Below are 72,089 nucleotides of genomic sequence, written 5' to 3'. Positions count from 1 at the left end.
GCAAAACCTAAAAAGGAGTGGTGGACGAGTTTTTTATGCTGGGAAAAAGGATATCAGGGGAGGTGCGCGGGCCTCAACATGTAAGGAAGACAAGCGAGAGGGACAAGGGGCTAACGATTTTCTATTCCAGGCTGCTCCTGTTCCAATTCCTTTTTTCTAAGTGCTTGGCTCAGCATCGCCTCCCTACTGCTTTGTTTGTCTTGTCTTTCCCTTTCAGGAACCCTCTTTGGTTTTCCTTTTCTCCTGGCATCTCTTGGTTTATCCGGTGTGGAGCTGTGTGTTAATTGAAAGTCTTCTAGTGCAGGTTGCCCCATTGTGTGTTGCAGGACATCAGTGCTTAATTTGAGCAAATGGTTTCAAGGTGCTCGGCACCTGCACTTAATTGTTAACATTGACACTTATGACAGGCTACCAAATGGTGGCACTGTTTGTGCATATTGCAGATGAGCAAAACAACAGTTTATCAATTCAATATACATTAAAAAAGAATAATTCCAGCAGGCCATTCTTATAGCTTGAAATAGTCTGAATTGTCAGACTTGTCGAGTGTGATGGAATAGTTGTGAAGGTACAGTCGGCAGCGCTCGCCGGGGCCATGGGTGATGCTGGATGCAGTAGACTCCTGAGAGGGCCCTTGCACTATTTTTCTTTTTTTTAACAAATTAAGCACCTGGCTGTCCCTTGTCTCCTAGCTGTCAAACTTGTAAAGAGTTAATGTGGCTTTTCTTGATTGGCCAGCCCTCGTTGAGATAGCAGAGGAAAGGTGTCAGTATGTTGGAAGTAGATTCATAGAAATGCTATTGGACCCACGATTTCCCCTTAGTCAGCAGGAGCACTAACCAACTGAGCTAACCGGACAAAGAAGCGATTTTCCTACTCACTGCCTCGTGTAGGTTGTTGTTAAAGCAGTAACTGAAGGTCGGTTACTCTTTTTATCTACACACTTTTAAGGCGCCAAAGCTACCCTTACCTCTGTTAGGTACTGTGCCTAATTAAGTGAAGTGCTTAGATTCCTCGCTGCGGATTTTTATTTTTCCACCTCTGTGACTGAAGACGAGATGAACACAGGCTGTGAATTCGGTGCACATTTAATGTTCCTTTTGCACCAAGACGTGTGGGAGACAAAAAGGCGACTTTGCAGGAAAACTGGTTGAAAGAAAGGAGAAGAGCACGTCACAGAGAAGGAGAACAAAGGAAAGGAGGGGGAGGGAGAAGGGTGGGTGTGAATTCACAAAGGAGGTAAGTGACTGCTGGGCCTAATGCGATGAAATAAGGTCTTATTTGCACCTTAGAAGAAGAATTTGAAAGGCTGGAAAAAGGATGGAAGACGAGTCCTAAGAGCTGGAGTAAGATACTGGACTGAGGGGTGAGGAAAGAGCTTAAAGCCATAAACACCAGAGAATGTGACAAAAGTTACACGTAGTCGGCAGGATTCGAATCTGCGCGGGGAGACCCCAATGGATTTCAAGTCCATCGCCTTGGCTTAACCGCTCGGCCACGACTACCTGGTCTGATGAGTCACAATGTGCCCTTTGAACTCTCTCTTTCTGAACGTGCAGTCCTGACAGGTTGTATGAATGTGATTTGATGCATAACTCTTTGAACACTCTGCATTTCTCGCTGTGAATATGTTCTAATGCACCAATTATTTCCCAGGGCTCCAGTGACTGCATCCGCCCCCCCCCCCCTTGCCCCGGATGGGCTCAGGTGAACCGCTCGACTCCCTTCAAAGACAGCGGCGCATTTCACTGATTGTCTTTCATTTCTACAACTCTTAAATCCCATCCTCTGGTGTCACTTGAAGGGGCATCTAATGCCAGCAGGGGGCGTCTGAGGAAGTCTGGCTCACGGTAACCGCAGTTAATGAGAAACTTTAAATACAACATTCAAGTGCATGGGCTCACTCTGGCAAGAGGCCCAGCCTCACTTGTGGCGGCAGGAAACACAGGACGCGGAATCCACTCAATGCAGAGCATTCAAAATGTATTAGGCAGACCCCCCAGGATATAGCGGCATGGATTAACAAATTTAGCGGCACAAATATGGACATTTAGCGGCACTTTATGTTACTCTTAATCATTAATTTTCACCCTGAAATCAATGGAAACTGTTTTAGCAGAGTATTCTACTTTGAATTAGGCATGTTTAAAGTGTCTTCAGCTCTATGGAAGCACAGCTCCAATCCTAACCTCATAGGAGAGAGCTCCCTGGGATGTTCTAGCGACAATGTATGCACCCCTGCTGGGGCACCACTGTTCCTAGACCACTGTTCCTAGATCCGTGAGGCAGGACACCTCTTCCTCAGGCTCCCTAGGGCGCAGGATCGTAGTGACTGTTCCAAATAAGTGAGATAGACTGCATAGGGAGGTCATCTCCTGCTCACCTGGTCCAGTCCTCGTAGGTCGACTTGAGCAACATAGCCTGGCCTCAAAAGGGAATCTTGTCCTGAAGATTTTGGAGAGGACGCTTGAACATAAAGGATTACTTTCTAGACCCCAGCTTAAAAGGTTTGAGAATTGTTTACTCTTCCGCTCCTTTTTGCACAATGTCATCAAGTACATTACCAAATAGCTTTGATCCTCTAAAATGTAATTTTTTAAGTAGACCTCTCTGAGCGTAGTCAAGTTTCCATGGCTTCTTCCAAAGCAGTCTAGGGCCAGTTATTGAAGCCCCAACCGACCGATGCAGCGGCGGCCCACAAGCTTTTATTTTATTGTTTCCCTTTTGGTTTCATATTTTTCTTTTTTCCCCTGCTCCAATAAATGTTAATTCTATGCACAGTGCCAAGATCCTGTGGCGCAGGTGGTATTTGTTGTAGACCTTTTCCTTATCATATGGGCAGGCCAAGTAATTCAGTTTTTGTGGGCTAAGGTACAACATAGATATCAGGAGGAAAACGAGGAGCGGTGGCTGCTCCATTAGAGTTGAGGAGCCTCCCCCCAGCCACCACCAGCAGATAAAATGATAATAAAAAGGGTTTTACACCCATTTTATTATAATTTTATTTTAATCCTCTGGACAGGCTAGTAGGCTACTGACGATTCTTGGGGCGGGCCCAGGGGATGACACTGCTGGCGGCGGAGAGGTTGGTACTCCCACCATTGAGCATAAGGGTTTGACCAGCTGTCTCAGGCCAGCCAATCCCTTATGCGCAGTAAAGCTCTCTCCCTCTAGCGTTCTGTGTGCTTTGGACGCACAGAGATTTTCCACGTAACTGAGGAAGTAGTTAAGCAATCTATGTGCTGGCACAGATTGGTATTTAATATCAGAAAAAGCTATATGCACATCCACAGTTCTTGCAGGCAAATTTACTTCAATCATTGCACAACGTGCAGTAGCATTTCAGCTGAATGCCCCGCAATGTTCACACTGCACACTTAACTTAGGGTTGAATAACTGCAATCATTCCTGTTATAGCACCCACTGCAGCCGTAGCCCTACTCACAATACCCACTGTGCAATCACTATTCATACTAAAAGGCACACAAAATTCATTCTAGAGTTGCAAGACACTGTAAATGGCCATAACATTGCATAGCTGGTATATTTGTTTAATTGCATCCAAAATGCATACACTGCGCACACAACTGTTGCAAAACATCTGTTGCGTGCTCACTTCGCACGCATTTCACCAATCGTATTTCACACAGGAAGTTAAAGCACAATCACGCTGGCCGCAATACATTTGATGCATGATTTCTACGCGTTGTGGGCTGGAAGCAATATCATAATGTGAGCTAGGAACAGTTTAGGAAAGTGCAGCCACACAGCACAAACTACCATCGCTGCATGCAAAGGACACTCTAAGAACATGCTCCTCTCACTGTAGCCCTTGCACATTTCACTATTGCAGTGTGGAATTTCACCTGCAGGCCCATAAATCTTTATGATCTGGTGATTAAGCTAAAATTCATCTGATCCATGCTTTAACAGGGCAAGGACTGAGTTTCAAACAGCTGCACAGATATCCTGTTTTTTTTTGTGCTTCACCGTGAGTTTAGTCCTCTCAGGTTCACGGGTAACATCTCTCCTGTCTCTTTTGTGACCCATGTACTGTTTTCACAATGTATTGTATGGAAGCAAACACGTCATCGTGGAATAAAAAATAAAATGGTTATTGTTGACACTAAACTGCATCAGCAAAAAAGCAGCATGACAATGTGTATGCAGGCATGCATCATCAGACCATCTCACATGCTAAATGACATTTGAATATTTGCACTTATACGTTATGCCGGTACCTCGGCTTTTAAAGAAATTGCTGTTTTAAGACGGTGGAACCACAACCAAACACCGGCTAAACTGTTAGGATGGTGCGGGTGTTTTCTTTGAGGCAAATATAATTTACGGTGATTATTTTGAATACCTTCAAGAGTTGTCTTTCGTTGCCACTGTTGTTAAACCTAACTTTCTTTTTGTCAGCCAAAATTCATTGCCATGGGGAATTCATTTCCAAATTCAGCAGCTGTGTTTTGCAAAGTGAGCGTCATTGTAAATGACCTTCCTGGCAGAGTTATGCCTTTTAATCTCCAGAGACAAATGCTCAACGAGTGCATGTCAGGTCTGGAGATTATCTTCCTATCATCCCGTCATAGTTTGGCACTAGATCTCAGATTAAACTGGCACACCTCTTTGTCATATTTGGGCTTGAATACACAAAGCCAATGATAATTAGCATATTCATCTCTTTATTAGTATGATCAGCAAAATAAATTGAGGACAAACAAAGTCAGCGCGTCAACTAAGTATGGGTGGAAAATTCGTTCCGCTCGTGGAATTTGCGGATTTTCCGCAATTTCACGATCCGTGAATCGCGCAAAATCGCGGCAAATTCCGCGAATTCGCGAGCGGGACGAATTTTGCTCAGGAAGCACTTACAGGGTTACAGCAGGTGCCCAAGTGGAAGCTGATTTCTTTGTAACCATTTAACTTCAACTTGGGCACCTGCTGTAACCCTGTAAGTGCTTCCTGGTGCCTCCTTGCCTAATTGCAACAATTCTCTGACCCTGCTCTGACCCTCGAAGCAGGGTCAGAGAACAGTTACAAGTAGACAAGGAGGTTCTGTGAACAGGAGAACAGGAAGCACTTACAGATAAAGCAGGTGCCCAAGTTGAAGGTCAAATTCAGTCAGCCCCAAAAAATCACTGGAGCTTCATTCTCCCCATCTGCTGCTCTGATCGTGCCTGACCTTTTATACACACAAGAGGTATGTGAACTCGCATGGAAGCTTCGCCCGTTTGGCCCCGCCCACACACTAGCGGTGTGCACCGTCTTCCTGCCATTTACCCACTAATGTGGACAGCTCACTCAAGGGACCCCTGCGCCCTTCGGCGCAATGGCATAGTAACACACATGGTCACTGGAGCTTCATTCTCCCCATCTGCTGCTCTGATCGGTCTCTGACCATTTATACACACAAGAGGCATGTGAACTCGCATGGAAACCCCGCCCACACACTAGCGGTGTGCACCGTCTTCCTGCCATTTACCCACTAATGTGGACAGCTCACTTAAGGGACCCCTGCGCCCTTCGGCGCGATGGCATAGTAACACACATGGTCACTGGAGCTTCATTCTCCCCATCTGCTGCTGTGATCGGTCTCTGACCATTTATACACACAAGAGGCATGTGAACTCGCATGGAAGCCCCGCCCACACACTAGCGGTGTGCACCGTCTTCCCGCCATTTACCCACTAATGTGGACAGCTCACTCAAGGGACCCCTGCACCCTTCGGCGCGATGGCATAGTAACACACATGGTCACTGGAGCTTCATTCTCCCCATCTGCTGCTGTGATCGGTCTCTGACCATTTATACACACAAGAGGCATGTGAACTCGTATGGAAGTCCCGCCCACACGCTAGCAGTGTGCACCGTCTTCCCGCCATTTACCCACTAATGTGGACAGCTCACTCAAGGGACCCCTGCGCCCTTCGACGCGATGGCATAGTAACACACACATGGTCACTGGAGACAACTCTTCTGGCACTTTAGGCAGCTGTAGTGCAGGAAAAGCACTATACATTTACCCAAAGAGGTAGCACTTACTGATTAGCCTGAAAGTACTCGAGTTAAGTATGGTGCAAAATCGCAAAAAATCCACGATTTCGCAGGGAAATTCGCAAATTCGCGGATTTTTTTGCGATTTCGCGCAAATTCGCAAACCGCTGATTCGCAAAATTCGCCCATACTTAGCGTCAACAAGATGGCCACAAGAGGTCCTCGTTTCCCAAAAGATGGGAATTGAGAGGAATTTCGCGGGCAGTTTTGTAAAAATCGCGGCATTATTACAAAACTGCCGATTTTGCGATTTTTTGGGCAAATCGGGAAATCGCGAAGTCCTGGAGGGTCTGATTAGTGATAGTCAGGTCTTCAAGTGGGACAAAAAATGCGGCGTGGCCAATGTAATTGAGGGCGTGGCTTAACACACGCAAGCTAAAAACCTGTGTTTAGCGTAGTGTGCCGCCCGACTTGTATTTTGCGGTTTCTATCATTGCATCCAGATATATGATGCAAGAAACATCATACCTACAACAAGGCAGGAATATTTGCTTTGTCACTGGTTGTTAGTTGAATAAGACAAATAAGCAGCAACTATGACTTGTATATAATATTAAAAAAGCTTCCACTTAATGCCCTGATGACACCACAACAATGTTGCTGCTCCTGAGTTTCAAAAAGAAGGGAAATCCAGAGATAAAATGCCTCTCTTGAATGGGTTTCCCTTACCCTACAATGCTCACCTGGCATGAAGTCATGCCGTAACTTCTCCACTAGTGAGAAGTGAGCGGTGTTAGCAGCGCACCTCGATGTGCCTGCTGTCACTGCAGTCCGGAAAAAACGGGACAAAACAGAGCCTGATAGAGACCCATTTGGATGCCTCATTTAAACCAGGCCATGTGTGCATGCTCCACAACAGCACATCTATACGGTAATCGAGGTTTCTAGGTCCGAATAGTTCAGTGTACCAGTGGAGACGGGTGATGCTGCCCAGCACCGGATGAACACATCATTTGGGGCTGAGGGGGTTATATTTTATTTAATTTATTTTGAACATTTTATAGAGCGCGAACAAGAACCTGGCGGATATCAGAGCGCTATGTTACTAATACAGTAAATAAGAGCGAATCAAAACATCTGTACAAAACATATTGTAAAAAAACAACATAGTAAGATGTAACATAAAGTTTATCTCATAGCGTGAGACAGAAGGACGATATAATGTCTAGGTTGCTTAGATGGTCCTTTATCAAAGTCAGGTTGGGAGCGCGTGTGCAGTTCGTCTCAAGATTTCAATGGACCAGACTCATGTGAATTTGGCCATGAGAATAGATTTTACTTCATTTTTAAAAGAATCAGTGGAGGGGTCAAGTCTGGTTTCTGGGGGTAAGGCATTCCAAATTCTAGGCGCCATCTCAGAGAAGGTTCGGTTATAAGTTTTCTTCTTATTTAATTTTTGGTGCGCTGCTTCATGTACCATAGAGGGAGGCATGATAATCCGAGGGGGGGTGAATGAACTGGATGGGGGAGGGCACTGAAAAAGACCCGTGCCCCCCTCCCCACCTTGATATCCTCCGATGAACGGAAAGCAGCAATGTGGGTCAAGGACATGCACTGCGGAGGAGGAACAACACATGCCTCTAAGACAAAGGAACTATACCGATCCAAAACCCCACCCAGCGCTCTCAGAGAGAAACAATATTCAGAATCCATTAGGAACACACAGAGAATGGAAATAAAGGGGCACTGTACGGCTATATATTTATGCACATTCCGCGACTGCCTCTAGGTGCTTTAATATGCATAATTACTCAACAACACGCCACTTGTGCTGCTAACCTCTGCTCAGGAAAGAGAAATGCTGTGCATTTGTACTTGCAGGTTCATGGCAAACCATTTCAGAGGGCACTCAGCCACAAAGCTATCAGAATGGGCAGTACAACTGTAGATATGTGAATCATAAAAAAAATTAAATCAACGTAAGGAAACAGTTCACAGAGCTACGGAGCAAGCGCTGCCAAACGCGTGGCCCTATCGCAGCTTGGTAATGTCGCAATGGGCATATTGTCCACTGGTGATGGGACAACAGGCAGGCACCTCTGAAAAGAGCGGGTCGGGGTCTGCAAAAGGTACTGCTAGATGGCAACTGGGTTTTTGGAGCTATATATGAGTAATCACTGGTAAACTTTGAATTCTGACGGCGCAGGGCTACGATTAGAAACACAGGGAGGTATTTGCAACAGGCCAGCATGGCCTGAGTGGTCCCTCCTGAGAGCAGATTAGGATTCCCTGGTTTACGTCGTCTCAAGGGCTCCTCTTTGGAAACAGTGGGCTGAGCCTATCAGGGCTAATCCAAACAGCGCACAACGGGGCTGTAATATAATTAAAGGCCTGAAAGCACCCGTTGGATGGTCGCAGGGGAGTGGGAGCATTGTTAGCTGTTAAACAGCTGGAGCGCAATGACACTCCACATGGGCTGGGGGTGGGGCTTAGAAGCAAGAGGCCTGGGGTGAGTAAAAGTTCATTAGGTGGTGTGAGACGGTACAGTTGGTGTAAAGTCTGGGTAGGATTAACAGAGAGAGGATGAAAGAATTGTTCACTATAATATGAGTGCACATGTGAGCGAGGGTGGGGGCGTAGGTCACAGGGATAAGGAAGTCATTACTAAAAGGAGCTAGGGTTGGTTGATGGGAATGTTTGCGAGGCTAGATCTGCGGTCTGGGGGAGAGAATGAAAAAAGTTGTTTTTGTGGGGAGATTTGCAATGGTCTAGGGACATAAACGGAAGTGGTGATCACTTTTGCGGCCCCTTTGATGTTCTCAGTGGCCGCGCGGCTCACTGAGAACATCAAAGCGGCTGCAAAAGTGATCAGTAGGCGGACAAATGATGCGCGCACCAGATGCACATGCACTGTACCCGATCCGCACTTTGGGAGCACTTTTGAAAGCCCTTACTTTATATCTCGCCAAAGCATCGCTAACACAATAGCTAGGCGAGACCTAACAACTGCCGGTGCTCAGCACAAGTGAGACCCGGCCCACTTAAAGCCCTGGTGATAGTGAAGCACCAGAAACAGGAGAACAATAAAGACACAGTTGGAATAGTGCCATCTTGTGCCAGGGATATGTTAAACCTGTAATAATGTTGGGATCAAAATGAAGATTGGAACCATTTCTTTAAAGTCTAAGTTTAGGACTCACTGTATTGGGCGGTCACTTCAATGCAGTCCCCACATCAACTCTTGATTGTACCTGCCCTGCTGCCTCCAGGAACCCTGTGACCAAACATCTCCGGGACTGAATGGTGTCCAAGAGCATCAGTGATGCCTGGTGGGTCTAGCATCGGACACTCCAACAATATACACACACCTCAGCCTTCCACCTCACACATTCCCGCATCTACCTCCTCCTCTTGCCGGCCCCAGACTACCAGTCTCTGAACCACATCAACCTACTCTCCAGAGGGATTTCAGAGCACTCACCCAGCCTTCTCAGCCTAGGATGCTTCAGCTCAGCACCTAGACCCATGTGGCGCATCAACGATTGGTTTCTCCAACATACACCTAACTGTGTGGCAAAAAAGATATGCAGAGCTATAATAATAGTCTACTTACTCTACATTAAAGAGGTGTAAAGAAAAACACCACATTTTGTCAGTCAGGGTTTGAAACTGTATCTCAAAACTTCCTTTAGTAATAGTAGAGTTACAGTAAACAAATGAACAGAATGATGACAATGCAAACATTCTCCCCCAGTCAAAAGATCTGGGTTAAAACCATCATTCTTTTGCCCACTTCACCACCCCAGTTTGGATCCAGATATATGCAAATCAGTCTTGATCCTGTGCTCCCTGGGAACAATCCAGACCGAACTGCCATGCCAGATCCCCCCTGGACTGGAAACAAGCATCCTGGGACCTGTTTCCGGGTATATCACCCTTCTTCAGCCAGGCTAGCTTGAATCCAGTGGCACAGTGAGCAAGGGACTCACATCTGGGCATACCCATCCCACTTAGGGTGAAAAGTGTTACAGCAAACAAATGATGGAAGGAATGCTGACAATGCAAACATTCTCCCCCAGTCAAACGATCTGGGTTAAATCCATTGTTCTTTTGCCCACTACGCCACCCCAGTTTGGACCCAGCCATATGCAAATCAGTCTTAGGCCCAGATATCTGTACTGGAGTGAATGTATGACATTGTTCTGCATTCTGTCCATCAAGTGTTGTTTTTGCATTTGTCACACTGAGTGGGACGGGTATGCCCAGACGTGGGTTCCGTGCTCTCCATGCCGCTGAAATCAAGCTATCCTGGCTGAAGAGGGGTGAAACCCTGAATCCGGTCCTACGATGGTTATTTCCAGTCCAGGGAAGACCTGGCTTGGAAGTTCGGGCTGGACTGTTCCCATGAGGCACAGGGTCAAGACTGATTTGAATATGGCTGGGTTCAAACTGGAATGGCATGGTGAGCAAAACAAGAATGGATTCACCACCACCACCAATACCACCACCAATACCACCACCACCAATACCACTAATATCACCAATACCAATACCATCACCACCATACCACCACCACCAATACCACCACCACCAACACCACCAATACCACCACTACCAATACCACCACCACCACCACCACCACCACCAATATGACCACCACCAATATATTTGTTTGAACTTCATGAGTGAGAATCAAAGGTTTTGGGACTCTGGTAGGACTTTGCCGCTTACCAACTATATTGTTACCAGCACAGGATTAATTTTGCCCTGAAGAAGCCCTTGTTTAGGGCGAAATGCATTGGATGCTCTCAAGATTGAAAGAAAAGCAATAAAAAAACATACAAGTAATATTGGACTCTTCTTACACTTTATGATAGAACTCTGTTAGTTGATTTTATGTTAAATTGCTGTTTTTGCTTATATGTTGCCTCTCAATCCTCGTGTAACATAAGAAATCATCATATAAACATTATGAAATTACAAAGAAAACAAGGCACTTTCGATTAATGCATTTACCTACATGTGCCTACATATGAAACAACATAAATAATAAAGGTAATTAGTACATGAAAAATTGTCAGTCCACAACACGAGTTCTTCACCTTTATGTTTTCTGCTAATTACATTCACTTTCTATGTTAAATCTCAATCAATGTTAATTTTCAATAGTTTACACTCATCACATTTCAGATTAATAATTTTCAAAATTCTAACACTTCATGTAAATACACCAAGAGATTATATGTGGGTGCATTCTACACGTGTGATTATAATGCACTCCTACAAATTAAATTTAATTTCCGCTACATCAGAGGGAAGGAGAAAAGGGAGGCCAGTCCGGCTTCGCTTTTCTCCTAAAGAATTACTCAGTCCTAACTAAACCAGTCTTGTTTTGCTCTCCTCTTCCACAGAGATTATGGGTCCAGCCCAGGATGCTCTTCCTTTTCTATTCTTATTTCCTATATAGATTGTTAATGGTGTCCAGGCCAGGTCTGGTTCATTCTTCTCTTGCAAAGACCTGCCTCGGTCAGTCCTGTTCTCTCTTCTCTCCTTCCATTTAGTTTATCAGCCCTGTCCGGACCAATCCTTCGCTCTACTCTCCTTCCTCATATGTCTCAGTTTATTTCTGTCCTTGGTCTTTCTGCACTTGACTCCCCTTCTAAACGTTTTATTAGTAATGCTCATGCGAGCCTGACAGTCATTTGCATAAGTGTGAGCTTGTTACATTATGCATGCAAAAAAGTGTGCACACAGAAGCATCACTATAATATATACATATATACATATTTTTTTAACATTTTATTTATTGGTATCTGCAAAGACATACAATGTCAAACCATAATAAACATTCCGATCATCGCACAACAGTACCCTTTGTCCAGACGTAACCTCACAGTACATTCTATACATATAAGTAATGTTAATACCGTTGATATAACCAGTTACACAATTTCATTTATGTTCAGATAATCTATGAGATATTTCCAATAATCTTTTGGTCTCGAACCTGCAGGTAGTTCTTCTTCGTATGTGTGTACCGTGTCCCTACAGTACACAAGATATTGTATCCATTGCTTAGTCCTCGGTATCACCTTGCCACCCCAGTGTAGAGAAACTCTTCGCTTGGCCATTAATAGGGCGAATGGCACAAAACGTACGTTTTACAGCCCACACATCTGGTACCAAACCCAAAAGACATCTACGAACATCACAGGTAATCACAGTTCCCACCATCTGACCCAGCATTTGTGTGACCTGCTCCCAGTAGTTTGCCACCACATTACAATGCCATGCAAGATGTATAAAATCTGTGCTGTCAGCATTACATCGTGGACACCTAGAGTCCATGCGCAACCCGTATCTGTGAAGTCGCTCTGGCGTATGGTAGGTCTGGTGTAAATATTTAAAATGCAAAATACGTAGGTTCCCATTGGGCGTCAGTAAGCCTGTCAGTGCACATGTAGCAGCCCACTCTTCATCTGATAAAGGGGCATCCAAACAGTCATTCCACTTTTCCCGTGCCCTATATGCGGTGTCTGCTATGTCGCCCTGTACAGCAACATAAAGTCTGGAGACTAGGTGGGTAGGCGTAGGTGTAGTGAGTAATAGCTGCAATGACGCCAATTGCCGTGGCTCCTCAGGGAATGAGGGGTAGAATTTCTTTATCACCCCTTGCAACCTGTAATATGTGAATCGGAACATCAGCGTTTGATTAATAATGAAGGAAAGATCATCCAACACTTTAAACACACCGTTGTGATATAGATGCCCCATGTGATCAATGCCCACCTGCCTGAGTAGTCCCATACCCACCCTTTCCTGTGTAACTGATATATAGGGAGGGTGCTGTAGTGGAAGAGCTTGGGCATATAGCTGAGTTTTATGCGCCTTCTCGGCAATAGTGCGCCAAGCCGCATTTGTGGTGTCTATAGTATTAATGTCTCGGTTGTGTAGCGGGGGCCTCGTATGTGTGAGAATGGCTGTCAATGGAATTGGTAGTGCGTCGCCCTCTCCAATTGCAACATGTGTGAGAAAGGGAACTGGGTGATACCAAAGTGCGCGAATTGCGCTTGCGCACTTAGTTAATACAGTAAAAATCTGGAACCTTGAACCCACCCTGCGTATAAGGTAATGTCAAGATACGCAACTGTATTCGGGCCTGCTTACCTGCCCAGATTAGGTGGAGCACCATGGTGTTAATCCTGCGGAACACCTCTGCAGGTGGCTTAATGGGAACATTAGTGAATAAATAGAGAAGTTTAGGCAGGATGACCATTGTCACGATGATCAACCTATCAGCCAGGGACAGCGGTAAATGGATCCATCCCTCGATTTGTTCCTCCAGCGTGCTAATCGCCCTGCCATAATTAGTGCGAATAACTACTTCCGGTTCTCTATGGAACCAAACTCCTAATGTATTTTACTGGTTCCGATTGCCATTCTAATGAGTAATCAGTTGGATGGGGGTGAGTAGTGTCCATCAGCGGAATTATGAAAGACTTGGACCAGTTGATTTTTAACCCTGATTGTTGCCCAAATTTGATATACTCCCTCAATAACTGGTTAAGATTCTACTCTGGATCCCTAACATATAGCATCATGTCATTTGCATATAGTGAAATATGCAAAGGGCGCTGCGGGAACTTGAGCGCCAAATAGTGATGTCCCTGTCTTATGTTGCAGGCCAATGGCTCCAGTGCAATTGCAAATAACAGGGGAGACAGAGGACACCCCTGCCGTGTCCCCGTGCTATAGGTATAGCGTCGGATATGTATTTGTTTATCTTGATGCGCGCTACTGGAGCCGCATACAACACTTGAACCCATTGTAAAATAATCGGGGAAACCCCTATGCAACGCAAGGCTGTATGCAAATATGGCCATTTTATCGAATTAAAGGTTTTAGCCGCGTCCAACAGTATAGCAGCAGCTCTAGTGCTAGGAATTAGATAATGAGATAGGGCATAGAGCGTACGGGTGTTATGCGTTGTTGAACTCGATGGAATAAACCCCGATTGATCAGGCAAGATCAAATTGGGCATCAAAGGCTGCAACCGGGTGGCAAGTAATTTGGACAAGATCTTGTGTCCACATTAATTAGGGACAGGGGTGTGTAGGAATCACAGTACTCTGGATCCTTATTGGGCTTCAAAAGGGCTATTAACATGGCTTCCCTCAATATCTGTGGTAACGTTAGTTTATCATGGTCATCCCCATACATTTCCACCAGGGGCTTTGCTAACTGGTCGGCAAAGAATTTATAAAATTCACAGGTGAACCCATCAGGGCCCGGAGCTTTCCCATTGGGAAGGGATTTAATGATCTCAGTTACTTCTTCCACCGTGAGTGGTAGCGACAAGTATTCACGTTGCGCATCAGATAACCACGCTATCAACACATCCGCTAAATAGCGCTTAACGTCCTCCAGAGAGCCAGTGGGCTGCGAGGTGTATAACTCCCCATAAGCAGACATAAATTCTTTTAGGATACCCTCAGCATCTCGGTGTATGATCCCCTCCCCATCTCTAATCGCCTTTATCACAGTTGGTGATAGTCCAGCACAGATAAGATTGTGCTATCTTGCGTTTTGTAATATATTTGAGTTTGTCGTCAGCGTATGTTTAGTATTCCGACAGCACCGACCTAATCTCGCCTAAGATTTTTGCTTCTTGTGTGCGTTCATACTCACGTTCCAGAGCACGAAGCCTATCTTCGCAAAGGGCTAGCTGACGCAGAATATCCCTTAAAATGCCTGCTGTAGTGCTTATGCAAACCACCCTAATCGTGGCTTTAAATGCCTCCCAGAGGAGACTTGGATCATCAGTAGTAGGTGTATTTAACTCAAAATATTCAGTTATTGCAGTACTAACAGTGTCAGTGTAAACTGGGTCGAGCAGTGCTTTCGCATTAAATCTCCAACTGTAAGGGGGTGATACATAATGTGGCAGCAATAGCGTAAGCAATACTGGATTATGATCGGACAGTGTTTTGGGGAGATGAGATACAGACCTCGTCCAGTGTGAAAATTCACCAGTTCCCAACCAATAGACTATTCGTGACCAACTGCTGTGGACAACTGACATATGTGTAGCCTCCATATCTGTGGGGTGCCTGGCTCTCCAGAGGTCCACAAGCCGCATGTCTGCCATTATGTACTCAGCGCACGTTTATGGGGCTCTGTCGATGCTCCAGATCTATCCAATGCTTCATTTAATGCAATATTAAAATCCCCACCCCAAATTAAAGGAATGTCAGGGAGGTGAAGGATCTTGAGACAAAGTGCATGGTAAAAAGCAGGGTCATCTATATTTGGTCCATATATGTTAAGTAAAGCGAGTTTGTGACCTCTCAAAATTGCAGTCACTATGACATAACGGCCCTCGGGATCTATAAGCGTATCCTCTACTTGGAAATTCAAGCCCTCTAATTCAAGCCCTCTCTGAACGAATGAGTACCCCCCTGGAATATGAAGAATATGCAGAGCCATGTACCGATTCCGCCCACTGGTGACCAATACGAGGGTTTGAATTAGGGGCAATGTGTGTCTCCTGCAAGAAAACTATATCAATTTGTAACCGATTTAAGTAAGCTATAATTTGCCGTATCTTTTTCGGGTTCTTGAGACCTCTTACATTCCAGGTCAGTAGATTCAAGTGTTTAGGTAGAGCTTTCTCAGTAAGCATGTCTAGTTTAAGGTACCTGGCACAGACTGGTATATCATTCTTCTCTTATATGCAACATATCAACTATGTAACAATAGATTGATGCATAGTGTAAGGCTGCTCCAGACTATAGCGGTACTTCTTAAGTGCATTGATCCGGAAACAAAACAAAAATACCCAACTCTAACCCCCCTCCCACCACCCACTTCAGCATCCCAATTATGCCAAAGACGTCCCCACGGTCACAAAAAACATAGTTAAACCCCTGTCTGGGAATTCCTGTGTGGGGGGTCCACCGAATGCACACATCTGCATCCAACATAGTGGATGTAGACAGAAGTACAATATATACGCAGACTAAGATAAATATGGAACCAACAATAAAACAGCAATAATAGACTGAGAATGGTAGCTAGTATTTGCAGAGTACTGTTGATCAATTCCCCCGAGCCATACAGTGAAATACATTTAAACAGTGTCCAAAACAATAATAACGAACCCCAGCATGCAAACATTGTACGTGGTATCATTTCAGGCATGTGAGGCAATATATCCTCCCTCAGGTAAACTTGTCAATGAAGAGGCAGCTATAGACCACAGGCTGTCCAAAAAAGGAGCGATCCACAAACCCAGCAGTCTATGCTTACAAAATGCGTCAGGACCGCACACCAGTGTACTGTCTGGGTATGTAGCACGTGAGGATACATTAGTCACTAACTTGAGGTTCAGTCAACTCGTACAGGCCATCACCTCTGTGCGAAATAGCAGATATTGAGAAAGACGGCTTAACACAGTTATCAGGAGTTCTTGGGAGTGCTTGTCCTTAGACACATCGTACAGCAAGCATGTAGTCTCATAGTACACAGTTAACACCCCCAGCCGACATGATCAGCAATGTAATATGAATGTTACCTGTAATCAGTTCCCTAGCAGCACGCTGCCAAAAGCGTCTAATGGCTTACCAGTCAATGACGACAAGGAGACAAATGTCCTACCCTTACGAGCAATCATCAGTCCGAGTCCTGGGCTTGCTCAGCACGCTTCTGATCCCGCCGTCTTTGATGCAATTTCTTTAGGAAGTCCTGTGCAGCTCTCGGAGTAAGAAGAATCGTGGAGTGGCCATCATGAGTCACCTTCAGCTGAGCTGGGTAGAGCATAGCGTACTCCACACCCAGCTCTCGCAGTTTCTTTTTAGCCAGTGCGTTACCCTGATAATGAATTTGCTGCTTCTCACGAGCCAATCTCTAGATTACATTGCGGTCTCTATAATTAACAAGGCGGGCAATGATAGGGCGCGGATGTGCTCCCGGTTTTGGCCTCTGGGCCAAGGACCTGTGGGCGCGCTCCACCAGCATCACCGAGGAGAGATGTTCCGCACCAAAGGTCCTACGGATGAGTTACTCCACGTATGTTTCCATCTTCCCCGTGTTTGTGGATTCTGGAACTCCTGCGATCCTGACATTATTTCGGCATGACCTCGCCTCCAAATTCCCTGCTTTGTTTTTAATCACATCCAGGAGTTTTTCCATTTCTGCGCACTTCTTGCTGGTAGTATGGGACTCGTCTTCCACCGCAGATATACGGGTTTCCGCTTCAACAAGTCTTTCCCCGTGTTCATCTAATTTCGCCACCATGTTCTCGACTCTTTGAGTAAAGGTGTCTCGTTTTATTTAGAAACTTTATTTTGATTCGTAAAAACAGAATCATAAAAGTATTACATAGCATATTACACAAATTAACAGGATCATACAATTATATTGATATCCATAAACATTATTATATTGCCATTAAATGTTTTACGGGAAAATATTAAAAGAAATCACATATATTAAAAGGAGAACATTTTTGACAATACAAATACAGTTGATGTTAATACCAAACTCTACACTGTTCACATAAATAGGAAACAACAATCCATGACAGTAATCAATATTGGTTTCTGATGCTGAGTGCTACTCTAATAAAAGTAGTAAAGGTGTCCAATTTGCCGGCGATATCTTGCAGGCTCTGTTGAATGGCCTTAAGCACCCTCTCCATGCCGGTAGGTGCCACTGCTTCACCATCAGGTTCAGTATTGGACTGTGCAGTAGCTCCCTTAGTGTGTTTTTTGGCTTCAAATGTGAGCTTGGCCTACGTTTCTCTGGTTTGCCCATCGTGCCCGCGGAGATGTACCACCAGCACAAGAAGAAGATCAGGGGCGCTCAACACACCAGGATGTATGACGGCGTAGGGCAACTACAAGGCGGAACACATCACTCACAACCTCGAATGTGCAGCTACACTCGATCCAATGGGTAATCCGCCGCTCAGACACCACCCCAGCTTTCCAGACACGGATGCGCAATTGTCCAGTGAGAAGTGACGTAGGCAATCCAAAGCAGTTCAGCAGAGATCCGCAGCCCCAGCCAGAACAGTATCTATGTTTGGGGCCACCCACAGGAGGAGCACCGTATGTTAAACAGATAGCTTGGGCTTCCAAGTCAAAAGGCACGTGTGATCGTCAGTGGCATAATCCAGTTCGCACCATGTCAGACACATCGCCACAACTGCCACGAAACATATTCGCCGTATCACATTAGTTATTCACTGCTTTCTCCGCAGGCGACAGGTACCGCCACATATCAGCACAATTCCTTGGCCCCCAAGTGCCGACGCATCACTCATGTCCATGTAGGCAAGGGCATGAGCACATCTCCACATCAACACCATGAGCACCCAGCCAGACGGAGCCCTTGTCCGGCACAGCACGGTCAGACCAATAACGCCATCAGACTCCTAGCAATCACCGCCTCTGCCACTTGTACCCACAATCAAAGATGGACCCGCTACTTGGCCGCCATTGTCACTGTAGCCGCCATGTTGACAGAGGGATTTGTGATCCTGTCGCCTGCAATCAGCACATCGCCACTCTAGCCGGGCCCCCCAATCACACACTGGAACCGCTGCAGAAACCGTCATTCAGCGCTCCATGGACACGAACCTGAGTGGGACACCACCAATCCGCTCCTCCGGTGCCAGCTCGCAACATTGGCGGCACCCCCCCACTATATCACAATATCTGCTTGTCTCTTGCGGGGTCCCGTGTCCCTCGTTACTCACGGTTGGTGCACACTTCCGCAATCTCCAACACCACAGGCAACCAATAACTGCCATGTTATGCCATTGGGAGTCCGGGGCGCTGGTCGGCTCGTCGTGATTTCTCCAGCCCATTTGATTAGTCAAGGTTCCAACACCTTACAAGTTATGGGCAAGATGTTCCGTAGCGCATATCTGCTAGTGGTACTCGGACCTGCAGCTACAAGCCTGAGTTTTGATGGATAATTACTCCTGTCCTGCGGAGCTGTCTCACGAGGCAGCCATTCCGCTGTGCGCCCTCTAGCGCCCCCACAGAAAATATATTTTAATACTTTTTTGAACTGGCTTCTATTTCCAGTTTTTATTGTATTTTGCTGATGAGATGTACTTCACTGTGAACATGGAGGGAAGCTGATTGCTCCATGTAAAAAGATTAATTGTAATGTGTTGGCAGAGGAGGGGTCAGTACAAAAATGTATGAGTAAAAATGTGATGCCATTTGAAATTGTGCATACTTTTACAATCTGTTAAGCTATTTGTCCAAAACATATATTCTGTTTGTGAATAGTGTGAGTGAGCGAGTTCATCGAGAGTGGTGCAAGTGTGGGGTGCATAATGTGCCGATGTAAGTCTTGGGTGATCTGCTTGAAGGCAGTGTGAAAGCAGGGCCCATGTAATTGTCGAATGAGTAGAGTGTGTGCAGAGTGAGTGGAGTGAATGCAGGGTGGTGCCAATGCATGGTGAGTGATGTTCCTGTGTGTGGCACAGTGTGAGTGATGAAAGGGAAGGGTGATCTGTGAGAGAGACTGTTGAGTACATTGTGAGAGGAGTTAGTGCAAGTTGGTAATGTGTCCTTATTAGTTCCAGCACTCCATTGTCCCTAAGTGCAGGCAAGGTGAACAGAGTGCCTGTATGAATGCAGGCTGAGAGATTTGTCTGTGTGAGTGCAAGGTGAGAGTAGGGAGTGCAGAGTCAGTGGTGCGACTCTAGGGTGAGTGATATGTTTGTTTCCGTGGTGTGAGTGCTGTGCTCATGTGAGTGAAGAGTGAGCTGTGTGAGTGACAGGAGTGCCTATGTGAGTGCACAGTGAGTATGCAACAGTGTGAGAGTAGTGAGATCATTTTGACCATATTTATGAATTTGAGTGAGGATGAAAGTGCAGAGTAGGGTCGATGAATGCATGGTTAGTGATGTGCTTGTTTGAGCAGGTTTGCAGAATGAGCAGTGAGAGTGACAGGTAAGTGAAGAGTCTCATGAGTGCAGGGTGAGCAGTGTCTTTCTGTGACTGCAGGGCGAGTACAGCGTGATCAGTGCAAGTGTATGGTGAGTGGTGTGAACATTAGCTCTATGGGCATGGCACGGCTGATATAGAGAAACCTCCCCCTCACAGTAATGTACGTCTCTCTATTCCCTCTGCTCTTCAAATCCCATCAATGCTCACTCTGCCGCCTCCCTCTTCCCCAAACCAACTGCCCTTTAAATCCCCGCCCCCTGACCCCAAGCCAAACCCCCCACCCTGTTTAATGTGATGTCAAAAATAAGAGAACTGTGGAGAAGCTCATTTTATGTGTTAAAATATTTCTCAGGCTAGCTGAGCAGAGCTGCCTGAGGCGTCGACGTGAAATGTGTATTTCTTCACCCAAGCAACAGTGTGCAAAACGGTCTGTAAAACTCAACGGCGTCATCTCTGATATTAAACTGAATACACCTTTTACAATGCTCCCACCCTCCCTCTTGATATTTATGTTTTTTTAGTTCTAGCTTTTTCCACTTTCCTTGAACAAGGTCACACATCAAACACTCTGGCTGTACCACTACACTCAGTCACGTTTGCTTAGCACGTGCACAAGGGAGGGGGCTAACACACAACGCGGTGAGAAAACTTTGTCTGTGTGCTTAGTATGAATGTAAAGAGTTTGCCTAGACTTCTGGCCTACAAAGGAAAGATCCACAGGCTACTGTCAACCTATCAGAAATAGCCTTCACACTGTGAGATCCTATCACAGGCGCATAGAGCTGCCAGCTTATGAAAGGTGCAACCAGTCCAGTGTACGGAGCCCAAGTAGCTCGCCGTGATCGTATAGTGGTCAGTACTCTGCGTTGTGGCCGCAGCAACCCCTGTTCGAATCCGGGTCACGGCATTGCGGTTGGCAATGTCACGGCAGTTCGGCACTCACTTTTTTTAAATGAAATATCCACTTTATTTGTAACTCATTATTATATTGTGTAGAGAAATTATGTATGGAAATTATAGCAAACACAACTTTATTGTCATCTCATTAACAGCATCGATTTTCAAAAATGGTAAAAAAATTAAAACAAGCGAGAATCCTTGGGTGATACACATTTAACTTTTAAAATAAAATGTTTCACAATCGAAAATATAAGCGACAAACTTTTAAATATACTTTTGTCGCACATACGTTCCTGCTTTGGAGATCGAGAAGAGTTAAAGCAAAGTTTTGACTTAAATTTGGAATAGTAGAACAAAGGTCATGAGTACAGACAAAAGGCAAGGGCCTTGGTCAACAGAAAGGCATCAAGGGCTGTGTGGCTAATGCAGAAGAAGAGACTCTCTGAAGCTGCAGGGGTCTGCAGGTCATGATTTGGTTGAAATGTGTTAATGGTCACTTTTTGTAGGGTGAGAGTCCTGCAGTAAGGTGCATTTCTTTACCTTAGAAAAACGTCTTCATTTTTAGCAATGTATGGGGGCATAGCTTAGCCTTGATATCTATAATATGTGAAGATGGTGCAGTGGCACCGGGATCCAGACCTGACCACGGAGTCTCAATTATATCTGTTTATTGATACCCAATCAAGGATGAAGCAAGTGCATTTTCTTTGCTTGCTTTAGGGCCCATGCCACCTTGGCTACGTCACTGGCAGTGCAATAGCCAATCCTGTCTTCCTGAGAGGCGGAAGTGATGATAAAGGAAACGTTCTCCGTCGATTTCCCTCTGATGGAGCGAGATTTAGAAATATATTTATTTCAACTCGCGAAGTTAAACTTCCATAATTAAATAATCGTACTAATGAGAATGGAGTGTTTTATTAATCAACCTAGATTAAAATGCATTCATTACATAAGGGACTAATACATGTGCTCATATATGTGCTTTATGTTGCTTCTGCATGTACGTGAAAAATAATGAACTAACCTTGTCTATTGTTTTTGTCAGTATTAAATGCGGCTGTTTTATTAATGGCATGTGCTTATTTTTGTGTGCACGTGTTACGACTTTTTGTCTTTATGTTGCACAATTCTGTTTGTTGCTTTATTTGCTTCTGCTAGGTAACATAGATTAATGGGTTAATAATTAGCAATGGTGGGTGGGTAACAGAACAAATTCTATTTCTTTCATTAATCGATGTCTTGTGTTTGTTTATACATTAGTTATACGAATGGGCCTAAAGAAAATGGCTGGCAGTGCTGCAGTTTTTGAAACTTGACCAGAGTGAAGCCTTCACTCATGCGCAGAGTATTTTGCTGAGCTGACAACGTCTAATGCAGAATCAAATGTGGTCGAGTTGAACGTGTTCTTGGTGACTTTTCCAAGGACAGGACGCTTAATGGCCTGCCAAGATTAGGAAGTAAAAGTTTCTCCCCGGGAAAAGTATCTTTCTGAGGAAACGAAAAGGATGGTGAAACTAAGAACAATAAGGGCTATGATGAGGCCCCGGACTTGGTCAGGAAAGCATGTCCTAATTGTGGGGACTGACATGGCTCAGCCAATGAGGAGTTTGGATTGACAGAAAAAATGTGCGACAGAGATACTTTAGTTAGTCAGAAAAGGTATAAAAACTGTCCCCATGGGAGGGAGGGGGCTCTTGCTGCTCATCTTCTCCCGATTCCTGTTAGGCGTGACGTGCTGACGGACTCTTTGGAGCACGTAAGGATCAATAGGGTTTAATGACTTTTACCTTTATTCCTTTAGGTGAAGTAAGTTTTAGACAGGGAAGTTAGGGCTTAGGTGATGGAAAACTGTTTGTTCTTCTTTAAATCATGCTAATTGATTTTGCTTGAAACTGTTGATTCTATTTGCAATTCCTCAAATAATGCTGCTTAAATAAAAAGATTCTAATAAAATGCACTTTCCTTGAATAAATAGTTAATAAATAAGATTTTTGAAAAGACAAGCTGGCCTTGTTATTTCATGGTCATTACCATCAGCAGATCCATTTGCCTAAGTGACTTAATTAAATGCAAAGTTTTAAAAAAACCATGGTGAATTCATTATACTGCAGTTGTATATAAATGTGTATTTATTTTGTGAATAGGTTTTATTAATTAGGTCACATGATTCAGTTGCTCAAAAATATGTCTCATTAGTTTATGGGCCTTGTGAGTGATTTATGAATAATGGTGAGTATTGTGGAGTTGGGTAGCGTTGCTATGACATATTTTCTATAGGGGCGCTGGATCAATTCTCTGGTAGCAGAGTTACAGTTGCTATGGTAACTGACATGCTACATGGTAGTTACATAGGATCGATGTTTAACATATGTTGAGTTTGTTCACTTGTTACTTGTAGTCGAAAGGTTTTTTCCTGCAGTGTGAAAAATCCTAGTTGTGCCGGCACGTATATGAGTGGTGTGACAAATGAAGTTGCACAGTGCATTTGTTCTGTTTCAAAATAGTGGTATTGTCATATATCACTAGTGTTGTGGACGTACAACACGAATTTAGGGATTTTAGGTGTGCTAGGTAGAATGTATAGTGAGGATTGTCTATGAAATCGTAGCTTTCGAGTATAGGGACTTAGAGCCTGTTTTAAAACTCACTGCGAAAAGAGTAGTAGAATTTATCCAAACTTGAGTGAAGGGTAAAGTGACGTTGTTTATTTTACTGACAAATGTGGATTTCTATGGTTGGTTAAAGTCCTGCCAAGATTTCATGTATGTATGGTTAGGGAAACTTTCCGTTTGAAAGTGCATAAATGATTTTGTAATTTCGTTCGAGTCAAACTTTGAATAGCTACTTTATGTGCATTCAGAGGGAAATGAGTTCGTTATTACCTGTTAGAAGGGTAGAGTAGAAGTTTACTTTATCAACGATTGTATATTCTGTGAGAGTAGCGTTGTCTATTCCATGCAAAAGAATACTTGAATGATTGTATAAACTGTCATTTTATTTTAGTGAAACAGACAAATGGTTTGTTTTTCTGTTGTTATTAATTGAAATTCATTGAAAAAGTTTTCTTAAAATGGCGCTGTGAAAATATTTTGTGAAGGAGAGGTAAGCTCTAGGAGCGAGAGACGAGAAGCTGCAGCGGCTGTGTACGTCACAGGGTCCGCACTGTGATTGGCTAACATACGTCACAGCTAGCGCGCTGATTGGCTCACGTGACTCAGACGAGCTGTTAGCTGATTGGCTCATTCTGAATACGGCTATTCTATTGGTTGAGCAAGGTGGTGACGTAGCTTAACTTGATTGGCTTGTTGGTGTGTTTTGCCCACAGATTGGCTGGTTTTGTGGAACAACCAGGAAACATTCACGATCATTTTAAATTAAGCGGATTTGATTAAAACATGAGTTATTACTATAAAAAAGAAGAGAAAAAGCTTACATGGCTTCAGAAATTGAAAAATATATTTTCACCCGATAAGAAAATTGAAACGCGAGGTGGAAAGTTACTTCATAAGTACAAAACACCTGCAGCCTACATGGAAGGTGAATATGGTTATCATACTTGTCTTTGGTTTGATAATTGGAAGGATTATACCAAGGATGATGGTGTTTTGGCTTGGCCAGAAGATGGTTCTTTTAATATGAGGGTTTTGAAAAAGTTGAGAGAAAAAATGTTGGCTCTTGTGCCGAAGCCTAGACCTACACAATTTGAGGCTTTAGTTGAATGGGAGGATGAGGTGTTTGAACTTCAACGAGAAGCAACGAGAGGTATAACAAGAGGTCCTAAATCAAATGCTCATAAGGAAACGCATGAGCATAGAATGCGTCGATGGAGACAGGCAGACATGTGTGATGGTTTATACCCAGTAAGAATAATGATTACTGAAATACCAGGTCAAAAGAAAAATAATATTGAAGAAAGTGAAATAGAAGACCCAGTCTTAGAAGAAATTTTTATGACTAATCATCAGAAACAGACTCCTTTTAAACCAGCTTGTTCATGGTCTACCCCGATGGTTTCTACAGGAACCACCCAAAGTGCACCTCCACTTCATGAGGAATCACCCAGATTTTACCCGAATAATACAGAAACTCCTGAAAGAATAGAAACAAAAACGAATTCTAGTGCATATGGTGAAAGTAGAAATTTTCCTGAAACTCCAGTTTCAAGAAATGAGACTGCTTCCAGAGGTTTAATGGGTGCTGGAAGAAATGAGGAAACTCCAAGTACTTCAGAATATTTACGATCAAAAGAAGAATTAATTCGGCAATTAACCAGAGGCATGGAAGCAGTAACAGTTCCAGTAACGATTGGTCCTGTTCAGCCAGTTTTTGATCAGGGAGAAATTAGACATCCAGGTTTGACTATTCCATTAAATGCAGAAATTCAGAAAGTGGCTGAAAAACGTATACTCAGAATTAACTGAAATACATCGTGAGAAAACAAGGATGCCTGATTTAACTTTTAATCCAGATTCATTATGCAGAACCCCAATGGGTGCAGAATCAGATACTGAATCTCCAGAAAAGAGTGTTGAGAAAACAGATTCAACCCCAAAGCTTGATGTTGCGATACTTAAAGCAGATTTGGAGGAATTATTCATTGGCACAATTGGTCCTGACAGTTTAAAGCATTATCAAGATGATGAACTGTTATTCATTTGCAAAAGCGTACAATGGAAAACGAAAAATAAATATGAACAGCTAGAAGAATTAGCTGCGGAATTAGAGATTGACTTGAGCAAACAGAAAAATTTGTGAAAACATTACAGATTAGATTTTACTGAAAAAGACATTGGGAATTTTAATGCAATGGAAAGAATTCTGCATATAAAAGACTTGATTGTGTACATTAAGAAATTGGGTGATTTGAGCAAATGGAGAGTGAAGTGGACGAAGAAAAGAGAGGAAGAAAGGAGAGAAAGGGGCATGGTGGCTAATCAGTACCCAATGAGAGAAATAGCAGGAGGTGGTTATGTGCATGTTCCTTGGTCAAGACAGGACATCTTGTTGTTCACAAATGATTTTCCTCGGTTGAAAGAAAAGCCTGTGGAATGGTATCGACAGGTGGACAGATTCATAAAGGTTTCGAAAGTTCTGTGGATTGATCTGGATGGATTCTTTGACATTGTTGTCCCGTCAGATCTTTGGACAGAATGTAAAGTTTCTATAAGTTGGCCAAAGGTAGAGCCTGCTCAAGATGTAGCAACAGGTGCTCCATCTTCAGAAGTCATGGGTCTGTATGATAAAGTGATTTATTGGTTGAAAAACAAGATTCCCCCAAAAGAAGTTGATTGGGTTAAAATTGACAGAACAAATCAAGAGACAAAAGAATCAGTGCATTCATTTTATGAAAGATTACTGTTGGTATTTAAACAGTACAGTGGCTATGAAAAATTAAGTGAAAAGGACATGAGCCACTTCATATACAGATTTGTTTATGGCCTGAGACCTGAAATTGGTGATATGATCAAGAATGGTATTGTTGGATGGCAATCACTCTCAGTTGATGATATATTAAGAAAAGCAAAATACTGCAGTGACGAGATAGACGTGAAGCAGAAAAAGCTTAAGAAAAAGGCAATGTGGGCTCAAGTGAAAGTTGCTGAACAGCAGATTGCAAATTTGGAAAACAAAAATGTAAATGTTAACCAAAATCAGGGTCAAGGAAAATGTAAGGGAAATTTTAATAAACCAAAATTTAATGTTAATATTGAAGAGCTAAAACAAAAGTTACCTTGTTTTAATTGCGGCGAAATTGGACACTGGAAGCGCGAGTGTAAAAATCCGCCGAGAAATTAAAAAAATGCATCATTAAATCCACAGATGCAGAATGATGTAAATCTGCAGCAACAGCTACAGCGACAATTAAATGAGCTAAATCTTCAGCAACAGCTACAGCGACAGTTAGCGAATCAGCAGAGTCAGATTCCACAACCTCCTCTTCCAAACTGTATGAATGGTCAGAGGTATAATTCGGAAACAGGATTCAGCGGAGGTGATCAGGTAACCAGACCGCAAAGAGTGAATGTGCCAAATGTTTCTCGACAATTTTTGATGATAGAAAATGGAGGAAGTGATTCACATGATTACTTATGACGGTGCCTGAGAGAGGGGGAAGAGTGTGTGCTTGGAGCCACTCTTGAGGTTGACCGTCTGGTCCATTTGTAAATGGAAAAATGAACGATGTAGAAATCACTTTTCTTGTGGACACTGGTGCTTCCCGTTCTACTGTTAGATCAGTGGAAATAGAAAACCTGCCTCTCTCTGGTGAAAGCATCCAAGTAGTTGGTGTAGCTAATCAACTAATTAAAACAAGTTTGACAGAGCATGTGAAGGTAGAAATTGGCAAATTTAAAGACAAACACAGATTTGTAGTTTGCAACAGCAGTCCTGTAAACTTGCTAGGAAGGGACATATTGTGCAAGATAAACTGCAAAATATATTGTTCACCGGAGGGTATTGAGCTCCAAACATTTGAAGAAGATGGGCTTTACAAATTAACAATGTTAATGGTTGAAGCAGAGGAAACTAAATTATTTCCTGCATTTGATAAAGATAATTTACCTGAAGAATTAAAAAAGACAGTCAAAGCTGAAATTTGGGATTTAACAGGAAATGAAATGGGCTTGATGAAAAATGTTGACCCAGTTAAAATTACAGTGAAACTGTAGCAGGGTTTCTGTTCTCCCACAGAACTGTGCACAGAGGATTGGAACCTCAGCGAATTAGGGTGACCCAAAACTCACCTTAGTACCCAACAAACCCCTTACCGAGCTAGCTACAGTGTCTCATTGGTCATAACAAACTCCCAATGTTTAGACAAACCAGAACATGAGCTTACAATACCTCAGGTTACGTGGAACACATGAGCACTCTTTCGTTATACAATCATTTCAAACCAGAACATGGAGTCAAGAAGAACACATGAACATTTGAAATATTTATTTACTAATGCCGTCTTCTCAGGCGCAGTATCTTAGATAATACAAGGAAACATATTATCAAAAGCAAAGCTATCAGCATAGTTACTAGTCCATAAAAAGCGAATGGTGACAGCATGTTAACATGCTGTAATGAATACGAGTTAACAACACTTATTTCTCACCCTCCCTAACACACATATTATATTAATAGCTAAGAAGGTCTCTTTGGGTTGAATTAGGGCGGGCCCATACCTCAGGATCCTAGAATGAAGAGATCACATCAGCATACAACAGCTCTCTCTGCATGCAAACAGCAACAAGTGTGTTATGTGTGCCTCAAGCAAAGCAATATAAAACCCGCCTTAAAGCCAAAGTTGGCAGAAGCTGCACTTATGTTATGTCTATGAAGGCGCGAAGATCAGACCTCATAACAAATCAGTATCTTGTTGTTCCTGAAGCTTCAGCACTCTCTGTACAGACATAGTTTATTGAGCAAAGCTGATATCAGAGTAATAACATATTATTCTCATGTAAATCACAACGAACTACTAGGTTGAAAGCTAAATCAACAATTAAGTGTCATGTGCAGAAGTAGCAAAAGGAAAAATGGCGTTTAAACATGTAATGTGCCTATGCTAACTTAACGCATTATAAAGATATATAGTAGCTATATGACACCCCCCCATGATCCGAGGACGGATAAGATAAGATAAGATAAGGGCAACTTCATGAAAGCAGAGTTCAACAACCATGAACAACCTTATAAGTATAAAAAACTGCAGCAACCAAATCAAAATTTAAAAAAGTCACAAGCACTCAAGCCAATAGGACTGGGAGGTGAAAAAATGCAAAAGAAAAATGAGGCATCATCATAAACCAGGAAGTCTTTTCAAGGCAGGACCGAATATGCAAAATATGCAGCTACAGCCTCCAACAGGAAATCACCGTCTTCATCCGAAAACAGTTCAGCCATCCAATTCAAAAGAGGAAAAGAGCAAACGTGTTCTCCCAACACTGGAGCCTCTATTACCATCAGAGGACAACTCGGAGGGTTTTCAAGAAAGCTCATTGCCAAGAAATACTCCGCTGCTGTAAGAACGTTCCAAGGACCCATTAGTCCATGCATCGCTGCTAAGGCCATAATCCTGTCGCCAGTGCAAACCAACTCATGAATAACGATGGGACTCATCAGCTGATTAAAGTCGACTTCAGGAGAAACCGGTCCGCAGAGACACAAATCAATGGCCCAATCGAAGTCACAGCTTAGGCAGTGAAATACAGGCTGGGCACAGGTGAAGTAGGAAAATCGAAACGATAATCCATATGCCGTGCTTAAAAGCGCAAGCGGCAGCGTGCCATAATATTCAAGCATTCGATCACGAAACAGCGCCAGGAGGGGCTGGGCGGCTCCTTCCACACGTGGGGCATCCATATTTAAGGAAGCAAACAACCACCAGAACGGCTGCCGCTAGTGCCAGGATAACCGGGAATCCACCAAACAAACTCGAAAAAATGGAATGGAAGAAAGCAGGGATGACTCCAAAGATTTTTTCAAATGAAGTTACAAGACCACTGCTAACAGATTTAAAAAAATGCGCCAGCCCATTTGTGGAGGACGCGTTAAAGATAGAATGTACCATTTCGCTGAAATGCAACGGTAAATCAGTATTGAAAAGGGCCTGAACCTCAGTCCGGGTGTTAGCTATGTGAAGAACGAAAGTCTCCCTAGCCGAACTCAAGGCCACTTCTTTCTGGGACAATAGCGCCCTTATTCTGCTCATGCCGCTGAATTCTGCTCTCAAGGTTAGGATGCGTGACCAAATGGAAACCTCCCTATTCTCATGTGTGGGTGGGTACAGGACATTCCTGCAGCAAACGACACGTTCAGTTACAGTTACCACATAAGCTACACCTTTAATTAACCCGCAACAATCTTCATTATTTAAAAGTAAATAACTTCCGTTCCCTAGTAAGGTAAAAGTCGGGGAGATTGCAGGAACTGGAGTCCCTTTTAAAACACAGGCCAAGTTCGGCCGGTCGTGGTTACAGGAACCGTGCAATTGTATATGCCTACACAATAGCGAATGATCTGGTGTTTCTGTACACTCCTCCCCATTTAGATAAACTTCCTGGCCGTCTTTCAAACATCTATAAGTGAAAGGAAGGGACCAGACTTCATGGAGAAATGCACTACCTAAGGGCTCATAGCGACCTATGGCAACATATCGCATACAATTAGTAAATTTATACAGAGCAAAAGACAAAATTATTAAACCGTGGATAAGCCACGTTGCATCGTTGGCCTCTGCCACAGAGAAAGGCAAGGACTCCAATTTCTCAATATGTAACATAGAAAATGAAGCATCTCGCATGGAAAGCAAGCGCTGCTTGTCAGTCAAATTAAAGGGAGCAAAGAGAGAAGAAACATTCATGTAGGTCCATGGCACCTTGCCAGCCTTCAACGTTTGAAGGGTCCATGCAAATTGCATGACAGAACGTAATTGATTCTGACCATGGTACAACACAGACACGTCATCATGCACAATATCCACGACAGAAGACACAATATTATCCAAAGTGTAAATGCGGGAAGAAAGCATGTTAATACTATTATCTACCACAGCAAGCACCTTTTCTAAATTTGCCTGATCTATAGCTCTAAGGCGTGTCGCAGCCTCAATCTGTGATGTCTTCCAGATTTCATTGTAAACAGCATAAATCCATCGTTTTGATCTATCACTAGCCGGGCCCTTTATGAAATCATTTAAATCTATATCATTATTCAGCTTTGCAAGATGTAATTTAACTGCTGACAATGTTGAATGTTTCAGCCAATTCTGACACAATTTGCCCACAGAGTAAGTTGTGACAGAATGCTCAGTTTCAAAACGTGGATCAGGTCTGACCTGTGTAAATCATCAGATAAACCCAGAAAACGGTGCTGGCATAAATCTGCACTTCTGTGCCACACTAGCCAACCTTTAGGATCCATACTGGATATGTTAAATGATGAATTCAGCAATAGGGTTTGTAAGTCCCTAATCGAAAACTGAGTATAATTACTCCAGCCAGAATATTCTTCTAACTCTGGGATGGTCGGAGAATTTAATTTTTTAGATGTAGCCAAACCAAAGCAAGTTGTCTGTGAAATAGAAGAGTTAAAAAACAACATCTGATTCGGGATGAGACAAGCACGGTGCAAAGCCTCAGTGCCTTGTACCTGCCAGCTTTTAGTACCCCAAACTGATTTTAGGTCAATAGTATCCTTCCACAATTCATAGCCGCCAACAGCCAGCTGATCAAGAAAGGACTTCGAATACAATAATTTGGTATCGGTAAGTCTAACCTTGGACATAGGCTTCTGTGTCATTTTAAAATAAAAGGACTCGGGATTAGACTGATTGAAGTCAGTAAAATAAGTGTACTTTTTCAAAAAAGTACTCGAACTGCCTTGTTTAGGAGCTGGGCAATGCTCCCATTGTGTAAAATTTACAGTATTCCTTCTGGAAGCTGTTTTATGTAAGAAGTGATTGCCAAAATGTTGAAAGCAAAACAAATCACCATAATTAGCAGATTCTAAGTACAAATCTTCCGCATCAAAGGCAGCATAGTATTTCAAATCAGAAAACAAAGATTCTACAGCCTGAACATCCCAATCATCAGAACGTATGTTTTGTTTCACCACATCCCCCATGTTAACTCTAAGCACATTGGGGACATTAACAACCTCGGTAGGGCCATGAATTTGAAACCTAACGGCATCCCACACTATCCCATCAAGGACAGGCCAAGCAGTGATGTTAACAAATGTCAAGTCTCTTTTCAATCTGTGTGCAGAATGCGATGAGGAAAGGGGGACCAAAGTTCCATTTAGATGTCGAATGCAAGTTCTTTCTTCAACATAGTGTCCATTCATAAGACGGAAAAAATAAAACACAAACTCAATTGACATAAAAAGGTAAATTGAAAAAAGCACCAGCCAAATATATGTCCAAGGCGGAATTAAAAAATGTTTTTTAAACAAGCTGGCATAAACTGCAAAACATGAGGGTTTCTTCGAGGCAATGGAAACAGAGTCAAATGAAAATCTGGATTCTGTGGCCAAACGGGCTTGCAGGTCAGGCATGGACAAGTCAGTGGGGTAAGTATAGTCTATTTCAGCAAGGTCTGTACCGGGCAAAGCACTTAATAAAGGACTGGAAATAGCAGGCAACTCGATTGCCACTTCAGTTTCATGATTAGAAGCAGTGGGCAAAACTGAATTTCTCACAATGGAAGGACAGGAAACAGCCGGTGTCATGCTAAGAAGAATCGGCCACTCTGTGTATCTTGACATTGTCAATTGAGATAAACCTGTTTCCCTTACGACCTGGAAGTGGTGGTAAAATGACTGTTCTTGTGCCCTTCACTCCAAGGACTGGAACCGGAGCTCGATAGGAAGGACCAAACTCTTTCTTGTTGTCGATCTTCTCTCGAACCAGTTCTCCAACTTGGGGTAGCCAGCCGACTACCGGGATCTGCAACGCAACATCCGACGTGGAGGGCAAATGTTCCTTTGCAAGACTGTCTCTGGTCTTTTGTAGATTCTGTAAAACAGTACAATGTTCATCTACGTCAAAGGTCGTGGCGCGAGCCACGCAGTCTAGACCGTCAAGGTCAGGGACGAACATCTTGATGCCAAAGAGCATTTCGTATGGGGTCCGCCCACCAAGAGACCTTCTAGGGAGATTATTAAGAGCACGCTGCACGCCATAGAGGTGGGCTAGCCAGTTTCTGCCAGTGCCTATAACTCGAGCTGTCAAAGATTGCTTTAAATCACGGTTCATTCGCTCCACTACACTGTTACCCTCAGGTCTGTAGGGAGCCGAAAACTTGACTTGGACCCCCATCGAATTCATGGCATCCTTATATGCCTTAGAGACGAAAGCCGGACCCTGATCCGAATGGAAGGTACCACAGGCAAAAATCCCTACAAAGATGCGCAAATCTCTAATGACAGTCCGTGAATCAGCGCTGCGATGGGGCCAGACCCACACAAAGCGTGTGCATGAATCAACTGCAACTAAGATATACTTATACGCAGTATCAGATGAAAAAGGACCGCAGTGATCTAAATAAACACAACCTAGTGGTTTATTAGAAATGTACAACTGAGACTGTGGCGGACGCGCAGCAGTCGAAGGTTTAATCTGCTGACATATGTCACAAAGAAGGACATAATCATGCGTCTGTTTGTACAGTCCCCGCCACCAGAAACGTTGTTGTAATTGAGTTACAGTGGCTGAGACGCCCGCATGCGCAGACGCCACACCTTCATGAGCGGCTGTAATCAAGTCTGCCCTGCGATCCGAGTTGGGAATCAAACGTTCACCAACATCAGGAATTTTCACAAAAGGAACCTTTTCGGGACTTAAGTGGTATGTGTACTTCGAAGGGAACCCCGAAGGATGTTTACCTCCCTTCTCAGTGGCAGCAACAGCCGCCAAGATGTCACTATCAATCTTACTTTTGGACCGTGTAACTGCTGCAACTAAGTACGTAGACACCGCTAATTTCGCTGCTTCATCAGCAAGCGAGTTACCGACAGCGTGGACTCCCACACGCTGGTGGCCAAGAGTATGAATTACAAAAACGAGCGGCAACGTAGCCTTAAGCTCCGCCACTCGAACCCAGATCATCTTATGTTTTATTGTGCTACCCTTGGAATCACGAAAGTCATTCTGAATCCAAAAGAACAAGTTTTCATTGTAAGACTGGACACAGTAGAAAGAATCACTTACAATAAGAGTAGTAACACCAGGATCTGCGCACTCCAACGCTAGTAAGAGAGCACGAAGCTCTGCCAATTGTGCGGTGCAATCTCCCAGTGGCAACGTGTGCACTTCCCTGGATATGAATTCATCGTTCAACATAGCACCTACCACAATGGCGCATGCGGAAACGTAGGCATGTTTAGAGCCATGCGCAACCTGCGCCGAACCATCAGTGTAAATGATGCAATGGAAGTCCTCCAAAGGTCGCATAGCTAGAGGAGCAGGATGAACAAACTCATACTGCAAGTACTCTTGCGACCGCAATGAGGCGTCAAAAATAAACGTGACATCCGTGGACGTCAAGGACGCAGCCCACTGAATCCACCGAGGGTGCAAAGCTTTTGAATTTGGTACACTGGCTTTCGTGACTGCCTCCAAATGAGGACCGGGTGTTACAACCAACATGCGTTTCCCCTGTGACAGAGCTCGTTCCTTAAGAATAGCCATCTGCACAGCTGTTAAAACCTTTTCCACAGTGGGAAACCGCATCTCAGCCGAAGTGTACAAGTGTGACTTGTAAGCAATAGGAACTGTGTATCCTTCATTAAAAGTGAGGTACGTGAAACCCACCGTCCCTGGAATTATTCTTATCACCAGGTTGGTATGGTTGTCACGAGTCAGTAAGAACTTAGAAGCGAGCAGATCAGCCTGCAAGGATTGCAAAATGGCTGAATGCTCAGGCAGCCAGCATGATTTTGAAAAATTTGGTTGTATCAAAGCATACAAAGGCTTGATACGCTGGGCATATTCCGGAATGTATGTCCTCCCGAAATTTAAAAAGCCCAGCAAAGACTGTAATTTTTTCAGTGTAGTTGGAGCGCGCAACTGTGCGCATTTCTCCAAGAAGTGAGGAGCCAAACCTCTACCTTCATTGTTGAGCTCATAGCCCAAAAACAACACTGTGTGCTCAGCAATGTGCGATTTTGCAAAGTTAAATTTGTAAACCATGTCTGCAAAGTTACAAATAACAGAATTTACACGACACAGATGCTCCCAAATATCGTCGTCTGTGAGATATATGTCATCCACATACGAACAAGCATCTGGGTCGAGTGCCTCCAGAATAGAGACAATGCGTGCGGTAAATATACCAGGACTATTCTTATAGCCCATTGGGAGACGCCGGATTGTTTTTGGACCCCAGCGCATGTAAAACTGGTCCATTGGGAGCTAAAGCTGTCCAATCTGTGGGCATAGAAACCGTTGGATATGTCAAGCGTTGTCTTAAAACGCTTACGCACGAGACTATCCACAAGGGCAGAGCCGTGAGTATTCTGCACTGCACAGTTACGGCAATGCGAGTTCAAATGCCGGTAATCCAATACCAAACGATATGATCCGTCAGGCTTGGTCACAGTAAAAAGAGGATTATTCATCGGTGACACACACGTTTCAATAACTCCCTGATATTCTAATTGTACAAGAATGTCCGCGACGGAAGCTTTGGCTTCACGCTGAATGGGATATTGAGGTTGAGGCTGCGGCTGAGACCGCAACGGAATTTCGTGGCAAGGGGACAATCTGTCCCAACCACATTGGTTACGGTACAGAGCCGGTGCGAGAGCCCGAGCCCACTCTTCTGCAAAATGCTGCGCATGCTCTTTCGAGACAGTGTTCGCGAAACTGGGGAGGATTACCTCCTCCCCTCGCGGCGCCGCGAGCACAAAAGGTGGGGGCCAGTCAGCCTCCGAAAGCAAAATATCATACGTAGAAGACAGATTTTCCCAAAACACCCCTTTTACGGTACGCTGTATGTCACCTTCAATTAACAGGACAATTTCATAAAGTCGTTCAGGGGGAGCAAGTCTCGTATCTGCTATTTCTATTACAACGTAGACATCAGTCGCTGTCACCCTCAGTAGTGGACGCAGCGCCTCTCTCACTATGGTAATCTCCGCCGCGCTGTCCAGCAAGGTCAGAGCCCACGTCAGATTCCGAAGCCGCGTTCTCACTATCTGTGGCATATCGATGCGCTGTTAAGGCCGCGACTTTCTTTTTTGCAAACTGTGGTCTTTTAGGCGTAGAATCCTCCTGCTTCGCCGCGCCGTCTGTCTGGCGGGACTGGCCACGTCCCTGTTGGCCACCACGTCCCCTACCGCCTCCTCCTCCACCGGTTTTCGGGGCCGATGAGTCCTGAAAAAAACGAGGAGAGCGTTGATCAGAAACCTGAAATCGATCAGGCGATTTAATCATCGCGCGATCGCGCAAATCATAAACTTTTTCAGTCGGCGCAGAAACTTGTGTTGCAGGATAAGAATCCTGAGTCTGCTTTTGTTGCTTCCCCTGTGTCTGTTTTTTAGGCCAATTTTGTTTTTTGGACTTGGGCTGGACATCTGCCGCAGCAGACTGTCCTTGTGGTTGTTTTTTCTCCTTGACAGGAAAATATTTCAGACCTCTACTTGTGCGGCCAATCGTCTTATAGGCGGCCACAACTATCTTCGCTAACTGTCGGGGTTTATCGGCATCGGGCAGAGCAGCCAAAGCATTCGACACCTGAAAGTTCACCGCATCTCCTTTAATATTGGAGAGTATGAGATCACTTACTATCTCAAACGAACCACACAGGCGCATACCCAATTTAACCGCTGCCTCCGGTCCGTGATCATCCTGAACACGTTTAACGATCTCAGGCAGTGCGGTCATAGACGGGGTGCTGAAACACCTCGTATAGACTAGCAAAAAAATGGTCAGGGGTTCTGCCCATTTAACCCTCCCATACCTGAGCAGGAGACATCCTAAGATGAAAAAGTAGCAACAAAAGGTACTAAAGGGATTGATCCAAATTTAATTTTCAAACAAGAAACAATTAGTTCTCTTGCGACACAGAAATCAAACATGCAAAAAATTCCTATATGTAAATTCTTCAACACACATATAAGCAGACATCAAGGGGAGCACAACAACCAACAGTCTATCTACAAAATATCACATATACATATATACAAATATACATTACATTTACATTACATTTACATTACATCACGTTTCTATGTACCCCAAACAAAACAGAAAATATATATAAAAAAATATATATATATATATATCCCAATTCGGATCGGTGCCTCCACTTAATTTATAATGAGAGCACAACACAATGGTAGTCCCAAGAGTAAAGCACCTGGGGGTTACAGAATCAACCCAATCTATATTTATATAGGTGCCAATCAGAAAAAAATCAAACAACTTATTTCATCGTAACAAGGGACTCCAATTGAAGCAAAAGGTGTTGACGCAGTCGCGGTCGCGTTTCAGCCAGATGATGTAGGCTTCATCAGGACAATGGGTACTCTATACTTATCGGTCCTCGTAAATTCTCGGACAGGTGTATGCAGCCCGCAAACACACCCACCCTCATGGGGGTGTGGGGATGGGGCAGAGATCACTATCTGACCCCAAGACAAGGAAGTCTTCCTTTATATATACGCAGAAAGTCCACTTGGATAAGGCAAGCGTTGGACAGGCGTGGCTTGAATTCCACGTGCTATCTGCAGTAACAAAACTTAGGCAACACGGACAACCGGTGTTCGCTACGGCGAGATCGAAACTCCAACACCTCGTATAAACGGCCGCAAAAGTTTTTCCCCAACTTTCACAGTCAACGAGCTCAGGAGTTAAATCCTTAGGTAAAGTGATCGTCAACATTCTATGTTTATCAGCAGGAGTAGAATTCGGAAACACAGCCTCCAGTTGGTCAAACTTCTCGGCAAGCCAGAAAGGGAAGTCATCGTTATCAACGGGACGCTGACCAAAACCGAATTTACCATAACCGGATTTAGGCGTAAACCGCCACGTTCCGTTTGAACGGCCGCACCCCCGGGGGGACCACCCGGGAGATGACGACCTATGTATTGCACTAATGCACGAATCACAGCAATCGAGACAACGTGTAGTCTGCGAATATCAGCAAGGGGACAAGCGCCGTGATTCGGGTGCGGGGTGAATCCACCCAAAGCAGGCCAATTTGTACCTGGAATGGAAAGTGGACCTAACCTCGCAGCTGACAAAGAGTGGGGGAGGGCGCCATCAAACCAAACGCGATGCTGCCAATGATCAATAGGTATTTCCAGTGCCCTGTACGGTGTATATTCAGCCGGTACAGGGGAGGGTGTGTAGTGGAGGAACACTTGAGAATTCGCGTCCACCTCCGGAAATGTGACCCACGAGTAAAATAGCTCGAAAGGGTACGCCGGATCTGCACACACCACCAAAATCACAGCCATGCCTTCCAAAGGGACTTGGTAAGTTTGTAAATGGTTGCGCACCGCAATGCGGCTATGCTGCGCAATGGCCACAGCCATGATATCACCGGAACTACTGAATAACAAAGAAAACTTCGTAGCACAACTGGGTAGTAAGTCAAGGAAACCGTTTTAGAGAGTATCAAGCTTGAAAAGACCTATTTCAAAAAATAGGTAGGTTTCACCGACACCACCGTTTTCCGGACACGATAGTGAAGGGGTTAAGGTTTGAACGATATACTACTCGAGTGTCATGATATAAGACCACCAACGTACGGGCGCCATGTAGCAGGGTTTCTGTTCTCCCACAGAACTGTGCACAGAGGATTGGAACCTCAGCGAATTAGGGTGACCCAAAACTCACCTTAGTACTCAACAAACCCCTTACCGAGCTAGCTACAGTGTCTCATTGGTCATAACAAACTCCCAATGTTTAGACAAACCAGAACATGAGCTTACAATACCTCAGTTTACGTGGAACACATGAGTACTCTTTCGTTATACAATCATTTCAAACCAGAACATGGAGTCAAGAAGAACACGTGAACATTTGAAATATTTATTTACTAATGCCGTCTTCTCAGGCGCAGTATCTTAGATAATATAAGGAAACATATTATCAAAAGCAAAGCTATCAGCATAGTTACTAGTCCATAAAAAGCGAATGGTGACAGCATGTTAACATGCTGTAATGAATAAGAGTTAACAACACTTATTTCTCACCCTCCCTAACACACATATTATATTAATAGCTAAGAAGGTCTCTTTGGGTTGAATTAGGGCGGGCCCATACCTCAGGATCCTAGAATGAAGAGATCACATCAGCATACAACAGCTCTCTCTGCATGCGAACAGCATCAAGTGTGTTATGTGTGCCTCAAGCAAAGCAATATAAAACCCGCCTTAAAGCCAAAGTTGGCAGAAGCTGCACTTATGTTATGTCTATGAAGGCGCGAAGATCAGACCTCATAACAAATCAGTATCTTGTTGTTCCTGAAGCTTCAGCACTCTCTGTACAGACATAGTTTATTGAGCAAAGCTGATATCAGAGTAATAACATATTATTCTCATGTAAATCACAACGAACTACTAGGTTGAAAGCTAAATCAACAATTAAGTGTCGTGTGCAGAAGTAGCAAAAGGAAAAATGGTGTTTAAACATGTAATGTGCCTATGCTAACTTAACGCATTATAAAGATATATAGTAGCTATATGACAAAACAGGGAATAGATTTTCCAAACATTCCTCAATATAAAAGGAAAGCAGAAACCATTGAAGGTGTTATTCCTGTAATTGACAAATTCATTAAACAAGGTGTACTGAAAGAAATTTAAAGCAGTCCTTGTAATTCACTGAATATGGGGATCAAAAAGCCAAATGGAACGTACAGAATAGTTCAGGACCTGAGAAAGATTTATCAAATAGTTGTTCCATGTTGCCCAGTTGTTCCAAACCCAGCAGTGATTCTTTCTTTACCAAATTCCGCATGATGCAGAATGGTATCGATCATTGATCTTTGCAATGCGTTCTTTACTGTTCCATTGCATCCAGATAGCCAGCAAATTTTTGCGTTCCGGTTCCAGAACCGCATATTAGCATGGTGTCGTATCCCTCAAGGGTATACAGAGAGTCCATCTATCTTTAGTCAGTTGCTAAAAAAGTCCTTGGAGAATCTAAATTTACCTGGAAAATCGACCTTAGTTCAGTACATTGATGACCTCCTTGTAGCAGCCAAAACACGAGATAACTGTGTCACAGATACAATTACTCTGTTAAATCACCTGGCAGATGAGGGACATAAAGTGTCTCCTGCAAAATTACAGTTTTGCAAACAAGAAGTAAAATATCTTGGTCACAGAATTGCAAAAGGAATCAGACAGGTAACAATTGAGAGAATTAAAATGATTCAGGGAATGCAACCTCCAAAAACACAGAGACAAGTCAGAATGTTTCTAGGGATGGTTGGCTATTGTCGCCAATGTATTAGTGGATTTTCAGTAATTGCAAAACCATTGCAGAGACTAACAAAAGCAGACATAAAAGACCCAATTGTTCTGACAGAAATTGAGATGGAAGCTTTTGAAAAATTAAAAATAAGCTTGTGTGAAGCACCTGCTTTAGGCATGCCAGACTACGAAAGCGATTTTGAGCTGTACTGCAGTGAAAGAGAAGGATGTGCATTATCAGTCCTTATTCAGAGACATGGAAAACTGAGAAAGCCAATAGCATACTTCTCAGCAGTTCTTGACCCTGTTGCAAAAGCATTACCAGGCTGTTTGAAAGCAGTAGCTGCAACAAGTGTGAGTCTTGAGCAAAGTGAGGGAATCATTATGGGATTTCCAGTAAAAGTCTATGTACCCCATTCTGTTGAAATTCTTCTTACTAGAAGCAAAACTCAGCATTTAACAAGTAACAGGCTTACTAAATACGAGAAAGTTATTCTGGGATCAGATAATGTCTCGATAGCAAGGTGTGTGAATTTAAATCCTTCTACATTATTGCCTGTTGGTACTGTAACAGAAATCAGAAGCGAAAATGATATTGATCATGAGTGCTTGGATGTTTTAGAATATTGTACCAAGCCAAGGCAGGACATTAAAGATGTACCTTTGCCTGAATCAGATTTTGTTTACTTTGTTGATGGTTCTTGTCTGAGAACAGACGAAGGTTTTCTGAGAGCAGCATATTCAGTCTGCACAGTTGCAAATGTGGTTGAAGCATCATGTCTCAAAGGAATTCGTTCAGCTCAAGTAGCAGAATTAATTGCTTTGATTCATGCATGTGAAAGAGCAAAAGATTTAAAAATCACCATAGTGACTGATAGTCAGTATGGATACGGAGTTGTCCATGATTATGGTCAGCTCTGGTCTCAAAGAGGTTATTTAACTTCTGTGGGAACTCCAATTAGAAATGCAAATTTGATCAAGAGATTAATCGATGGCATTCAATTACCAGAAAAAATTGCTGTCGTAAAATGTGCAGCTCATAGAAAGTGCGAAGATTACATCACAAAAGGAAATGCCTATGCAGATGAAATTGCTAGGTACTGTGCGAAAAACAATCTTGCAATTAATCGGGAAAAAGATAATGAACATGTTTTGAGTTCACTTATGCTAACATCTGTAGTTGAGACATGGCAAGGAGTAAAGGATTTGCAAGATGAGGCAAGTGATGAGGAAAAGAACACTTGGTTAAAAGCAGATTGCAGACAGCGAGAAGAGGATGGAATTTGGCTTTACAAAGATTGCAGACCAGTTTTACCAAATAGCATGATTGCTGACATGGCCAGGATGTACCATGGTCAAGGACATATTGGAAGAGATTTCATGATTAGGCGTTTAAGACAGACTTGGTTCAATCCAAAGTTCAGAATTATTGCAGAGCCTTTTTGCCAAAGGTGCTTAATTTGCCAACAAATGAACCCCAACAGGAAAACAGTTGTGAGCTTGGGAACCATAAGACGGGAGGGTGGTCCTTTCACCAGGTTACAAATGGATTTCATTGACATGCCATTACACAACAAGTTACCTTATGTTCTTGTAATAGTCTGTTTGTTTTCAAGATGGGTGTAAGCGTTTCCTACACGTCACAATGATTCTGTTACTGTTGCAAAATGACTTTTAAGGGAGATCATACCTAGGTACGGTTTTCCGGTGAATGTGGAAACTGATCGTGGAACACATTTTGAAAAGAGACTATTGCTAATGGTTTGTGAAGCTTTGAACATAGAACAGAAACTTCATTGTGCATACAGACCAGAAGCATCAGGTGTTGTTGAGCAGATGAATGGAACTATTAAAAATAGAATTGGCAAAATGTGTCTAGCTACAGGTATGAAGTGGACTGACGCACTTCCACTTGTTTTGATGTCTTTGAGAAGTACCCCTGATAAAAAGACAGGTTTAAGCCCACATGACATACTCATGGGCAGGGTCATGAGACAGGCATTTATACCAGTAGGAAAGTTGATGACTATTAATGATAGCGTCATTTTGGAGTACTGCAGGAACTCTTCTGACGTCGTGACTTCTGTGTTCCATCAAGTGGGAACCGAAGTGCAAACAAGAGAAAAAGAGCAAGCACATGATCTGTTGCCAGGTGACTGGGTAAGGACAAATGTTCATCGAAGAAGAAACTGTCTGGTACCCAGGTGGCAGAAAGCAAGGCAAGTCATTCTTGTCACAACAAATGCAGTAAAGTGCAAGGGTTTGAAGAGGTGGATTAACGCAAGTCAAACTATTCGTGTACCTACACCAGAAAATTCTGACGAAGAAAGTGACACTACTGCAGATTCAGATTCTGAAGAAGAACCTGAGAAAAATCCAGATCCTGAAGCTCGACAGGGAAGTCGACATCTGGAAGATTCAAATGCGAATCAAGCATTTAATGAAAAAGATTTGGAAATTGTGACTCCAGACTCTGAAAATGATGAAGATGTGCTAGAAAAAGAAGCAGAAAAAGAGTCTGATCAAGTTGTGATTCAAGACCAGAAGAGTATTGAAAAGCAGAAAAGAAGCTCTGAAAGCAGGAACTGGAAATCTGAAACTGGGAAGTTGAAGGTAATTGAAGAAGAAGAAGACGAATTACCAAGTACCAGCTATAAAGATGATGTTCCTAACGGAGTGAAGCTGCCGAGTAAAGAAGTAACTGAGTCCAGAATCCAAATTTCTGACAGCGAAACTGATGACAGTGATGATGAAGAATCTCAAATAAGAAATTTCAGAAAAAGAGCTTGGAGAGCAGAGTGTAATGTGACTGAGCCAAAGAAGAAATTACCAAGAAAAGGTGATAACTGGCCAAGAGAAAATGAAGGCCTGAAATTCAAATTAATAAACAGATAAAAAGAGCAAATTAATGAAATATCAAGTCAAAAGGATCCTGAAAAGAAAAGTGAAACAGGAAAGAAAATAGAAGTCATTAGTAGTAGAGCAAAGAGAGTTGTGAAACCAAACCAGAAATATAAGTCCCCTGAATAGACTTACATCATTATTCCACCTGTAGTGGAAGTCAACAGTAGCAGTCAGGAAGAAATAGATGACAATAGTGACAGCGATTGGAGTATTTTCTGTTAAAAATGTAGGGTTCTCGTTTTTGGCATAAGGCCGAAGAAATTGTGTTAGGAGACACAAGGTCGAAGAAATTGTGTTAGCTGGAAAACAAATTGTGACGCAAGGTCGAAGAAAAGCTGTTAAAAGGTGGAGTTCTTTTTAAAAAAAAAAAAATAGGGAGGTATTAGAAATTTTAGAAATTAGACATTTTAGACATTTTTAATTTTTGATTGTTGTTTTCTTTGCAAGGCAATTGTTAACCGAGTAAAGATGCCTTATTCTTATACTAATACCAATTCCAGATGCTCCATTCTGAGGAGATGTTGTAAAATGTCCTCAATTTGTGTGATTCTAATTGTTTTGCTTTGGTTAGTTTTAGCTGTCATTTTCCCTTTTGGGATTGATAAGGAAATGTATAAGGCTAATATGACAAGTAAGGCTATGGCTAAACAAGATTATCATGATGCAACAAGCAAAACTAACAGAGTTATTAATCACAGACCAGAGATTCACCAAGATAAATCTGTTGGAGATTCTTCTAGCAATACTTTTTCAAGGCTTTTGGCTGAATATGTAAGGGTTATGGAAGTCAAAGACTGTTACATTTGTGTGAAATTGCCTGCTTCTGTTTCAGAGGGAGTTACCTATAATATGCTTCCTCTTACTTATGGCATAACCTGCAGTGTGATAGCTAGCTTATTTTATCAGACTGGTCGTTTAGAATATTACTATTCGAACCACGACGAGATTTTTGCAAACCTGAAAATTGAGAATAGCCTAAATAAGCACAAATAAGCCAAACAGATGAGGGAATTTTTCATTGTGACAAATGAACTCACCTATGAGTATGCTTTTAAAAACAATTTGACTTGTAAATTGAGATCTGAGGAGAAATCTTTCCTGAATTTAGTTGAGGAGAGAAGAGCAATTTATAAAAGAAATGAGATGCTTAAGCAGACCAAATCTAAATTTTGGCAGATAGAGGATGAAAAGCTTAATGGTAAATCTTTTGAAAATGTCGCCATTTACATTGACAAACCAATTAGTGGTAAGTTTTGTATTAGGAGAGACAATACATTGTTCGATAATTATTTTGTAGGTGCAAGTCATTGTGAGGACACTTATCAAATCATGGGGGGTTGGGGATTCAAAGGTGGCAAGGATCCAATTTTCCCGGGAATTTATTTTGTCTGTGGAGACAAAGCTTATTACAACCTCCCTGATCACTGGTATGGGACGTGTTTTGTAGGACTTGTTTTTCCAAAAATATTCCATGTTGACAGAAATGCAGAAGGTTCATTTGAAATAAGCAATCATTTGAATAGATTTAAACGAGAACGTTTTTCAGAAATTTTGGGAGATATTTTTGAAGAAGTGATACCTTTAGTGGGTATAACCCTGAATGCAGGTAGAATCAGAAAATTGTCTACAATTGTTGACAGGTTGTCAACTGACACAGCTAGTGGTTTCCAATTAGTGGATACTGAGCTTATTGCTATACGGTCCATGGTAATGCAGAATCGTCTTGCTTTAGACATTTTGCTAGCAAAAGAGGGAGGAGTTTGTGGCATTTTGCATGTCCAACACTGCTGTACCTATATTCCTGATAAGAGTCAGAGTATTGAGATGTATATCAAAAATATCACTGAGTTGCAATCAGAAATTGCACCTTTAGAAGAGGATGATTTTTCAGACGGTTTAACCAAAAGATTTGCAGCAATCAAAACCTGGTTTCAAGAGATTGGTAGTTCAATTCTTGGCAAAATACTGACACCTTTTTTAGTTATAGTCTTTGTGATACTGTTGATAAAGATCAGTTGCTTGTTACACAAAAGAAAGAAATATCTAAGGGAAAAGAAGAGAATATACAAGCTTAGAAAGGAGCAGGAGAGAGAGATAGAACTGGAAGAGTTTCATAGAACTCAATATGAGAGTTGCAGGCAAACAGCTGAGACAAGACTTTAGAAATACTAACACAGTGAAAATCAAAACATGTTCTGAAATAGAAATTTAGCAAAATTTTTGGGTGTGGTTTGGTGGTTTTGAAATCACCAGATGAGGGAGTTGATGGAGCGAGATTTAGAAATATATTTATTTCAACTCGCGAAGTTAAACTTCCATAATTAAATAATCGTACTAATGAGAATGGAGTGTTTTATTAATCAACCTAGATTAAAATGCATTCATTACATAAGGGACTAATACATGTGCTCATATATGTGCTTTATGTTGCTTCTGCATGTACGTGAAAAATAATGAACTAACCTTGTCTATTGTTTTTGTCAGTATTAAACGCGGCTGTTTTATTAATGGCATGTGCCTATTTTTGTGTGCACGTGTTATGACTTTTCGTCTTTATGTTGCACAATTCTGTTTGCTGCTTTATTTGCTTCTGCTAGGTAACATAGATTAATGGGTTAATTCTTAGCAAAGGTGGGTGGGTAACAGAACGAATTCTATTTCTTTCATTAATCGATGTCTTGTGTTTGTTTACACATTAGTTATACGAATGGGCCTAAAGAAAATGGCTGGCAGTGCTGCAGTTTATGAAACTTGACCAGAGTGAAGCCTTCACTCATGCGCAGAGTATTTTGCTGAGCTGACAACGTCTAATGCAGAATCCAATTTTATTTATTTTATAGCACTTGTAAGGCGCACAGCTACCCACAAAGGGTTTCCCGGCGCTGGACCAGCATGAACACGATACCACTAGAGAGAGAACAGTCAAAGCATTTATTTGTTGAATAACCATGTTTTTACACTTTTTCTAAAATTCATGTAGCTTTCCTCCTTGCGTATATGAATAGGCAGTGAGTTCCACAACGTTGGGCCCAGGTAGGAAAAGGATCTCCCGCCTATTCTGGCCCGTTTAAACCTTGGTACCACAAAGTTTGCAGCTGTGCCTGAACGGAGACTGCGATTTGGGAGGTAGGGTTTAGCAAGTGCCTGTAGATATTTGGGGGCAGTGCCAGCTTTGATTTTAAATAAATAACTCAGGGCCTTGAAACGAATTCGGTTTTCAACCTTAAGCCAATGCAACTCCCTGAGATGTTTGGTGATCCTGGCGGATCTAGGGATTTTGCAGAGCAGTCTGGCCGCAGCGTTCTGCACTAACTGTAGACGCTTTATCACTGCCTTGTTTGAACCCAAGTATAAGATGTTACCGTAATCAAGCCGAGATGTCACTAAGGCATTGACCACGGTCTTTTGGGTAGTGGGTGGCAACATCCAGACTATTTTGCGTAACCATTTAAGAATGGCAAAGCAAATACCTGCCACTTTATTTGCTTGTTGAGTCATAGATAGACTGTCATCTATGATGACCCCAAGGTTTCTAACCTGAGAGGCTGAAGGTGGGAGTTTGCCTAATGACGATGGCCAATGGGAGTCTTTCCAGAGGTCTTTACTATTTCCTAACAGTAGGACCTCTGTCTTATCTCCATTTAATTTGAGTTGGTTGGCTGACATCCAACTAAATATTTCTTGGAGGCCTACTTTTAATGCAGAGGGGACAGACAAGTCGGATTTAGAGAGTGAAAACAGGACTTGCGAGTTGTCTGCATAGGTCATTAAACTTAGACCAAAGTTTTCTACAAGATTGGCCAGCGGTCGTAGATACAAATTAAAAAACAGAGGGCTCAGGATTGATCCCTGCGGCACACCATGAGGAGAGTGGAATACCTCAGAACAAGCCTCCGAAGAGGAGATCTGGAAAGTGCGGAGGGATAAGTAAGATCTAATCCATTCCAGAGCTTTGCCCTCGACACCACTCTCCCCCAGCCTGTCAAGCAGTATGGAGTGAGAAATGGTGTCGAAAGCCGCACTAAGATCTAACAAGACCAGTGCTACTGTTTGGCCGTCATCCATAAGCTCCCTGATCTTTTCTGTGACCCCGAGTAGCGCCGTTTCGGTGGAGAAGCCACTCCTGAACCCAGATTGGGACAAATGCAGGAGCTCATTGTTTTCCACATAGGTTGAAAATCCAATGTGGTCGAGTTGAATGTGTTCTTGGTGACTTTCCAAGGACAGGCCGCTGAATGGCCTCCCATGATTAGGAAGTAAAAGTTTCTCCCCGGGAAAAGTATCTTTCTGAGGAAATGAAAAGGATGGTGAAACTAAGAACAATAAGGGCTATGATGAGGCCCCGGACTTGGTCAGGAAAGCATGACCTAATTGTGGACTGACATGGCTCAGCCAATGAGGAGTTTGGATTGACAGAAAAAATGTGCGATAGAGATACTTTAGTTAGTCAGAAAAGGTATAAAAACTGTCTCCATGGGAGGGAGGGGGCTCTTGCTGCTCATCTTCTCCCGATTCCTGTTAGGTGTGACGTGCTGACGGACTCTTTGGGGCACGTAAGGATCAATAGGGTTAAATGACTTTTACCTTTATTCCTTTAGGTGAAGTAAGTTTTAGACAGGGAAGTTCGGGCTTAGGTGATGGAAAACTGTTTATTCTTCTTTAAATCATGCTAATTGATTTTGCTTGAAACTGTTGATTCTATTTGCAATTCCTCAAATAATGCTGCTTAAATAAAAAGATTCTAATAAAATGCACTTTCCTTGAATAAATAGTTAATAAATAAGATTTTTGAAAAGACAAGCTGGCCTTGTTATTTCATGGTCATTACCATCAGCAGATCCATTTGCCTAAGTGACTTAATTAAATGCAAAGTTTTACAAAAACCATGGTGAATTCATTATACTGCAGTTGTATATAAATGTGTATATATTTTGTGATTAGGTTTTATTAATTAGGTCACATGATTCAGTTGCTCAAAAATATGTCTCATTAGTTTATGGGCCTTGTGAGTGATTTATGATTAATGGTGAGTATTGTGGAGTTGTGTAGCGTTGCTATGACATATTTTCTATAGGGGCGCTGGATCACCTCCATTGGATCTGTGAGTCTGACTGCCACAGCTTACAGATTTTTGAAAATTCGCTCCTTTGACCTATGGCCTGCAAGGCAGACCTTAATCATACATTGTCTCTGATCCCTCGTCCCACCAGAGGCCTGCATGCCTGTCTGCTGGGATAAAGGTGTATATTAAGGAACCCCACAGAGGCCCAGAGGCCTGCAAGCTCCCCTCCGCCCCTGTCCAGTGACTGCTCCTCAGTGGGCTTTCCCAGTCCCCTCTAAAGGACTGGCCGGACCACTGTTGACAGATGGCGCATGTCATCTATTGTGTCACTCATGGCCTACGGTGTCCTTCAAGGGACACACTTTACTATTGCAAAAATGGCTCCCACTGAGTTACGTGAGAGCAGCCACCGGGATCAGCTGAGTCTTATGTGCAGGGTTCAGACCTTGGGTCACAGTGAGATTCACCTTGAGCTGAAGATCAGGAGCTTCCATGAAGCCTCCATAAGTGCACAACCTCTAGTGGTAGAGTCAAGCCAATAAGTAGGCTCCCTGCGGAGAGGGTGCTGGATCCACACAGAAACTTAGCCCTTCAGTGTCATTCTCCAAACACGCCTCTGGCAGCCATTAGGACAGAGCTTGGTCTACTTGTGAATAATCATGTGACGGACGAAAGCTTTGTATGCACGCTGGAGCACTCTAACTGGAAGGTAGGTCTGGGCTGGCGTTGAAAGAAGGCAGACTCAATTGGGCTTTAAGATGAATACTTGTTTAAAACATGGCTTATGAGATTCTTTGAGGACAAGAGAAAATTGAGAATAATGTTGACGCATACAAACTGTGGTGTGTTTAAGAGATTGTCAAGCGATACAAGGCTTGGAACATGATGCAGTTTGACCAAGAACCTTAAGCAGCGTCTCCTTTTACTGGGAATATATAAAAGGGTTCAGCCATATATGTGCTAGGTTCTCCATTGCGCAATTCATGACATATATCTGACATTACATCCAGAAGTGGTTCTTACACTGCAAACTAGGAAGTGGACAGTGACCTTCATTATCTTTGATCCATCAAAAGGATTTGATCCACTGAAGCACCAAACCTCCAGTGCCAAGGTCCTGCTGTCTGAATAGGAAGATGAAGTTGCCCAGAGGTACCAGGGCCGACATTGCATTTATCAAGCAATCTGTGTACGCTAATCAGAACCAAACACGGGCAAGTCAGTTTTATCGCCAGGTCAAGGGTCCTTCTGGAAGAGTCAAGGAGTCTGTGGATATTGAGGAGATACTCAGCCGAGAGATCACTTCTCTCTCTGATGCAAGATATAAAAATAGTCAATGATTCAACATGGACATGAGGCAAGGCAGGGCTTCTATAGTGTCATGTCCACAACAGATCTTCTTACCTCTTACCTTACCTCAGACCGGCCACATGGCCGGCCGCTGCCTCTCTGTCCGCTCGCTGCAGCCACTCGATCCCCAAATGCAGGAACCGGCGTTATGCTTAGTATGAGCTCTGTGATTCGGCGCTCAGATGGGGACTGGGGGCCTGGGCATGTTCTGCGCCAAGGCTGTAATGCAGGCTGGGTGAAGAACATGCAAAGTGTGCATGATTGTTATGGTCGGCCCAAGAGGGCCGGCCAAGTAGTTATGAGCACTTTAGAGTGGAGCGACCACTCCTCCTCCTGGCCCCTGCTCTGGGACTCCAGCCCGCCCTGCATCAGAAACCAGAAAAATAAAATGATAATAACGCTGGTTATTATCATTTTTAGTTTTCATTTTTTTACACTGCATAAAGCAGTGGGGCGACGCTCCTCTGCCTTACAGGAGGAGCCACCACTGATCCTTCCCCCAATCCCCGTCTTTCAAAGGGCAAAGTTGTAGCAGACAATAGTGCGATGCCCAGGGGCCTGCACAGACTATCAACCACATACCTGGACAACAACCCCTGCCCGTGCTACCAGCGAAACCTGCGTGACTCCACTCCACCCCAACAAACAACGACCCAGAACAGAGCCATAGAACAAGGCGCCACGCACTTAGAGCCCAGGGGGTCAATAGGAGAAGATGTTGTATCAGAGGCACCCAGGCTCTCCTGGGCACCCTGCAGGCGGCATCTTCTTTCCTGCCAATAGAAACAGTTCACACTGAAGGTTTCCCACTACCCAGACGATAATGGCTGATCTAGAATTCCTGTGATAAATACAAGGTCTGCAACTAAAAAGATGACAGGAGAAAACATGTAAAAGGCGTCTAGGAATTGTAATGACAAAACTTTACCTTTGTTGGACACAGACATGGTACATAATGAGTAAGCAACTCGGTGGTAGGAGCTTCAAGGGTTTCCGTAGTGTAGTGGTTATCACGTTCGCCTAACACGCGAAAGGTCCCCGGTTCGAGACCGGGCGGAAACATTGCTTTTTCTGACCCTTCCTAGTCACTCCACTTAAGGAAATATACTGCAGTATAGAAACAACATCCTATTTCCAAACACAGAAACTATTCTACCACGTGTTTATACAAATGTACCGTCACCTAAAGACAGACGTACTGCCACATGTAGGCATGAATGTACTGCCACTCGGAGGCCAGAATGTGCTTTACACTGGCACGGACTAATATTCTCACACATGCTCTCAAGGACGCCATATACGGATATGGATATATTCCCGCGTGCAGTATGGGGGCGCATTGATGCTGCACAGGCGAGTGTGTAAATACAAACAGACGTACATGCACTTGTAATTAAAAGTATGTAAGATTTGTCTCGCTCTGGCATGTTTGTGCTGTTGCACACAGATTCCTTGCAGTGTGCGCGCTTCATAACCGTCAGGGGTTCAGTACTTGGTGTACGTGAGATCTGTGCACTTTTGATGTGATTTCTGTGCTTTGTCTCAATACCTTAGACAGTGCTGTGTCTCTTGTTATGAGCTCGTTGTCTTCGTTTATCCTGAGATGAATTCTCGACTTAAAGCCTCAGTCTCTTCAGATCTTGCCCCTTGAGCACCCTCCAAGGATTCAGCAGTGTATCTTTAGTCAGGCTTATCTTTTTTGTATCCCGTAGGTCTGTCAAGACTTCATCTTTGCCATTATATTTGTTCACAGAAGCCTTGAAATATCTCTTCCATGAAGGTGTGTGTTCCAGGATGTTCAGCTTCCAATGCTGTTTCCTTTTGCTCTGAGTCATCCAGATGAAGTGAAGGATTGGATCCAGTCTGGCCGTCTGTTTCCTGGCCTCCGGTTCTTGTTAGCATCTCCTTCAGTGAAACTTTTTTCTTGTTTTTACTTGAGGCAATGAGTGTCGACTGTAAGTCTAATTTTCTAGATGCGACCTCATGCATAGATGACTTTTATGCCACCAAATTCATAGATGTCTTTGATGCCACCTCATGCACAGATGCCTTTGATGCCACCTCATGCATAGATGACTTTTATGCCACCTCGTGCATAGATGTATTTGGTGCCACCTCATTCATAGATGCCTTTGATGCCACCTCATACATAGATGACTTTGATGCCACCTCGTGCATAGATGCCTTTGATGCCACCTCATACATAGATGACTTTGATGCCACCTCGTGCATAGATGCCTTTGATGCCACCTCATTCATAGATTCCTTTGATGCGACCTTAATTAATTAATTAATTAGGATTCGAAACGCGTAGGTCGTGTTGGGTCTACTTTTGTGATCCTGGTGCCTAACTAATTGGCTCTAGGACTTGTATCTATACACTCATCTAATGCTAAAAGTTTGTTTGACAATCAATTAACAAGAAGTGAAATGATAGCAGTGTATTGTTTGCAACTTTTTGGAATTGTCCTATAATTTGATAGTAGACCCCACAATTTCCAACTGGCTTACTTGTTTCCAGTTTGTGTGTATTTTATGGATGCGTGAATATAAGTGGATTGAATGTGATATGTCTGAAGAGTGACGATATGGTTGAAGTCTTTTTATTGTCTTTCGTGTCCTAATGTTCACTGTTGGATAAGAATATAACCCGAAATGGCGCAGTAAAGTATAAATTGTGTTCATTTTGAATAATTTTTGAATAAAGAGCTATTGAATAGCTCCTCCGGGTTTTGAACTGGCGTCTGTACTTTGGAGAAAAGTTTCTGCTAAATGAAAACATCAGTACTGGCATTTACCCTTCGTTGTTTTGCTTTGATGCCACCTCATGCATAGATGTCTTTGATTCCACCTCATTCATAGATGTCTTTGATGCCACCTCATGCATAGATGTCTTTGATGCCACCTCATGCATAGATGTCTTTGATTCCACCTCATGCATAGATGTCTTTGATTCCACCTCATGCATAGATGTATTTGATGTCACCTCGTGCCCAGATGCCTTTGATGCCACCTAATGCATAGATGTCTTTGATGCCACCTCATGCATAGATGTCTTTGATTCCACCTCATGCATAGATGTATTTGATGTCACCTCGTGCCCAGATGCCTTTGATGCCACCTAATGAATAGATGCCTTTGATGCCACCTCGTGCATAGATGACTTTGTTGCCACCTCCTGCATAGATGTCTTTAATGCCAGCTCATGCACAGATGCCTTTGATGCCACCTCTTGCATAGATGACTTTGGTGCCACCTCGTTCATAGATGTCTTTGTTGCCACCTTGTGCATAGATGACTTTGTTGCCACCTCATGCATAGATGACTTTGGTGCCACCTCATGCACAGATGCCTTTGATGCCACCTCATTCATAGATGTCTTTGGTGCCACCTAGTTCATAGATGTCTTTGGTGCCACCTCATGCATAGATGCCTTAGATGCCTTTGATGCCCCCTCGTGCATAGATGTCTTTGGTGCCACCTAGTTCATAGATGTCTTTGGTGCCACCTCATGCATAGATGCCTTTGATGCCACCTCATGCAAAGATGCCTTTGATGCCACCTCATGCATAGATGACTTTGTTGCCACCTCCTGCATAGATGTCTTTAATGCCACCTCGTGCATAGATGACTTTGTTGCCACCTCATGCATAGATGACTTCGGTGCCACCTCATGCACAGATGCCTTTGATGCCACCTCTTGCATAGATGTCTTTTGTGCCACCTCGTTCATAGATGTCTTTGTTGCCACCTCGTGCATAGATGACTTTGTTGCCACCTCATGCATAGATGACTTTGGTGCCACCTCATGCACAGATGCCTTTGATGCCACCTCTTGCATAGATGTCTTTGGTGCCACCTCGTTCATAGATGTCTTTGGTGCCACCTCGTGCATAGATGTCTGTGATGCCACCTCATGCATAGATGACTTTGGTGCCACCTCATGCACAGATGCCTTTGATGCCACCTCTTGCATAGATTACTTTGATGCCACCTCGTGCATAGATGACTTTGTTGCCACCTCCTGCACAGATGTCTTTAATGCCACCTCGTGCATAGATGACTTTGTTGCCACCTCATGCATAGATGACTTTGGTGCCACTTCATGCACAGATGCCTTTGATGCCACCTCTTGCATAGATGTCTTTGGTGCCACCTCGTTCATAGATGTCTTTGGTGCCACCTCTTGCATAGATGTCTTTGGTGCCACCTCGTTCATAGATGTCTTTGGTGCCACCTCGTGCATAGATGTCTTTGGTGCCACCTCGTTCATAGATGTCTTTGGTGCCACCTCGTTCATAGATGTCTTTGGTGCCACCTCGTGCATAGATGTCTTTGGTGCCACCTCGTGCATAGATGTCTTTGATGCCACCTCGTGCCTAGATGTCTTTGATGCCACCTCGTGCATAGATGTCAATGGTGCCACCTCGTATATAGATGTCTTTGGTGCCACCTCGTGCATAGATGCCTTTGGTGCCACCTCGTTCATAGATGTCTTTGGTGCCACCTCGTGTATAGATGTCTTTGGTGCCACCTCTTGTATAGATGTCTTTGGTGCCACCTCATGCAAAGATGTCTTTGTCACCCAAAGCTTGGTGCCTCCCTTTCCCTGCTGTGTCCTCTTGCCACCACCTTCTTAGATTATATTGGGTGTGAGTCCAGTGATGGGGTTGACCTGGATCCTCCTCTCCTCCCGTCTAATCCCAGTGGCCCTTCAGATAATCTGTGGCACACTTATGTAATACTGAGACCAATGCATCTCTCTCGCTGTGAGTGAGGTCTGCCTGACGCAGTAATACAGAACAGACCCCACCAATAATCCAAAATGTGAAGTAATGTTGGACAAATGAACAATAGTCAGCAGAATATGAGACCCCAGTGACCTCGTAATTCACTGCTTCAACCACTCTGCCACGACTACCCGCCTCAAGTCTTTCTCTCATAAACAAACCTGAAATTATTCTTTTCATACCAACAGATACCTAGAATAACGAAGGACAAAGTCAATTTATGATAAGGATGCTCAGAAAATGAAGGGTTAAAGAGCACTGATTTATAATTGGTTTGTCAATTATAATGTGTATACTCAAGGAGATCCCCAAAAATAGGGTGACCAGACATCCCGGACTTCCCAGGACAGTCCCGGTTTTCAGAGGACTTTGGTATCCCGACACTTTTCTTAATTTTTAGTACACGTCCCGGTTTTCGGCACAAAGGTCATGTCATTCTGCCAAGCACAACTGACAGGTATTATCTCCTTGCACAGGTGCTTCTGAACACTGAAATGTTTTAAGTAATCTGTTTCTGACAAGCAGCAAATATTTATGTATATATACACATAAACACACAAGTCAAGTCAAGGATCTTTATTCGGATGTAGGAGCATCCATAAAAGTACATAAAATCAATAAACCATCAAAGGCTAGGTTAAAATCCCACTGGGCTGTCTTGCGAAAGTATGGCATTAAAAGATGTTTAGTGTATTTCTCATAGAAGCCACAGAAGAACAAAAAATGTAAAAGGCCTTGTTTCCCACCACGGTTACAGGGGCAGTTTAAGTTTTCTAAATTCCTGTTAAAGCCCATTGGAAAGCATAATAGATTTTTAATGCTCCCGTCCCTGAACCGAAACAATAGGCTCCTGTTCCATTTGCTCATCTTTCTACACAGGTAACCCTGGGGTAGATCATAGGGCCTGTCGCTAGATACCAAGATAGTTATGTACCTTAAACTGGCGGGTCTTACGAACTCTTTCTTTTCCCTTTCATTGTTGTAGAGGTTATACAGGGCATTTTTTACCAAGTTCTTATGTGTACGATCTATTGTGTGGGGAGATGTAAATAAGTGGCCCTGCTCCACACTCACTAGACTTTTTTCCACCGCCCCGAGCCACGGTATATAGCTGGCGCGTTCACTTTTTAGACAGTCCATAATGATGTCACGAGTCAAAGACGCAGATGGATTCGTCCATATTTTCAGCCAGAACAGGGCGGGTCTAGATTTTATAAAGTCCTCTGTGTACTTAAGGCTCAGTTCTCTGTGACACACAAAAGTTGGGGCAGAAATAACCCCCCCCCCCCCAAGATCTTTCTACAGAACCTGTTCTCCATTGTCTGTATGTTGGTACAGTTCGTATGGCCCCACACCTCTGCGCCATACGTGCCTGTAGGTAAGCATTGGGTCTTATAAATTTGCAATAATGATGTAATGGCCTCGGCATGAAGAGGTTGGCGGAGAGAGGTTACAGAATTTATGGCTTTGCCCAGTTTGTTTCTCCCCTGGGCAACATGAGGTTGCCATGAGCCAGAATCAGCGAACAACAGGCCTAAGTATGGGAAAGTGCTTGTGCATTTTAAAACATTATTCCCTGTCAAGATTTGCTTGATCTTATGTTTTTTTGGGCTACAACACATTATATATGATTTGTTAAAATTTGTGCTGAGGCCAAGATCTGCCATATACGAAACAAAGCCGGAAATTAAAATTCGCAGAGCATTCGGTGTGCAGGCCATAAGGACCACATCGTCTGCGTAGAGAAGGGTGGGAAATAGTTTGCCATTGATTTGCGGGACATCAGTTGTTAGTTTACACATGGAATTGCTTAATTCGTTTATATACAAGATAAAAAGCAGGGGAGCCAGAACGCAGCCCTGTCTGACCCCCCTGCCAATAAAAATATCATTAGAAACTTCGCCAGAGGTATTCAAACGAACGCGGGCCCTCAGATCACTGTGTAAGTGAGCCAAAAAATAAACTAAAGATTCATCTAACCTATACTTTAACAAAACTGACCATAAACGGGAACGGTTGACAAAATCAAAAGCAGAACTTAAATCCATAAAACCTAAATAAAGAGGGGATTTTTTTGCGATGGTATATTTTGCCATCAATGGTATACACCCGTTACAACGGATCTTTTACTCCGCAGACCCATTACAACGCGACCATTACTCCGCATACCATTACAACGCATTGCGCTGGGGGGCGCTCTAGGATAGGGGATAAGTATAATTTACTATCCAACACCTTCCCTAGGGTCCACGGGGACTGGAGTTAGAATAGTAAATTATACTTACCACTATCCAGCGCCCCAAGGCGCTATGCGTTGTAACGGTATGCGGAGTAAAAGTCGCGTTGTAATGGTCTGCGGAGTAAAAGTATGCGTTATAACGTCATACATCCGCCATCAATAGATTTAAGTTTAGGCATTGCTCCACAGTGCCAACATGGCTTCTAAAGCCAAGTTGGCATGGGTGTAAAATAGAATTATCTTCTGCCCAAGCTCTAATCCTGTTAAAAAGGACCCTGCCTAAAATCTTCAAGGTGTTGTCTATTAAAGATATTGGACGATAACAGGCAGGGTCCAATCTGTTTCCTTTTTTAAAAATGGGCACAATAGTGATATTTGACCAGGTTACCGGAGGGGCGGTATGTGATAGGTTGTTAAAAATATTACACAGTAATGGCGCCCAAAATTCAGGTTCTGATTTAATTTGGTCAATGGACAGACCATCGGGCCGGGGGGCTTTGTTCCCAGCACTTTCTGAGATGGCATCTTCCACCTCCATTAAAGAAATATTCAATGTAATTGACGGGGGGTAATAATTATAGGGTCAGAAGGGGCCTCGTAAATTTTCGGAAAGTGGTCTACCCACACGTCTCCTGGGATATTACAATTTATGGGTGTAATATCTGTTCCTAGTGATCTTAAACTCTTAACTTCAGACCAGAACCCGGAGACATCCCTCAAAGAGGCAAAACGCACGAGAGAGTCCCAGTGATCTTTTACTAACTCCTCAGATCTTATTTTAAGAGTATGCTTATAGCTGGCCCTCAGTCTCCTCACAGCTAACTGATCCTGTGGGGCCGCTGTGAGGGCAGCCCTTAGTTCCTGGTTGGCTTTAGAACATAAAAAATCAAACCACCTCGGTAGTATGTGGTTAGGTGTTCGGGCTGGTTTAGAGATCTCCTCTTTTATGGCCTTACAGAGGTCCGTAAAGGCCTTGATAATCACATGTTCGGGACTGTCAGTAGATAAACAAACTGACACTAGTTGGGGATGTTTTTGAATGGTGGGAGTTAAAACTCCCTTGTTGTCCACCTCCGCCAAACCACCCTAAGTTTATCTGTGGATACCCCTAAGTTTTGGGCCCCTATTTCCCTCTTGTTCCCCTGTCTCTTAATGGATTTGAAACTAATAAAAATCGGATAGTGATCACTGTAAGGGACATTAAAAACCTTAGCCTTCAATAGAAGTTCTTCTAAAGATGAGGATATAAATACGTAGTCAATTGTTGTTGAACATCCTCGACCTACATAAGTTGCCACAGGTTCTTCGGTCCCAGTGATATTTACCATTTCCATGGCATTAACTAAATCACGTGTGGCTAAGTGATCAAGTAGTTCCACTCCTTTTTTACAGCAAGGGTTTCTTGAGTGAATGTGAGCATTAAAATCCCCCCCTATACAAATACCATCAAAAACACCATAATTGTGACCATCAACAATTTCATCAATAAAATTAAACAGTCTTATAAAATTAGCATTGGGATGAGTTGTAAAATCATTGTTATAAAAATTGATTAGACATAGCTTTATCCTGCTGGTGTATATCAATGCCTGAAAGTTCTTATCATTAACAGGTAAAATTTCAGTTCTAACTCCTGCCGTAATCTTAGTCCAAATGGATAGTCCTCCACTTGGACGTCCCATGGTCGGGATGGGTACAGTCTGATTGAAACAGCTGTACCCTTCCTGAAGTAGTGGACTAACACACCAGGTCTCCTGAAACATCAGGACGTCAAAGTTAGTAACCCACTCTGACCACTCCTTAATTTGCGTTTTGGCTTTGAGACCGGCAATGTTCCAGCTCAGAATGGTCAGGTCAGCTGATGGTATGGAGGAGTTGGTGACCAGTAAAGATGTTAAACTTGTAGTAGATAATGTGGGTACACCAGAATCATTACGTGCCCTATCATTGCCGCATATAGTTAGTTCAGCTGTGGAATCTACTGTAAGTGGCTGGTCATTGGATGTTGTGTTAGGGATAATAGATGGTAATAGTCACTCAAAGCTATTCGGTTCAGACAGAACACTGAATCTATTAAATAGGGGAAAAAGTGGTGAAGCTTGGTTGAATGATCTCTGAGGGGGCCTATAGAAGTAGGCCAAAGGGAGTGGAGTTATGACAGTTGATGGTCCATGATGGTTATTAATGTTGATAATGTATTTGGCTGTGCCTGGGTGCCGAAAATTAATTACGATACTGTCGCCGTTGATGTTTTTAAATAGGGGACCAACCCAATCTTACTCGGCGTGCTAACAGAATTTCATTAGAGATGTCGTAGCCCACCCCTTTGTGTTTGCATAGCCAATCTATACATTTATTATTTAGCTGGACCCACTACTCACCTTGTCCTTCTTTGAGTGATGGAACTCCTGCTAAGACCAAGACATATGGGCAAGCATCCGGTGGGAGATGCAGGGCGGGACATTGAGATTTTATGGGCCTTGCTATCACAGCTGGCCCCTGGGCAGGGGCAGTAGCTGTTATAGTCAATGCCCCTGATTTGGGGATAGCTGGATTAGGGACACCCTTTTGCTTGCCACTAACTGTACTGGGGCAGCTGGGAGGCCCAGCTGCCACGGCCGAGGTGTAATGTGGTTTCGTGGCAGTTGGGGTTTTACCAGCAATGTTACTCCCAGATAGAGCAGTAGATGTAGGTATGTTACTACTGGGTGCCTTCGGCCCTTCACCTATATTGGCCTTACAGGCAGACTCTATTTCCTTAAGTAGGCGATCGCCCCTCAACAGGTCTAAGCTGATCAACCCCTTTCTTTTTGTGTCATCCTTTTTTACAAGATTCTCCAGCCTGTCCAATCTTTTAAAAATAGAATTAAATTGCTTGATCATTTGACTTTCTAGCTGTTTAAAAATAGTATCTACAATAGTCTCGATGAGATTCCCATTAGTCTTTGGTTGACTGATGCTATCTAGTAATGAGTCAGTCTGTGTGCAAGCAGAGATGTGGCCATCAGTTGCATAGCTTGTTGGGGGTGCCACAAAGACCACTTTGTCTTGTAGTATGGATTCATTCGAAGCGGCGCCGCCCCCTGTTAGATCTTTGTTTCCTTTGGACCACATACTCTGTGGAGTTGGTTGGCTCTTATTACGGGGCGGTTGTTTCCTCTTGTTAACTATTAATTTGGAAGCACCTCTTTTCCTTTTCTCACCGCCGGGTTTATTACTTGAGGTAGAGGGAGCAATTACAGTGTGCACAACTGGGTCTGATGGAGAGTCAATTAAAATATTGGGGCTACTGCCCCCTGGCAAAAGGTCAGAAGAATTGGGGGGTAAGGATGGTTTCACTACTAGAACCACAGGTGAAAGCGGCAAGGCAATGCTGGAATTCGCCAAAGCTGGCTCAGATTGTGTGCCAGCGAGACCCATTGATATTCTTCTTTCGGTGTCCGCGATTTCATTAGATACCATATTAAAAGCGTTTTCTAACATGCTTTCCAGAGATGGTTGAAGAACTAAAGATCTGTCAGGGGCTTGTAGCACGTTGTTACAGTTGCGTTTCACCATTGTTTATATTATTTGGTCTGCCTCACCTGGTATAGACGACTTAGGGGGGTGGCCCAGCCCAGTCTCCTCCGGCCTCTGACGGCCACAGACGGCCAGCCCTCTGCCCGGGCTCAGCCCGGCGCTGCCCGCGCGCGTCCCGCGGGACGGGAGGCGTTCCGCTCTTTGTTGGCGCCTCCGGGCTGCGTGTGAGGTCCCAGGTGCGCCTCTGCCACTGGGGCACCTTGGAATTGTGGTGTTTCGCTGGCCGTTCCCCTCACGGCGGACTGGAGCAAGGGTGGTAGCCGGATGATGGGCTATGCCATTGCCGTCACGATGGAAACTCTGCCTCAAGCGAACGCCCCCACAGAGCGCTCGGCACTCCGCTCTTTGTTGGCGCCTCCGGGCGCTGCGTGTGACGTCCCAGGTGCGCCTCTGCCACTGGGGCACCTTGGAATTGTGGTGTTTCGCTGGCCGTTCCCCTCACGGCGGACTGGAGCAAGGGTGGTAGCCGGATGATGGGCTATGCCATTGCCGTCACGATGGAAACTCTGCCTCAAGCGAACGCCCCCACAGAGCGCTCGGCACTCCGCTCTTTGTTGGCGCCTCCGGGCGCTGCGTGTGACGTCCCAGGTGCGCCTCTGCCACTGGGGCACCTGGGAATTGTGGTGTTTCGCTGGCCGTTCCCCTCACGGCGGACTGGAGCAAGGGTGGTAGCCGGATGATGGGCTATGCCGTTGCCGTCACGGCGGAAACTCTGCCTCAAGCGAACGCCCCCACAGAGCGCTCGGCGCTCCGCTCTTTGTTGGCGCCTCTGGGCGCTGCGTGTGACGTCCCAGGTGCGCCTCTGCCACTGGGGCACCTGGGAATTGTGGTGTTTCGCTGGCCGTTCCCCTCACGGTGGACTGGAGCAAGGGTGGTAGCCGGATGATGGGCTTTGCCATTGCCGTCACGGCGGAAACTCTGCCTCAAGCGAACGCCCCCACAGAGCGCTCGGCGCTCCGCTCTTTGTTGGCGCCTCTGGGCGCTGCGTGTGACGTCCCAGGTGCGCCTCTGCCACTGGGGCACCTGGGAATTGTGGTGTTTCGCTGGCCGTTCCCCTCACGGTGGACTGGAGCAAGGGTGGTAGCCGGATGATGGGCTTTGCCATTGCCGTCACGGCGGAAACTCTGCCTCAAGCGAACGCACATTTACAAGCCTAGCACACACATGTGTGTGTATGCACATATATTTACAAGGCTACAAAAAAACATGTGGGGTCAGATACAGAAGTAAGACTAACTGCTTAGTCTTAGAGTTGATGTTGTTGCACCAAGGATATTGTGCTGGTTAACTAAACACTTATAAGGTCCAAAAGGCAAGGCCTATTGGCTATGCCATTGCTTGCTCCAGCCTTGTCCGTCTGTTCATTTCTGTCTGATTTACCATTTGAAAGTTGTTTTAGTTCTCCAATTTGATACAGCGTGGGCGAAGTTTTTAACATCCCTTTAGCCCCCGTCCTTGCCCTCCCTTCACCCTCTGACCCCTGGAGGTCACCCATCAACAATACCATCATCTGCCTGAGGCACCTAAGGAACAGTGATTTACGTGAGCTGAGGGAGCCGGGGGCCTTTGTGTTCAGGGGCCACTCCCTGCTCAGCCAGGGACTGAGCAAGGAACACAAAAGTGATCCCCTTAATTCACTACCACCAGCCAGGCTGTCAAATGTCTCTCTGTCCACGCCCAGGGCGCTACCTGAGCAAAGTGTGGCTCTGATTCAAGTCTTCAGTCCTTCTTTCCCTGGAGTTGCTCATTGTGTTGGTCACTTTAGTGAAGCCATTCAGTGAGACTGATGAAACAATGCGCTGTATCTTTGAAGGTGGTTCCGGGTGTTTACAAGTTGTGAGTATCAATGTTTGGAGCTGACACTCTGAAGCCGTAGGAATGCCCATCTGCATTTATTTTGAAGCATTTCCCCGTGTATCAACTTTGTCCATGCTAAGATGTTCACACTCCTACATGCACAGGTCATCTTTGACTTGTCAGGCCGGTTAGCTCAGTTGGTTAGAGCGTGGTGCTAATAACGCCAAGGTCGCGGGTTCGATCCCCGTACTGGCCAGAACTTTTCTTTTGCAGGTTCACGAAATAGAAAAAACATGACCACACTGTAGGTCATTGAAACAGTGACTTTGCAGCGAGGGTTGTCCTTTACTCTGGTAATGACAGTGTGACGCGGTGGCTGTTGTTTGTCAATGATTGTAGCTGGTGCAGGGTGGGTGCTGTAATATTCACACCGACACTACTCTAACCGTTGCTAACACCAGCCTCATGTTATGAGACCCTCAACCTGCACTTCCTCAAGCTCCGTTTAATTCGGTGGTTGTACGAGCACAAGTCACACCTGCAGAGAGCGGCGGGTCCCTCGCACCGGGAAAGTTAAGAATTGTTTTCTGGTGAAAAAGTGACGAGCAACATCGGGGTTCTTTCATATTTGTGAACGGGAAAAACGTATTGAAGAAAACATTCAAAACATATATCGTATCTGCAGAATGTGGCGGTGACATTGAAAAGCGCAGGCGGGGCGGGTCACGCGAGGAATAGGAAAGTGCACGTGGATTACGTAGATATTAATATCGTGGCTTGTACATATAGTCACCGCTATATCATTCCATTCTCCATTGTGTACTTTCACGTATGTAAAGCACTCCATCCGACGGTGTACAGAGTTCATACTTCAAAACATTACAAAATAAATACGAATATGTATGTTTAATGATATACGTTTTTCATTCCCATTTTGTATTTTTTCCCTTCCTTTATCACATTTTCTTCTCCATCGCCTTATTGGGAGCAGACGGGACATGTCAAGACTTTAAATACTGAAAACTGTACACTGGCTTATGTCATTTGCATACATGTGAATGTATAGATGTGAGGTGGCGCTGTGGCTTAGTTGGTTAAAGCGCCTGTCTAGTAAACAGGAGATCCTGAGTTCGAATCTCAGCAGTGCCTTAGTGTTTTTCACGCATTTTCCTAAGATACTGAAGACAACGGATTGTTTGGAAAAATATATACATTATCTACAAACCTACCTTGTTACTTTTAGAATTATCCACAAGAACTTGACAATACTTCTTCAAACCTAAATACATTTTTGGGGTGCTCAATTGAAAATTAATTGCACCATTAACCTCGATTATTGTCGATTTTCAGAGCCAATGAGATTGGCTTTGCGAAGTGAAACACATGGCAAGCTTCACCAACATCAAAGAGCAGAATGGGCAGCAGTAACGCATGCTTCAAACAACAAGCTCAAGCTGCAGCAGGGGCACCTTCAATTACCAACACTACATACAACATACAGATGAAGTTCACACTTTAAAGAACAGGCACAGCAGACAGCAGGGGGGTAAGATTAGCTTTAGAACACAGAGGTTTGCACCACAGGCAGCAGCATTGCAAGCTTCACTTACATGGAAAGGCTGTTGGGTAGGACAAAAGAAAAAAGTGGGTTGATGAGGGCACTGTAAAAAAACAGCAGGAAACACTTGATCATTTTAGGTCAAGCAAACCTTGTATGGATGACTGCTGTCCAAACTAGAAAGAGTGTTTTACATGATCGATAACTTTATTTCAGATTGTATCTGTTCATATGATCTTTTTCCTATGTGTTAATCATTGTTTACGTTTTTTTATTAACTAATCAACAAACATACCTACGTAGCAGGAAATTGAAGCACTTTTTCAAGCGGACAGTGTGCACATCACACAAGTAAGGCCTTGTCAAATTCAAATTTCAAAGCTTTATTCGACAGCATGTCATAAAAGCAATTTTACATCCTACACTACACAATAAATACTACAATATTAAAATCATTATTTTTTTTAAAAACTCATTAAACCATAGCGCTGTCATGTTATAATTTGAGTGAAACTTTATACATAATAAAAAATGGATCAATAAAACATGAATATTTTAAAAGCAAACCTATAATAAACGGTGTCAGTTAATTCATCAAGCAGTGTCTAGCTGTTGTAAAGTGCGGGTGCGTATAGTCCATGACCAACCTAAAATTTTTGCAACGTCAATCGCCAAGCAGGGTGTGCAATCCGATTCCAGCATTCTTAACGCCTCTATACACCTGCGTGTGCCTAGATTTAAACACACAGGTTTTATCCACTTCCGTCGTGGGCTTACATAAAGGGGACAAACAAACAGAAAATGAGCAATATTCTCAATCGAGTCTTTACAGTGTGGACATTTGTCATCCTGGATAGCTGACCATTTGCGGGTAAACGCCTTTATAGGAAGGGTCCCGATTCTAAATTGAAAATACAATTTCCTATCAAACGTCCTTTCAATAATGTCCCAGTATTGCTCACAAGATGGTAAGGGTTTGATATCCCAAAAACGTCCTGTTAAATTTGTGTTGGATCCAATACTATAAGCGGACGACCATACCATTTCCCAATACATTTTTTTCAATGATACCTTTGATGGGAAGCTTTCAGCAATGGGAGAGTTCCATAGGTGGTCTAATTCCAACTTACTGAGCAGCCCTCTTAGTTCCTTTAACCACAGGAACGAATGGAAGCGATCTGCCCTGATGATGTCCTTTAGGGCAGTGGCATAATGCACTTGTTCAGGAGTAGTCATAATGCGACTCCAGTATAACAAGGGTCGCAGCCGTGCCAAGTCCTCAATGTTTTTCCTGCCAAGGTCATATGCCAGTGCTACGGTTGGAGTACTTTGGGGAACCCCAACCAGACAGCGTAAAAACCTGTTTTCCGCCATTTTTAGTTGTTTCAAGTTGGAGAATCCCCAAAGTTCCGAGCCGTATAAAGAGGCACTAATCACCTTCATGTTATAGATTTCTAAAGCAGGGGTGATTGGCTTAGTCAACGAAACTTTATATTTATGGGCCACTGCGCCCGCAAGCTGGTGGAATTTTAGGACAGCCATGTCTATATGATTCTTCCAGCTCATATTACACTGAAGGGATATTCCTAGGTACGTGAAAGCCTCAACCTGTTCTAGGGGAGTACCATTGAAATTAATTGAACCCTTGAAAGTGTTCCGCTGGTTCAAGCACATGAACTTAGTTTTAGAGGTGTTTATCTCAAGTCCACGTGTTTGACAGGACTCACCGAAAGCGTTAACTGCCTTCTGGAGCCCACTCGGTGTTCGAGAAACTATGAGCGTGTCGTCCGCAAACATGAGGACAGGCACGCGTGCCCCTGCTAGGACAGGAGCATCGGTGGGAGAACGGCTTAGATGGTCTACAATGCCGTTGATGTAAATAGAGAACAGTGTGGGTGCCAAGACACACCCCTGCCGGACCCCACGTTCGACAGGGAATGTGTCTGTCACCTCACCCAGAACCCCCCACCTGATTCTAGCATAATTATCCTCATGTAAGCGGACGAGTAGCGTCAACAGTTCCGGGGCCAACCCAGCTTCGGCAAGCACCCTCCAAAGTTTAGAACGAGGAACTAAATCAAAAGCTGATTTTAAATCAACGAAAACAGCGTAGAGAGTCCCATTAGTTAGCGTCACGTTTCTCCAGTATAGAGCTATGAAAAAAAAGACCTGGTCAACTGAACTTGTACAAGGACGGAACCCAGCTTGATAAGGGGATAAAATATCTTTTTCTTCTATCCAAGATTGCAGTTTGTTTTGCACTAGTCGACCTATTAACTTTTGGGCAGAGTCTATTAGACTGATAGGTCTGTAATCACTAGGTAATGATTTGTTTCCCTTTTTAAAAACTGGAATTATTTCTGCACCCTTCCATGAGGTTGGTATTGGTGCACCCCTGGCCACAGAATTAGCTAGCCACTCAAAGTACTGACACCAAGATGGACGATCGCTTAAGAACACATCAGCAGGTATGGCATCCATTCCTGGTGCTTGGCCCCCTATCACACAATCTAGCGCAATACTGACATCTTTTTTAGTAAATAACTGGCATTGATAAAAAACTGTAGGAGGTAGTAAGCTCTCTCCTTCTGCTAGATCACGAGCGTATTGTGGTTTAAAGAAGTCTACCCATTGATTTTTGGCAACGTTTTTTTGTGGGGGTTGTGCCACCCCCCCTCTATCCCACTTGACCAAGGCCCAGAATTGGCTTTGTTTCTTTGCATCACAGGCAGATTTAAGATCACGCCAGTGGGCCTCATCCCACTGTTTCCTGGCCTCTTTTTGTACTTTCCTATATATATCCCTCGCCTTTCTCACACCTAGGATGTTCTTATTTCTAAGTTCAGTGCTGAGGTTCTGGCGGGCTACTCTACAGGACTTATCGTACCATCCCATTTTGGGTGATTTTTTATAGACATTATCTGATTTTGTCAACTTCTTAAAAAACTCCTGGAGCTTAGTAAAAAAGTTCATATGGGCCTCAAGCATGATTTCAGGGAAGTTTTGATTTGTGGCGTATGAATTTATCTTACCCACTTCCTCGACCACCACTTTTTTAAGCTCCTCCAACCTCTCTGTGTTCTCAATTAATCTACCCCATTTTATGTGGCGCAGATTATTCGAGGCTATGATATCTAAGGTGAGTTTGCCACCCCCATGATTTGATTCTCTTAACCCCATATTTGCTTTAAAGACCATACAGAGAGGATTATGGTCACTCTCCATCCTGTTTTTTACAGCCATATCAATCAGCCAGTGCCATTCTCTAATATCCACTAAAAATTAGTCTATTCGGCTAGAGAACCTACCATTGTCAAATGTTTTGTTCCCCAGGCGATCTGAAGGGGTGCGTCCATTGGCTGCTCTGAGTCCTCTTGCTAGACATAGGGTCTTCAATTGGATGGCCACTGCTGTCCATCTTCTAACTACGGGTAGTTCTAACTGGGTGACACCCCACTTGCTATCCTCCTCTTCTGCTAGGATTTGGTCTTCTTGACCAAGCGGTTCAAATGTGGTGTTAACATCACCCCCCACAATAAAAGACAGCTGTGTTGGGAGTGCTTCAAGCTCAAGGTCAACAGCGGCGATTACTTCTGATGCTTGGCCTCCCACTACTCCCCTGGCAAAGATGTTAAATATAACCACCCCCTGTCCGTTAGCCCATGTAAGGTTGACTGACAAAATGTCATCTAGTGGAGAACTCCTTTGCTGGATACTACAGCATAATGTTTGGCAGACCCAGATTATCAGTCCCCCTGATGGGCGACCCCTAGGATTTTTTGTAGCTGGGGTTTGGAAATTAAGATACCCTAGATGATGTACTGGGGTCACTGACCATGTCTCCTGGAACAGTAGAATATCAAATTGATCTATAAAGTTACACCATTCTGGTGATGACAACTTATTAGCTTGAACTTGAACTTGATTAGTAATTCCAGCGATGTTCCAGGAAAGAAAAGACAACCCTGCCTCATCTATTTCATCTGCTACTAAACCTAGGGGGGCCAGAGATGACAATGTACCTTGGGTTTCATCCTCCAACCTTGGTTCTAATTCTACAATAGCACGATGATAACTTAATAGTTCAGATGAAAATGCTACTGGACCAGAGGCGAAACATGGTACTATCAAAGTAGGGACAGACTGTGGCTCAGAGTATTTATACTCCTTTCTATTTATTAGAATAATTGGATCATCAACCCATTTCTCTGGGCTCGAGGAGATAGCATTTGTAAGACCAATCCCCGCGTCTGTGGGAATATCTGTTCTATTTAGCTCAACTAATTCATTTACCACTACACTGTCTGCCCACTCAAGTCAATCACATTCGTTCAAATCTGACAGTGCCGCAAATCTATTTTCAAGACTAATTCCCCATTTACTGGGTTGGGGACCCCTACCCCACCTATTTGACACCAGATTCCACTTTGTCTTTAGTATACTTGGATTCCCTGTGCTAACTCTACAATAAAAAAAATCTAGAGGTAGCGGGGTGATGTCAGTGCTCCTACGTTGTGGGGGAAATAAGTTTCTCAAAACCTCAGGGAGTACTTCTGGACTTAAAAAATGCAGAACTACACAATCTCCTTTATATTTTTTCACACTATTCCCTATCCAGTCCACCCTTCTTGCCATAGTAATTTCCCCAGCTAGCTGCTGTTTACCCCATGGGGATATCATCATGTTATTAGATAACCAGTGAAATGCTTTACTGATCAGGGAAGATGTAGATTCCACTTGACCCGGCTTTAGGGGAGGCACATTGGCCAAGACCAGGACAAGGGGGAGGCCTCTACAATGAGTTGGACCGGGCCTTTCTCTATACCGGTCCCAGTGGATTTTAGTGGGCAGTCTTCATTAGCTGTTACCTGCACATCGTTAAGTACTGGGTGCTGGGTAGGGGGAAGATTTGATACCACTTTATCTCTACCCTCTAGCCCAATCCCTGGGACTTTCACTATTTGTTCAACTCTGTTTGAAGCTAAAATTGGTGTATTACCCACCTCCTCCACAGACTTGTTTATGAGTCCCCCTAGCCTGTTTACCTCTGCTGTGAGCTGATCGAATTTGACTATCAACGGTTTAATAATGCATTTAATCTTGGAATCAATCATGCTCACTAGTTTTTTAATTTGATCATCCTCCAATATCTCCTTCCCACCGTGCTCCCCAATTGCCTCTTTTGTAGCCATATTTTTAGGTGGAGAGGCAGGCCTTTTCCTACTAGAGCGTAACCCACCACGTTTACTCTGACCCTTTCTACATTCTCTAACTGCTCTAGTTACAGGCTTGGACACGGGGAGGGTGAATTATCTATTATCATGTTTGACTGGTCTAAGGAATCATTGTCTAGATTAACGGAAGTAGGTATGTTTTGGTCGAAATTTTCATCAGGGGAAAACACAATATCCAAAGTGTTACTGCTATGCACCTGTATGGGAACTTCTACCAGGTTTGGTTCTGGCAGAGAACTCTGTGTGAGGGTAATAGGTGGAGAACTCAAGCCCAGTGATATCCTTCTCGTGCTGTTGATTTTACTCACTACCTGCACTAGATCGTTGTCCATGGTATTAGAAACAGAAGAAGACTTTTGTTTGGACATATTGCACACAGTGAGATGGAAGCAAGCTTGCACTAGTAACCCTAGGGTAAACAATAAATAGCAATTGCCGACGGAATGAAAGCACGTAAGGCCTTGTGTCTAGTGCCGGGTACAGTTCTAAAGGCTCCTTTGCAGTAATGTGTGTAGTTCTTGCTGTGTGCCCTGGACAATTTCTAGCCACTTTAGAGACTAATCTAGTCTTCAGTTCTATATGGAGTTCTGGTAAAGTTTTCCAAACCTCACCAGGAGCATTGTTGTTACTTGTAAAGACCGCGTCTGTCACACTGTCTCCTGGTCTGGTGGCCGCCTGTAGTGCAAGGTGTCTGGTTCTGGAGGGTTAATTTGGGGTTTTGCATCAATTCTCAAAGTCACGTCTGGCATTTTGCATCCAGATGTGATCTTCTTCCTAAAGCCATTCCTGCAGTATTGTGTCCAGTTATAGATGTCGCAGCTGGCGTATTGTGACTACTATAGGAGCCCACGTCTAGTGCTGTGTTTATTTCTAGACTATGTATTTCCACTGTTGTTTATTTTTTGGAGTCAGACTGAAGACTCCCAGTTTCTGGATGCCACTCCTGGGGTATGGTGCTCAGTTTTAGAAGTTTTGTTGAAAGTATTGTTTTTGCTTGGAAATATGTGATATGTTGTGTCCAGCTAAAAGTACTTCATACTTAGCACTAAAGTCAAGTTGTGAAGGCCACGCCTGTGGTATTGTATTTGTTAAAAATGGGGGTCTCTTGCTGGCTTAAGTAGGGACCCTTCCTTCTAGTCAATTTCAATTCAATTTATTTTATTATGTTTTGGCTCTCGACGAGGGCCACATAAAATTCACAATACAAATTACATACCGAGGAAAAAATTCAATCAACACGCACGAAACTTAATTGCATCCATTGACATATAGACAAGAAAAAGCAATGTCAGACCTCTCCTAAACACCTTAATAAATAGCTAAAAAACCTTTAAAAAAAATAAAAATGTGGAGCAAAACATTTCATTTGGAGGACAGTATAGAAATTGTAGAAAATTATTCACATTAGAAATACCTAGTCGGAGACATATTGGTTTTAACCATTTGAGCCACAATGGGCGGAGTGCAGGGCAAATCAACAAGACATGCATACGATCCTGAATACTCAAGTTACAAAAATTGCACATAGGAGAGGTTCCATACCATTTGGATAAAAGTAGATTTAGGGGCAGTAGATCATATCGTAAAAGAAACCATAATCTGCGAACACCATGTGGCATATTCCATGTGGCATAGGGTTGGGCCAACTTCATAGAATAAGAATTAAGGAGGAGGTCACCACCCCCTTTTTCTTGTATTGTATTCTTATCTGTTTGAAAACATAGTTCCCACGATGCCTGTTTTAGCAGGAGTTTTAGCTGTGTCGCTGAGTGAAGGAACAAAACACTTTCATCTAACTTTAAAAGTGACACAGCTCTTCTAAAGTTCCTTACTAATCGTGAGAACTCTTTAAAGTTGCCCAACAATTCATTTTTAAGGAGGGCTCTCATCGACCCTGATTCGGCTCTAGCCAAGCAAACCACCCATCTTACCAGGGCACATAGTCCCTGAACCCAGCTGCTCCTAAGACCGAAATCGAGCCTACATGCGGCCAAAGAACACGCGGTGTTGAGGGAAGATAGGGATCTTAAGAGTTTCCCTTCAATTTTGTGACAAAAATCCCAGTGCTTCAACTCTATGAGTTCTATGCCATATAATATCGTAGCAGGAATCTTTGCCCTATACACCTCAAGTAAACAGGCGAAGTGTCTTTTTCCAGTGGCAAGATAGAGGGAATTTAAACCTTTGCCATGAGCGAGGGCTTTACGTGAACTATGCTCGATATGGGGCCTCTCACTCAAATTGGCCGCAATTATTTTGCCCAAAAAGGTATAGGATTTAACAACCTCTAATTTCTGGCCACCGATAAACCATCCAAAGTTTTCAGAACGGCACTTCTTTTTCCCAGCAATACACATAATTTTACTTTTAGATGTATTAATCTTCATAAAATGGGAATCAGCAAAAACATGTAGCGCTTGCAGCCGATTAGCGAGACCTTTGGGAGTTAAATCTAAAACAAGAATATCATCGGCATACATCAAACAAGAAATAGGGGTCCCCCTACCACCGGAGCTATATCCACACAAGCTGTCAAGGAAGCAGGAAGGTCTACAGTGTATAAGGAGAACAATAATGGTGCCAAAAGACAGCCTTGTTTAAGGCCGTTCAGAGATGGAATTCTATGCGAGAGTCCCCTTTCGCCCCCTTGGAGAACACTGCACCACGTTTCCGTATGGAGAGCACGTAAAAGATCCAATAGATAAAGTGGTAGATCAAGGGCTGCTAACTTTCTCCACAGCGTTCGACGATCAACTTTATCGAACGCCGTGGAGAAATCGATGAACGCAGCGAACACCACCCCCCCTTCCACATGTGTATATTTATCAGAAATCACATGTAGGGTGGTGAGATTGTCTAATGTACCATGCCCCCTACGGAATCCAGTTTGTTCACATGGTAAAATATTATTCTCCTCGATCCAATTGTCAAATAAAATTAAGATACATTTAGCGAAGACCTTTCCGACTGAGTCGAGGAGAGCAATCAGACGGTAGTTCATGGGGTTATCCCTAGCTCCCTTCTTAAAAATAGGGACCAATATACTTCCCCTCCAAGAGGCAGGGACCATTTTAGTATCAAAGCAGGATTTAAACAATGGGTAAAGAATCTTACTCCATAGTAATGGTTCCTGCTTCAGAACCGTCATAGGGAGTTCGTCAGGTCCCATTGCGCCGGAGGAGCGCATGTTCTTTATGGCCATTTCTATTGTTTTCGCTGTAGGATAATTAATCGGACCCTCAGATGTTAAGACAGGGTCACTATCTGCAGCCGATGTTACGTTCCCTGCATACAGCTTCCGGATGTAAGAGGACCATACTTCTTCAGAAATAGGGATGGGGAGAGGGCTCGTTCTAGTACCACATCCCTTCCCAACTATGGACCAAAATTCTCTGGCTTTGCCATGCGCAACTGCTTCCCGCAAGTTTATCCATACTGAGTCTTCCTTCTCCTTTTTTAGTCTCGCTTTTAATCTAGTTCTCCTTCTTTTTAACCTCGATATTTCTTTAGCTAGTTCACCTGATCTACCTAAAAATTGCTCTCGCACTAATTTATTTATTTCCTTATTCAGGATGCACAATGCACTAGGAAAAAAAACCTTTTTCCTAGAACAACTAACCTTTTTTACATCTAAAATGATCTTCCTCATACATTTTTCAAAATTAACAATTTTGGAATCATGCCAGTCGTTTAGTTCTAATATAGTTTTGCATAGAGTATCATGCACACCTATAATGGCGGTTAGGTTCCAAAAACATCTACCCGAAGATCCATGGAAAGTAACATCA

General features: G+C 43.6%; 4 non-coding genes across 4 annotated transcripts; 3 read left to right on the top strand and 1 right to left on the bottom strand.

The window, feature by feature from the left end:
* Window positions 1–1,418: 1,418 nt before the first annotated feature.
* On the bottom strand, window positions 1,419–1,505 carry TRNAS-UGA (transfer RNA serine (anticodon UGA)). Its single transcript has one exon. It is a non-coding gene; the product is annotated as a tRNA-Ser (tRNA).
* Window positions 1,506–50,093: 48,588 nt separating this feature from the next.
* TRNAV-AAC (transfer RNA valine (anticodon AAC)) lies at window positions 50,094–50,166 on the top strand. Its single transcript has one exon. It is a non-coding gene; the product is annotated as a tRNA-Val (tRNA).
* Window positions 50,167–61,691: 11,525 nt separating this feature from the next.
* On the top strand, window positions 61,692–61,765 carry TRNAI-AAU (transfer RNA isoleucine (anticodon AAU)). The gene has a single exon. It is a non-coding gene; the product is annotated as a tRNA-Ile (tRNA).
* Window positions 61,766–62,584: 819 nt separating this feature from the next.
* TRNAT-AGU (transfer RNA threonine (anticodon AGU)) lies at window positions 62,585–62,658 on the top strand. Its single transcript has one exon. It is a non-coding gene; the product is annotated as a tRNA-Thr (tRNA).
* Window positions 62,659–72,089: the final 9,431 nt, after the last annotated feature.

The sequence above is a fragment of the Lissotriton helveticus genome, chromosome 12, assembly GCF_964261635.1.
Source record: "Lissotriton helveticus chromosome 12, aLisHel1.1, whole genome shotgun sequence".
Lineage (NCBI taxonomy): Eukaryota > Metazoa > Chordata > Amphibia > Caudata > Salamandridae > Lissotriton > Lissotriton helveticus.
This window is presented reverse-complemented; position numbering and strand designations above follow the sequence as displayed.